Source organism: Mauremys mutica, unplaced genomic scaffold (genome assembly GCF_020497125.1).
Source record: "Mauremys mutica isolate MM-2020 ecotype Southern unplaced genomic scaffold, ASM2049712v1 Super-Scaffold_100183, whole genome shotgun sequence".
Classification (NCBI taxonomy): domain Eukaryota; kingdom Metazoa; phylum Chordata; order Testudines; family Geoemydidae; genus Mauremys; species Mauremys mutica.
In genome coordinates this window covers 125,732-197,177 of record NW_025423281.1, presented here as the reverse complement: position 1 = coordinate 197,177, position 71,446 = coordinate 125,732, and the positions used below count along the sequence as shown (strand labels likewise).

General features: G+C 52.0%; 1 non-coding gene across 1 annotated transcript; it reads left to right on the top strand.

Moving 5' to 3' along the window:
- Positions 1-34,462: 34,462 nt before the first annotated feature.
- Positions 34,463-34,544, top strand: TRNAF-AAA. The gene has a single exon. It is a non-coding gene; the product is annotated as a tRNA-Phe (tRNA).
- The last annotated feature ends 36,902 nt before the right edge of the window (positions 34,545-71,446 follow it).

Genomic DNA, 71,446 nt, shown 5'->3' with positions numbered 1-71,446 from the left:
AGCCTTCATTGTTCCTGGCCTGACTCACAGATGGTGCAGGACAGAGCCATCTCCAGTCAATTGTCCTGGTTAATGGGAGCCATCAAGAGTCCAAACCACTATTAATGGCCCACACTTTGCATCATTACAACAGGACCTCAGAGTTATAGTTCATATTTCTAGCTTCAGATACAGGAATGATCGGTTCATACAAATAGGCTGAACACACACAGTAGATAATAAGCTTTATAATGATACTGCACAAGAGACCTTTTGCATGAAGCATGTTCCAGTTACATTATATTCACACCCATTAGCATATTTTCATAAAATCATCATCACAGCAGGGAAGGGTTTTACTGCGGCACCTGGGAGCAGTTGAGTTTCATGTTCAGGCTCTGCTATGAGTTCCTCCAGGTTTCCCATAAGCACACAGGGCCCTTAGCGGGTACTCTCGATACAGGAATGGCCCAGATACAATGAAGTGATGGGAATTGTATTTTCCTTTTTAATTTTTGAATTTCCAATGACATTTCTGTTTGTGATTTCGTTTTGCTTTGTATAACTGTGTTTTCTCAGGGACTTGATATTTACCAGGCTAACTAACAGCTAATAACGGGAGACTTCCAAGCAGGGCGTGGGCAAGCGGAAAAGGACTGTAAGAGATGCTGGTTTTCAACCTTGTGTTAGATAAGAATAGAATGCAGATTGTAGCAGAAATTGCTGAGAGAAGTAAGCTATCAGAAAGGAATATGTACAAACAAAATGCAGTTGTTGCTCCTCAGTGTATGTCACAAAAGGTATAAACGCTTGCCTTAATTGCTTATCTAACCGAGACCTACCTCGGGAGGGGAAACTCTGCCTGTCTGTACTCTCCCGAATAACTGCAGTTGCTCGAAATAAACGGCATAATATAATAACATTTAACATCCCTGTGGTGGGAAGAACATCTCAACAGCCCAACACTGTGGCATTTAATTTAAAAAAGGGGAACTATACAAAAATGAGGGGGTTAGTTAAACAGAAATTAAAAGGTACAGTGACTGAAGTGAAATTCCTGTAAGCTGCATGGACACTTTAATGACACCATAATAGAGGCCCAACTTAAATGTATACCCCAATTTAAGAAGCACAGTAAAAGAACTAAAAAAGAGCCACCGGGGCTTAACAACCATGTAAAAGAAGCAGTGAGAGACAAAAAGTCTTCCTTTAAAAAGTGGAAATCAAATCCTAGAAAGGAGCATAAACATTGCCAAATTTGTAGGTGACAAATCTGAGGAATTGTCACAGACTGAAGTGTCACTAGAGTGGGTTTTGGAATTAATTGATAAACTCAACATTAACAAGTCACCGGGACCAGATGGCATTCACCCAAGAGTTCTGAAAGAACTCAAATGTGAAGTTGCGGAACTATTAACTATGGTTTGTAACCTGTCCTTTGAATCGGCTTCGGAACCCAATGACTGGAAGTTAGCTAATGTAACGCCAATATTTTAAAAGGGCTCTAGAGGTGATCCCGGCAATTACAGACCAGTAAGTCTAACATCGGTACCGGGCAAATTAGTTGAAACAATAGTAAAGAATAAAATTGTCAGACACATAGAAGAACATAAATTGTTGGGCAAAAGTCAACACGGTTTCCGTAAAGGGAAATCGTGTCTTACTAATCTATTACAGTTCTTTGAGGGGGTCAACAAACATGTGGACAAGGGGGATCCAGTGGACATAGTGTACTTAGATTTCCAGAAAGCCTCACCAAAGGCTCTTACATAAATTAAGTTGTCATGGGATAAAAGGGAAGGTCCTTTCATGGATTGAGAACTGGTTAAAAGACAGGGAACAAAGGGTAGGAATTAATGGTAAATTCTCAGAATGGAGAGGGGTAACTAGTGGTGTTCCCCAAGGGTCAGTCCTAGGACCAATCCTATTCACCTTATTTATAAACGATCTGGAGAAAGGGGTAAAAAGTGAGGTGGCAAAGTTTGCAGATGATACTAAACTGCTCAAGATAGTTAAGACCAAAGCAGACTGTGAAGAACTTAAAAAAGAGCTCACAAAACCAAGTGACTGGGCAACAAAATGGCAAATGAAATTTAATGTGGATAAATGTAAAGTAATGCATATTGGAAGAAATAACTCCAATTATACATAAAATATGATGGGGACTAATTTAGTTACAACAACTCAGGAAAAAGATCTTGGAGTCATTGTGGATAGTTCTCTGAAGATGCTCACGCAGTGTGCAGAGGCGGTCAAAAAAGCAAACAGGATATTAGGAATCATTAAAAAGAGGATAGAGAATAAGACTATTATTACCCTTATATAACTCCATGGTATGCCCACACCTTGAATACTATGTACAGATGTGGTCATCTCATCTCAAAAAAGATATACTGGCATTAGAAAAGGTTCAGAGAAGGGCAATTAAAATGATTAGGGGTTTGGAACGGGTCCCATATGAGGAGAGATTAAAGAGGCTAGGGCTTTTCAGCTTGGAAAAGAGGAGACTAAGAGGGAAAATGATAGAGGTATATAAAATCATGAGTGATGTGGAGAAAGTAGATAAGGAAAAAGTTATTTATTTATTCCCATAATACAAGAACTAGGGGCCACCAAATGAAATTAATAGGCAGCAGGTTTAAAACAAATAAAAGGAAGTTCTTCTTCACACAGCGCACCGTTAACCTGTGGAACTCCTTACCTGAGGAGGGTGTGAAGCCTAGGACTATAACAGGGTTTAAAAGAAAACTGGATAAATTCATGCAGGTTAAGTCCATTACTGGCTATTAGCCAGGATGGGTAAGGAATGGTGTCCCTAGCCTCTGTTTGTCAGAGGACGGAGATGGATGGCAGGAGAGAGATCACTTGATCATTGTCTGTTCGGTTCACTGCCTGGGCTGCTTCTGCTCTACAACTATAATTGTCTTTTTACACCAAAATCACTAACTTGAGCAGCCAATTCCATGTACAGTCCTAGTGGATGTAAGGCACAGGTAACCCTCTCTCCCCCACCTGGAGGTGATGAAATTCCTGGCTGGAAGGACACATGCTCCTACAAGTCAAAAGGAAAGGAGCTGATAGAAAAGATCACAGGACTGACCCCAAAGAAGGGTGAACTGCAAAAGTCAGAAGCAGCCAACTCATCCGGCAGAGCTGAGAGACCACAGTGAAGATGGTGCAAAGATCACTAAATTGGAATTAGCAAATGTGATTTTTTTTTAAACAAATCTTTGGGAAGCCCTAATAAAGGCATTTCTTACAGTTCTCTCCCATTTGGATTTTCTGATATCTAATAGGGAATGACATCTGATTGAAGCTTTTCCCAAATGCAGAGCATGTGTAGGGTCTCTCTCCACTGTGGATTCTACAATGTCTGACAAAGTCTGAGTGCTCAATGAAACTTTTCCCGCACTCAGAGCATGTGGAGGGGCTCTCTCATGTGTGGATTCTCTGATGTGTGATAAGGTGTGAGCGCTGACTGAAGCTTTTCCCACACTCAGAGCAAGTGTAGGGCTTCTCCCCTGCGTGGATTCTCTGATGTGTGATAAGGTTTGAGCGCCGACTGAAGCTTTTCCCGCACTCAGCGCATGTGTAGCGCGTCTCCCCTGTGTGGATTCTCTGATGTGTGATAAGGTGTGCGCGCCAACTGAAGGTTTTCCCGCACTCAGAGCATGTGTAGGGCGTCTCCTCTGTGTGGATTCTCTGATGTGTGATAAGGACTGAGCGCTGACTGAAGCTTTCCCCGCACTCGTGGCATGTGTAGTGTGTCTCTTCCAAGTTGATTCTCTCATGTGTAATAAGGTCTGAGTGGCTACTGAAGTTCTCCTCTGGCCTCTGCTGAGTCTCAGAGGCTTTTACTGTTTCTCGGAGTGCACAACTCCTGGAAACATTCCCTTTGGGTCTTCCTGATAACGTCCCACGTGGTGCTCCTTGCTCAGCATCTTCCTGCTGGGGTTTCTGCTCCTCATTCTCACGCACCATCCTATCACCTGATGGGGGACAGAGAGAATCCAGGCATAGGTCACTCCCTGTGCCTGAGAGAAAGGAAATCTCAGAGACAGGAATTTTAAAAGGGATGAACAAACCAAAATACGTGCAGGAGAGATCAAACCTATCAGGAGCTGATTTACCCCAGAGGCGAGAGGAAGGGATCAGTTTTGGTCTGCATTTCACCAGAACATGCAGGGAAAGTGGGATCAGGTAAGGATCTGCTGACAGTTGTTAGTCAAGATAGGTGGGAAGCCATGAGTGACATCTGCCTAATTATTCCACATCTGCAGGGAACAATCCTGAACTTGGAGAGCTCACAGGGTCTTTGTAGGGCATCCCAAATGTTTCCTGTATTCATGGACAGTTTTTGACTTGCTTTAACCAAGTCCTCACCTCTGCAGGCAGCTATCGGGAGCACTTCTTTCTCAGAACCCTGGAGGTCCGGAACCCACGGCTCTACCCCTCGTTCCAGCTGTGAGACCACATCAGGTTTGGAATTTAGAAACCCTACGCCAGGCAAAGAAAACCAGGAAAGTCAGTGAAATTTGTGGGATACTTGTCATGGTTTTAAGCTCAGATCATTTTTAAGCAGTAACATCCCAAGACCAGCTTCCTTGGCTCCAAGTGGCAGGAGAGTTATTATTATTATTAATCATATGCATTACCTTAGTGCCTAAGGACCAACTAACAGTGTGTCTCCGTTGTGCTAGGCACAGTACAAATGCAGAATAGTAGATGGCCCATGCTCTGAAGAATTTACAGTCTAAATAGACAAGACAGACACAGCACGGGGGAAGGGGTAGAACCCTCTGTTAGAATGGCGATATTCAGGCCTGCCTGCAAAGCCTATATTTTAAGAACTTAGGTGTATTTTTATCACTTAGCTAGTTACAGGAGTATGAAAACAAAGAATCAAAATCACAGTCTGCCTGTGTCTGGGCCTTCTCTCACTAGGATAGTCTGAGGCCTTGTTCTTAGGCTAAGGCCTTTGGCTAAACAGCAGGGGCAGCCATAAGCTGGGAAGTGAAGGGTCACATCCTCACATCCCAAACTAGTCACACTGAAATAAGGTGCTACTGGGCTGTTAGGAAGTCGATCCTGTCCGGATCTTAAGATGGTTAAAGAAACCTTAATTTGATAGCATTCTGTCTGGCAAGAAATCACTTATCAATGGTTGTGGTTGTGAAACCCTCATTTCTGTATTGCTTTATCTTTATGGCCACCACTTTTACATTGTTAATCAGTCTGGTTCTCTAATTGTTTCTCTCTCCTGTATAATTAATGTTGCCAGGTGTAAGTTAATTAGGGTAGTAGTTTATAATTGGTTAGAGCAGGAGTAGGCAACCTATGGCGGCACACGAGTTGATTTTCAGTGGCACTCACACTGCCCAGGTCCTGGCCACCGGTCCAGAAGGCTCTGTATATTAATTTAATTTTAAATGAAGCTTCTTAAACATTTTAAAAACCTTACTGACTTTACATACAATAGTTCAATTATGTATTATAGACTTATAGAAAGAGACTTTCTAAAAACGTTAAAATGTATTATTGGCACATGAAATCTTAAATTAGAGTGAATAAATGAAGACTCAGCACACCACTTCTGAAAGGTGGCCGACGCGTGGGTTAGAGAATTATGTCGCAATATGTTAGAATTGGTTAGTTAAATTTCAGCACAATGATTGGTTAAGGTATAGCTGAGACTATTACTCTATAAATGGGGTCAAACTGGAGGGGGGAAGGAAATTGGAATTATAGAATCTCAGGGTTGGAAGGGACCTCAGGAGGTATCTAGTCCCACCCCTGCTCAAAGCAGGGCCAATCCCCAACTAAATCATCCCAGCCAAGGCTTTGTCAAGCCTGACCTTAAAAACCTCTAAGGAAGGAGACTCCACCACCTCCGTGGGGAACCCATCCCAGGGCTTCACCACCCTCCTAGTGAAATAGTGTTTCCTAATATCCAACCTAAACCTCCCCCATTGCAACTTGAAATCATTACTCTTTGTTGTGTCATCTGCTACCACTGAGAACAGTCTAGATCCATCCTCTTTGGAACCCCGCTTCAGGCAGTTGAAAGCAGCTTTCAAATCCCCCCTCGTTCTTCTCTTCTGCAGACTAAACAATCCCAGTCCCCTCAGCCTCTCCTCAGAAGTCATGTGTTCCAGTCCCCTAACCATTTTTGTTGCCCCCCGCTGGACGCTTTCCAATTTTTCCACATCCTTCTTAAGAGTGTTGGGCCCAAAACTGGACCCAGTGCTCCAGATGAGGCCCCATGAATGTCGAATGTTGGTGGGGGGGAAGGGGAACAGGGACACAGGCCAGGCTCTGCGGCGTCAGAGCTGGGAAGGGAACAGAGGGTATCGGCGCACAGAGATCAGCCCGACGGGTATGAAGGGCTTTGGAATGTGTCATCTTATCGGTGTAAACACTGCACAGACTGTACCAGCCTGTGACATCAACCAAGTGCCCATCTATGCCTGGGCAGGGGCCCTGTTCTGGGCGGGAGGATGCAGCAAGGACTCAGGGTCGGTGGCCGGGGTCTCTGTGCACAGAGATGTGGGGAGGGGGGTAATGAGCGGGAGAGGGAGGTCAAGTGTTAAAATAATAATATTTGGGGAAAAAAATGTATAATAAAGTGAAACCGAACAGAAATAAAACTGGAGTGGAGGCTCTACAGCAACAAGGCTTGGGTAGGGATTTGGGGTTAAAGGTCTGGGATCCCCCACAGCTCCAGATCCCCAAACCTCTCCTCCCTCCCACTGACCCACCCACCCCACTTCCTGGGTGCCCTTCCCCCACACTCTCCTCTGCTTCTTCCCATTACTCTCAGCCGGCACCACCTCCCGGCACCTTGAGAACTTCTTGTATTTTCTCCTCATCTCTCACAGCCTCCTCCCTCCCTGCTGCTTCTTAGCTCTAACCCTGCACACACCCGCCCCATGTCCTGGCATATCTACTACCCCCGTTCTCCGCCCCTCCCACGGCTCGCTTATCCCTTCACCCATGGGATCCTGAACGGCAACATTACACGCTCTCCTAAAAGAGCTCATCTGACTGTCACACAAGCCATGCATGAGTCACACACCTATTTACTCAATTTAGAATTCTACAGGCAGCATATTTTCCTCTTAAAATGAGGAAAAGGCATGAAAGCTACAGTGATTAATGTAGTTACTAATGTAGCCAATAAGGATACATTCAATGCAATTTTAAAATGTGTGACAGCACCAAAAAGGCACATGACCAAAAATGATACTAGTGGGTGGGAGATAAGGCAAAAAAAAGGGGGGGCAAGGAAACTTGTCAAAACTTGTATGACGAATAAAGGTATAAAGTTATTACTACTCAGGTTCTTCAGAGACCCCACAGCTTCTAATAACCCAGGGGACAGGACTCCTTACCCAGCGAGGTCACTGTCTCATAGTTCTCCTGCATGACATCCCTGTAGAGGGCTCTCTGAGTGGGGTCCAGCAGAGCCCCCTCTCCCCTGGTGAAATACACAGCCACCTCCTCGAAGGTCACCGGCCCCTGAAACAGCAAGAGTCCAACACTCAGTACCTGCTGCCCCACTCACAATCCCACTATTCACAGAACAGCAGCACCAGGTAAATGGAAGCTCCAGGAGGCACATGTTAACAGAGTCCCACCTCACCTAGCTTAGAGCAGCCAGGCGGCATCAGAGGGTAGAAAGAGAGAACCTTTGTGTCTCCCAGCTGACAGACGCAGGCAGAGTCGTCACATTTATCACATACCTACTAGCCAGAGTTTGATATAGGAGATGGGGCTGGCTCTGGACCCTACTAATGGTTCCCTGGTAGGAAACACTCTCCAAATAAAATATAAGGAAGAAAAAGGAAGTCAGTAGTAAAGAATATTAGTTAGAACAGGGGTAGGCAACCTATGGCAGGGGGGCTGAAGGCAGCACGCAAGCTGATTTTCAGTGGCACTCACAATGCCCGGGTCCTGGACACCAGTCCGGGGGGCTCTGCATTTTAATTTAATTTTAAATGAAGTTTCTTAAACATTTTAAAAGCCTTATTTACTTTACGTACAACAATAGTTTAGTTATATATTATAGATCTTCTAAAAATGTTAAAATGTATTACTGGCCCACTCAAAACCTTAAATTAGAGTGAATAAATGAAGACTTCTGAAAGGTTGCTCACCCCTGAGTTAGAAGGTCAGAATTGTAGAAAATTGGTAAGGGAAGCTATCAGAAATCAATGACCAATCAATGAAAATAACAAGGAAGTTTTGAAAAGTATATTAATCCTAACAATGGTAGCGATAAATTACTAGACGGAAATGGCAGAATTATCAAAAATAATGCAGAAGAGGTAAAAGTGTTCAATAAGTGTTCTCTCCTGGATTTGGAGAAAAACAGATGCTGTACTCGTATCATAAGATGTTGACGACGACACTCCTTCCATTCCAACAAGAACTCACAAGGACATTAAACAGCAGCTATTACAGTTAGACATGTTTAAATAAGCAGGTCCAGATAACTTGTATCCAAGAGTTTTTAAAGACCCGGTGGAGGAGCGTGGTGGACTATTAATGTTGATTGTAATTAGGACTTGGAACACTGGGGAAATTCCAGAAGACTGGAATTAAGCTAATGCTGTGCCAATACTAAAAAGTGTAAAAGAGATGACCCAGCTAATTACAAGAGTGTCAGTCTGATATCAATACTGAGCAAAATAATGGAGCAGTCGATACTGGATTTCGTTAATAAAGAATTAAAGGAAGGTAATATAATTAGTACCTATTAACAAAGGTTTAGAGAAAATAGATCCTATCAAACTAACTGGATATCCTTATTAGAGGAGATCAAAAGTTTGGTTGCAGCTAATATTATTGATGTAATATATCTAGACTTCTGTAAGGCATATGACTTGATTCAGCACAATATTTTGACTAAAAAACTAGAATGATACAAAATAAACACGGCATACATTAAATAGATTAAAAACTGGGATTGTAAATGAGGAACCATGGTCGAGTGGATTTCTTTCTAGCGGGTTCCCACAAGGATTGCTTTTTGCCAGTGTGCTATTTAACATTCTTATCAATGACCTAGAACAGAATATAAAATCATCATGGATAAAGTTTGCAGTTACCACAAAGATTGGGGGTAGTGGTAACTAATGAAGTGCCAGTAGATTCAGGCTCCAGCACTGGGAGTCTGGGAAGTTGTCCCAGCCCTGGGTGGAGGGTTATTTCCTGTTCCACAAAGAGGGGAAGTTCCATTCCCAAATCCCGTGCCTTGAAATTAGGCCCTATCTGACACTACACCCCATATTCAGCATAGTGGTATGGTTATAAAATGATTAGGACATAATTATGATGCATTTTGTGCAAGATGCGTCATGTGCTGAATATGATTATCCTATTTGTGTGCATGGATCATGTTTGTATTTGAAGTTATGGATATTGACTCTGTATCTGTATTTCAAATGTGCTTACCCTGGGTAACAACCACATCGAGCCTTTCAGGTACAACAATGAAGAAGCCAGACAGAGCTGATGGCTTATCAACAAAGACAATGGACCGCGGAAGAGCTTAGCCTTCCTGTGATTGTTTCAGTCAGCCTATGAGTCATGGCTACTATGTAAATTAAGTTGTCATGGGATAAAGGGGAAGGTCCTTTCATGGACTGAGAACTGGTTAAAAGACAGGGAACAAAGGGTAGGAATTAATGGTAAATTCTCAGAATGGAGAGGGGTAACTAGTGGTGTTCCCCAAGGGTCAGTCCTAGGACCAATCCTATTCAATTTATTCATAAATGATCTGGAGAAAGGGGTAAACAGTGAGGTGGCAAAGTTTGCAGATGATACTAAACTGCTCAAGATAGTTAAGACCAAAGCAGATTGTGAAGAACTTCAAAAAGATCTCACAAAACTAAGTGATTGGGCAACAAAATGGCAAATGAAATTTAATGTGGATAAATGTAAAGTAATGCACATTGGAAAAAATAACCCCAACTATACATACAATATGATGGGGGCTAATTTAGCTACAATAAGTCAGGAAAAAGATCTTGGAGTCATTGTGGATAGTTCTCTGAAGATGTCCACGCAGTGTGCAGAGGCGATCAAGAAAGCAAACAGGATGTTAGGAATCATTAAAAAGGGGATAGAGAACAAGACGGAGAATATAGTATTGCCCTTATATAAATCCATGGTACGCCCACATCTCGAATACTGTGTACAGATGTGGTCTCCTCACCTCAAAAAAGATATTCTAGCACTAGAAAAGGTTCAGAAAAGGGCAACTAAAATGATAAGGGGTTTGGAGAGGGTCCCATATGAGGAGAGATTAAAGAGGCTAGGACTCTTCAGCTTGGAAAAGAGGAGACTAAGGGGGGATATGATAGAGGTATATAAAATCATGAGTGATGTGGAGAAAGTGGATAAGGAGAAGTTATTTACTTATTCCCATAATACGAGAACTAGGGGTCACCAAATGAAATTAATAGGCAGCAGGTTTAAAACAAATAAAAGGAAGTTCTTCTTCACGCAGCGCACAGTCAATTTGTGGAACTCCTTACCTGAGGAGGTTGTGAAGGTGAGGACTATAACAATGTTTAAAAGGGAACTGGACAAATTCATGGTGGCTAAGTCAGCTATTAGCCAGGATGGGTAAGAATGGTGTCCCTAGCCTCTGTTCGTCAGAGGATGGAGATGGATGGCAGGAGGAAGATCACTTAATCATTGCCTGTTAGGTTCACTCCCTCTGGGGCACCTGGCATTGGCCACTGTCGGTAGACAGATACTGGGCTAGATGGACCTTTGGTCTGACCCGGTACGGCTGTTCTTATGTTCTTATGACTCAGCAGGACATGCTAGGACATGTGACCAGACCACATGACAACAAACTCCATTTTGGTACTTGTATTTTTCCACAAACTGGACTGGGAACTTAGTTTGGAACAAATGGTTCCCGCCATATGGAAAAGCTACATAAGGTGGGGTGTGACATCATCTCTTGGCCTCATTCCCCGCACGAGAACTCCTGGAAACACCTGAGGAACAAAGACTGAACTGGGGGAACTGCTGGTCCCAGGGTAAAGGGATTTCTAGCTTGTGTATGGAAACTTGGGGGACTGCTTGTATCATCAGTCAGGGTGAGAAACTGCTAATTCAAATTCTATCCATCTAGTATGTTAGGCTTAGTTTGAGTTTTTGCTCATCTGCTAAGTAATCGAGTTTGATCTGTTTGCTACCACTTAGAATTGTTGGGATACGTTTGGATTCAGTAAAACAGCTGGGAAGCTGCTAATGTGCTGACATGCATTCGGGACAAAGGCATAAGCAGGCAGGAATTCTTTGCTTAACAAATAAGTTGCCATATTTTTCCGCTCTCTGTTGCTTGTAAGAATTGACATTGATGCAGCTGCATGAGAAATGTAGTTGCTGGAATGAACGTCCTTTGTGTGAAAGAAAGTAAAAGAAATGTTACCTCCCCCTCCCCCTTCCTTTCCCAGCTCCATAAACAAGCCCTGGCTTATGGCCCCTCCCTCCCTCCCCGAGAACTGCTCATTGACCCTTCCTCCATACCCTGAGAACTGCTGTAAGGGGAAATTTGTGGCAACACGTTATTGCAAAGAATGGTATTTTCAAGGTAAAAACGCCTCTATGATATGTGTAATACTGTGACAGTGGATAGGGGTGGGTATGCTAATTGTATGAATGTTTCTACTACTTAATGAGGGGTTTTGGGGTGTTGTAACGGATGTAGGTGTTTACATACAAACTTAGATAAAAGGCGGGTGATGTAACTAATCCAGTGCTTACTCGATAGTTGGGTCAAGGGGAACAAGTAACGCAATAAAGAAGCCTGTATTCATATCCGCCTCTGGATCAACTGGCTCCTTTTTTGTTCTAACAATAATTACTTCAAATCTACCTTTCTGCCATTAATAAACTTGTTTTATGCTTTATCTTAATCAGTGCATTTTGAGTGAAGTGTTTGGGGAAAAGCTGAGCTTGGTTAGCACAGGCTTGTTGTGCACATCTTTCCCATATCGAGGGGAAGGGGAACTATATTAATGAGCTTACATTATACAGATCCCTGTGCACTATAAGATGGGATAATTCTGAATTTATACTACAGCAGGTGTGCAAGGTTCGGGAGCTGGGAAATTGGCTGTTGTCGTCTATTTGTCCTTGAGTGGCTTAGGTAAAGCACTCAGGTAGCTTAGTGCAGGGGTCCCCAACCCCCGGACCGGTACCGGGCCGAGGCCTCTTAGGAACCGGGCCGCAGCATATCAAGCGGCGTGTCTCCGGCGGGGCCCCTGAGCCCCGCCCCGCTCAGAGCCGCGTGGTGAGGGGGCGGGGCTGCGAGCTCTGGACTGAGCTCAGCTGCCTCCGCTCGGCCTGGAGCTCCCAGCCCCGCCCCCTCAGCACGCGGCTGAGCGGGGCGGGGCTCTGGCCCTGCTGGAGCTCCCAGCCCCGCTCCCTCACCACGCGGCTCTGAGCGGGACGGAGCTCAGGCCCTGCTGAAGCTCCCAGTCCCGCCCCCTCACCACGCGGCTCTGAGCGGGACGGAGCTCAGGTCCCGCCGGCCACACGCTGCAACTGTTCTGCGAGGCGCTGAGGCTCCAGGTGAGGAGGGAGCCGGGGGTAAGAGGCTGGGGCCGGGGGGGGTTGGCTAAGGGGCAGGGAGTCCTGGGGACAGTCAGGGCACAGGGAGGGGGCAGAGGTTGGGGGGGTGGACAGGGAATGAGGGGGTGGATTGTGGGCGTTCTGGGGGGGTGGATAGGGGTTGGGGCAGACAGGGAGCAGGGGTGGGGTCCCAGGGTGGTGGTGGTGGGGGTCTCTGGGGGATGGTGAGGGGACAAGGAGCAGGATGGGTCGGGGATTCTGAGGGGGGCGGGCAGTTGGGGGGGGCAGGAAGTGGGTGGGGGTCAGATAGGGGGCAGGGCCAGGCTGTTTGGGAGGCACAGCATGCCCTACCCTAAAGCTCATTCAGCAGTTTGAGGCTTGCAGGAGAGCCAAGCTGTTCGCTTTTCCATTAGGGCTACCATCCCTTTCACTTCTCAAATGCCAAATTATAGTGTATATGTAATTTCAGTGCCATAGGGAGATTCATGTCATGTAGCTTCATTTAAAATTAGCCACTGGGGGGAGGGATCACATGAGAAGAGCAATATCCTTCCCAACCCTACCAAGGGAGACCCCGCTCCACTGCATTCCCTGAGGCTTCAGAGGGGTTAATTCAGTGGTTCTCAAACTTTTGTCCTGGTGACCCTTTCACATAGCAAACCTCTGATGCGACCCCCCCTTTTATAAATTGAAAACTCTTTTTTATATATTTAACACTATTATAAATGCTGGAGGCAAAGCGGGGTTTGAGGTGGAGGCTGACAGCTCACGACCCCCAGTAATAACCTCGTGACCCCCTGAAGGGTCCTGACCTCCAGTTTGAGAACCCCTGGATTAATTTAATTTAATTTTAGCACCCTGTGTCCATTCACATGCATGTGCTATTTTGAGCATTTCAGTTTTGACAACATAGGGTTTTCTGCAGTGACAGCAACCAAAACGAGATTACAGAGTAGACTGGACAAAAGCAACACACTTCGGGTGTCACTGTCTCCCATCACCCCCAGATGGGACCGAATAGTTGCAGGAAAACAAGCTCAGGGCTCCCACTAATTCTGCATTATGGTCAGTTGTATAATAATTATTTCATTATATATTACAACAATAATAGAAATAAAAGTACAAAAATAAATATAATGCGCTTGAATCGTCCCAAAACCATCCCACAGGTCCGCGGAAATTTTTTTTTCTACGGAACCGGTCCCTGGTGCCAAAAAGGTTGGGGACTGCTGGCTTAGTTGGGTGCATGGCGCCACCTGCTGTCATGTTGGGTGATAACAGGCCCTGGAGAGGCTGGCTGAATCTCCAGCAAAGCGCTGTGAGAAGGGCCAGCCCAGCTTGAGGGTTAGAGGGCACAGCGGTTCCCAGAAGCCCCCAGACTGCACCCCGGGGTGACAACCCATCACACCCTAGAGTACACAAGTCTCAGCAGGTTTGTCACATCCTGTCCCCTCCCTTTCTCCACCCGAGATATTTCCTGCCTCCCACCACCTCCAGCAGCTCCCACCCTCCTATGCACGTACTGATTCTCTCCCTCCAAGCAGAACCCACCACCAGCTCCCTGAGAATCCCTTACCTGAGCCAGCTCCATTGCAGCCATTCCCTTCCCGCTGGGAGGATGAAATGATCTGGAGCAAAACGTGGACGTTAATCTGTAGCCTGCCAGGATGAGAAGGGCAATGTGAGAGAATGCAGAGGGGGCTTTTGTCCATTCCACATGCTGATTCCCCCCTGATTTTTCCCTGTTAATGGACACTCTAGGTTCTGCCACACTGTGAAGCACAGAGTGACCTTATCCCAGTACAGGCCTAGCGCCCTCCCACCAGAGTGTAACCCTCTAAGACACGGTGAAACCCTCCCAGTAACATCCTCTGTTACACTTACCAAGTTTGCAGACAATACCAAGCTGGGAGGGGTTGCAAGTGCTTTAGAGGCTAGGCCAGGGAGGGAGAGCTCAGTGGTTTGAGCATCAGCCTGCTAAACCCAAGGCTGAGAGTTCAATCCTTGAGGGGGCCATTTAGGGATTTGGGGAAAAAATCTGTCTGGGGATTTGTCCTGCTTTGAGCAGGGGATTGGACTAGATACCTCCTGTGGTCCCTTCCAACCCTGATCTTCTATGATTAAAATTCAAAATGATCTGGAGAAAAGGCCTGAAGTAAATAGGATGAAATTCAATTAGGACAAATGCAAAGTGCTTCATTTAGGGAGGAACAATCAGGTGCACATGTACAAAATGGGAAATTCCTGCCCAGGAAGGAGCACTGCGGAAAGGGAGCTGGGGGCCAGAGTGGATCACAAGTATAAGTCAACAGTGCAAACGGGCAAACATCATTCTGGGATGTATTTGAGGGAGTACTGTAAGCAAGACACAAGTAGTAATTCTTCCACTCCACTCTGTGCGGATTAGGCCACAACTGGAGTACTGTGTCCATCTGTGGGTGCCACATATGAGGAAAGATGTGGACAAATTGGAGAAAGTCCAGAGAAAGAGCAACAAAAACGATTAAAGGTCTAGAAAACATGACCTATGAGGGAAGATTGAAAAACCTGGGTTTGTTTAGTCTGGAGTAGAGGGGACATGATAATAGTTTTCAAGTACATAAAAGGTTGTTACAGGGATGTGGAAGAAAAAATTGTTCTTAACCTCTGAGGATAGGACAAGAAGTAATGGCCTTAAATTGCAGCAAGGGCAATTTAGGATGGAGATTAGGAAAAAACTTCCTAACTGTCAGAGTGGTTAAACTCCAGAACAAATAGCGTAGGGAGGTTGTGGAATCTCCATCACTGGGGATATTTAAGAGCAGGCTGGACAAACACCTGTCAGGGATTGTCTAGATAATACTTAGTCCTGCCTTGAGTGCAGGGGACTGGCCTAGATGACCTCTTGAGGTCTCTTCCAGTTCTATAATTCTAAGAACCAAAGGCCAGAGACGAGCAGAATCAAAGGAGTCACTCTGGGGATTCTCCCTGTCACTGTCCCCAAGGCAGCTCTCTCAGGTTTACAAAGCTGTTTGATGCTTTAGCCTTTGTAGAGTCTCTCCTGGCAGTGCCCCCTTCATGGGCTGGGCCTAGTTTTAGCTTTTGGGAAGCGTGACCCCGGGGCCGCTGAGACTGGGCCTTCTTGCCTCAGCACATCTCGTTCCTTTCTGTGGCTCCCCAGTGAGTCCAAATGAGTAGATACTCCTCATACAGACTGTGAACATAAGAAGGGCCCACTGCATCAGAGCAATGGTCCATCTAGCTCAGTGGCCAGTGCCAGGTGCTTCAGAGGGAAAGAACAGAACAGGGAATCATCAAGTGATCCATCCTGTCACCCATTCCTAGCTTCTGGCAAACAGAGGCTAGAGACACCATCCCTGCCCAGCCTGCCTGTGACACTGGCAGATGAGGTGTTAGCTCTTGCACAAGCCCTCATGTCTTAATTGAACATGGACAAACACACAGTGGAATCGGTCTGACTCACCTGTGTTAGTACTGTTAAAACAGGTATTAGGATTATAAGAACATGTTTAGACTTCATTAAATGCTTGTGAGTTGCTGCCTGGGTTAACATCTGACTAGTTGCATTGGGAGCCTCTGTGGCTCTGTAAATCACCAGACAGGAGAGAGACTTTACCTAGCTGAAGTGCTGATTGGCAACCGAATGCATTACACCCTTCCTGGCAGGAAAGGTCCATCCACACCAGAGACATTATTATGGGACGTTAAAGACAACACAAGACTGTTGTGCTCTTGATTTCCCATTAGCTGAGCTGGCAGCTCAGAGCACATGGCAGGAAGGGGATGAAAAACCCCACACAGAAGGAACTGATTATCTGTATGCTGCTTGGACTCGGGGGGGCAAAGTTTAACTGCTTTAACTTCGCAAACAACTCTCCTTTCCTTTTAAATAAGTCTTAATACAGGTTATTACAGGACTGGCTACAAGTGTTGTCTTTGTTGGAAGATCTAAGATTCAATGGACCTACGGAAGTGACTGGTCCTTTGGGACTGGCAGTAACCTGAACATTGCTGTGATTCGTGGGGTAAGGCAGTGGTTCTCAACCAGGGGTCTGGGGCACCTGGGGGGCCACAAGAAGGTTTCAGGGGGGGCACCAAGCAAGGCCGGCGTTGGACTCGCTGAGGCCCAGGGCAGAAAGCTGAACTCCCAGCACATGGGGCTGAAGTCAGAGCCCTGAGCCCCACCACCCGGGGCTGAAGCCAAAGCCTAAGCCAGGGGTCTCAAACTCAACGAGGGCCACATGAGGACTAGTGCATTAAACCGAGGGCCGCATCACTGACACCCCCCTTTGCTGCCTCCGGCCCCGCCCCCACTCCACCCCTTCCCTGCCCCAATCCAACCCCTGCCCTAAAGTCCCCACCTCAACGCTGCCCCCAGGGGGTGCAGAAACAGTGGAGGGTGCGGCGGGGGCTCAGGGCAAGGAGTTGAGGTGCAGGTGCTGTGCAGGGAGCTCAGGGCAGGGCATTGGTGGGTGGGAGGGGTGTGGGATGTGGCAGGGGGCTCAGGGAAGGGAGCTGGGGTGCAGGAGGGGTGTGGGATGCGGCAGGGGGCTCAGGGAAGGGAGCTGGGGTGCAGGAGGGGTGTGGGATGCGGCAGGGGGCTCAGGGAAGGGAGATCGGGTGCAGGAGGGGTGTGGGATGCAGCAGGGGGCTCAGGGAAGGGGTTGGGGTGCAGGAGGGGTGTGGGATGAGGCAGGGGGCTCAGGGCAGGGAGCTGGGGTGCAGGGGGTGTGTGGGATGAGGCAGGGGGTTCAGGGAAGGGAGCTGGGGTGCAGGAGGGGTGTGGGATGTGGCAGGGATCTCAGGGAAGGGAGCTGGGGTGCAGGAGGGGTGTGGGATGCGGCAGGGGGCTCAGGGCAGGGAGCTGGGGTGCAGGGGTGTGTGGGATGTGGCAGGGGGCTCTGGGAAGGGGTTGGGGTGCAGGAGGGGTGTGGGATGCGGCAGGGAGCTCAGAGCAGGGAGCTGGGGTGCAGGAGGGGTGTGGGATGTGGCAGGGGGCTCAGGGCAGGGAAGAGGCGTGCAGGAGGGGTGTGGGATGTGGCCGGGGGCTCAGGGCAGGGGGCTGGGGTGCAGGAGGGGTGTGGAATGTGGTGGGGGCTCAGGGAAGGGAGCAGGGATGCAGGATGGGTGTGGGATGCAGCAGGGGGCTCAGGGCAGGGGTTTGGGGTGCAGGAGGGGTGTGGGATGCGGCAGGGGGCTCAGGGCAGGGAGCTGGGGTGCAGGAGGGGTGTGGGATGTGGTGGGGGCTCAGGGAAGGGAGCTGGGTGCAGGAGGGGTGTGGGATGTGGCAGAGGGCTCAGGGCAGGGAGCTGGGGTGCAGGAGGGGTGTGGGATGTGGTGGGGGCTCAGGGAAGGGAGCTGGGGCGCAGGAGGGGTGTGGGATGTGGCAGGGGGCTCAGGGCAGGGAGCTGGGGTGCAGGAGGGGTGTGGGATGTGGCAGGGGGCTCAGGGCAGGGAGCTGGGGTGCAGGAGGGGTGTGGGATGTGGCAGGGGGCTCAGGGCAGGGAGCTGGGGTGCAGGAGGGGTGTGGGATGTGGCAGGGGGCTCAGGGCAGGGAGCTGGGGTGCAGGAGGGGTGTGGGATGTGGCAGGGGGCTCAGGGCAGGGAGCTGGGGTGCAGGAGGGGTGTGGGATGTGGCAGGGGGCTCAGGGCAGGGGGCTGGGATGCAGGAGAATGTGTTTAGTGTTTAGACTTCATTGAATGCTTGTGAGTTGCTGCCTGGGTTAATATCTGACTAGTTGCATTGTGAGCCTCTGTGGCTCTGTAAAACACCAGACAGGAGAGAGACTTTACCTAGGTGAAGTGCTGATTGAGAGCCGAATGCATTACACCCTGCCTGGCAGGAAAGGTCCATCAACATCAGAGAGACTATTATGGGACATTAACGGGGACACAAAACTGTTGTTGTGCTCTTGATTTCCCATTAGCTGAGTTTCTAGCTCAGAGCACATGGCAGGAAGGGGATGAAAAGCCCCATACAGAAGGAACTGATTATCTGTATGTTGCTTGGACTCTGGGGGGCAAAGTTTCTAGGCATAAGCAAGAGATCCCCAGCTGCTTAGCCGGGGTTAGTCCTAAAGAATATGCAGAGCTTGCTTATTAGAGAAGCTTCTATTACCTTTGAAATTTAGGACTGCAACGCGTCTGCATCTATAGGATTACCTGCTTTAACTTCGTAAACAACTCTCCTTTCCTTATAAATAAGTCTTAATACAGGTTATGACAGGACTGGCTACAAGTGTTGTCTTTGTTGAAAGATCTAAGATTCAGTTGACCTAAGGAAGTGACTGGTCCTTTGGGCCTGGCAGTAACCTGAACATTGCTGTGACTCGTGGGGTAAGGCAGGGGTTCTCAGCCAGGGGTCTGGGGCCCCCTGGGGGGCCGTGAGCAGCTTTCAGGGGGCTGCCAAGCAAGGCCGGCATTAGACTCGCTGAGGCCCAGGGCAGAAAGCTGAAGTCCCAGCGCATGGGGCTGAAGTCCAGGGCCCTGAGCCCCACCACCAGGGCTGAAGCCAAAGCCTGAGCAATGTAGCTTTGTGGGGGCCCCTGTGGCCTGGGGCCGCAGGCAGTTGCCCTGCTTGCTGCCCCTAACGCCAGCCCTGGCTTTTATATGCAGAAAACCAGTTATTGTGGCCCACGTGGGCCGTGGAGTTTTTATAGCATATGTGTGTGTGGGGGGAGGAGGGGCCCTCAGAAAGATATATGGGATCACCCAAGGGGACTGTCTGTGATTCCATGTTAATGCTGTTACAGAGCCTGAAGCGTTTACACTGGATTCTTGGTTGGTGAAATCTCCATACAGACCTCACACCCAGTTTGGGGTTTGTTCCCTGCTTCTTACCAATCTGCCTGAGGCTGGTGCTCGTGCTCTCGAGTCACTGGAGACAGCGTTACAGAGAGAGGGGCTGTGAGTTCCCCATGGTCACTGAACAGGTCTGTGACAGAGCCAGGAACAGACCCTGTTAGCTCCAGAGCCCCGTCACCCGCAGCTTGGGAAGGCCCCCGATCACACTGCATTAGGCTGCAGGAAGAGGTGTGCAGGGACTACAGCTGAGCTGCCCTGCCAAGACAGCCTGTGCATCCCTGGACAAACCACCTCGCTGGGGTGTGTCCCCTGGGTCAGGAGAAGTCAGTGTCCAGCCCTGTGGGGCTGTGCTCCTGGCTCATACCTCCAGCACTCACTGCTGCCCCTCCCTTACCAGCTGCACTGTTCAGCCAGCCTCAGGCCTCTGTGAGGTCACTGCTCCCCCTCCCCTATCCCCTGCAAGCCTTCAAACAGGGACATGGTGCAGCAGTAGCAATCAGAATGCACTAGTGTAATTTCTGTCTGTACTAAGGGTTTGCACCAGTGCCTAAAACACCAGGGTGGCAGAGACCTTCAGAAACAGCAGTACGGCGGCACTAGAACCTATTTCTAGCTCCGTCACAGACAGCCTGGGTCACCTTGGACACATCAGTGTTTCTCCTCCCAACTTCAGTCTCTTTACCCAGCTGCCCACTCACTGGGGTCTCCTCTCTCTCCAGAGCTGCTCACCACTACAGTCTGTGTGGGTGTCCCCAGAGCTAAGGCAGGTCAGCTCTGGAATAGTCTTACAAGGGGGCTGGGGAGTCTCTGTTCCTGGAAGTTTTTAAGAACAGGTAGGACAAAGCTCTGTCAGAGATAATCTACAGATACTTGTTCTGCCTCGGCAGAGAGAGCTGGACTTGATGACATCTTGAGGTCCTATCTAGCCCTACATTTCTAGGATGCGATGCAATATATACATATAAAACACAACATACAGAATAAAACCAACCACAACATAATGTCAGGCAATTCAGGGGGGAAAAAAACACAACCTACACTCCACAGCATAAAATGACAATACAAAGGAGAAGAAAGTAACATGATGCAAACGACGACATCCTAGGGCAAAAGCACACAATGGAAAATAGCTCAACTCAAACCAAGACAGCACAAGCACCAAACAAGCTGAAGCAAAACAATGCACCACAAAACTGCTACACAACATGGTGCGATCACAGTTCCAAATGGCACCATGCAAAACAGCTCAGCGTAGAACAGGACACAGCACAAAAGAGAATTATTTCAGTGTAGGCCTGGAAGGGATCTTGAGAGGGCGTCTACTCCAGCCCCCTGTGCTGAGGCAGGACCAAGTATCCCTAGACATTCCCAGACTGGTGCATCTCTAACCTGGTCTTAAAAACCTCCAGCGAAGGTGTCATAAGCAGATAGTTAAGGGTTAAGGGTTCTGTTCTGCCGGTAAAGGGTTAACCACAGTACCTGGTGAACACCTGACCAGAGGACCAATCAGGGAAGAGAATTTAAAATTCCTTGGAGGGAACTTTTTTTTCTGTGTTCTTTGTTTGGTGTGCTTAGCTGTTTGGATTTACAGGGGTCCAGACGTTTAATCAAGTCTTCTTCAAGTTTCCAATCTTTCTGAACTAATTTCTTCTATTCGAGCTAGTGAGTATTAGAAAAGTATTTGTATCCTCATATGACAATCCTATGTTTGCAACTCGGTGTGTTTTGCTATTGAAATTCTTTAATTCTGTACGGTATTGTTTTTACTGAGAAAGAAAGAGGAAGGATTCTCTCCAGAAATTGATAAGGTTAGACCCTGTGAATGTCCAGCTTGGAATCACAGAGATGGTGTATTTTCTTGTTATTCTTTTAATAAATTCTTTCTATAAAGATTTGGTTAAATTCCTTCTGTTGTGGATTCAGGGGGAGGAGGCTAAGGACGTCTCTCTGTGGTGAGACAAGATTTGTCTCCGAGCAGGGAAGGGAGGGAAAAGAGGGAGGGGGAAGAGAACGGGATGTTTCTCCCTCTGTGATTTGAATTTGTGTTCCCCAAGGAGAGTCTTGGAGGGAGGGGGGAACAGGGGTGTCCCAGTCCACGTATATAGACCTTAAGACCTTAAGATTTTAGGGTGGAGGAGAATATGCTGGTCCTCAACTTGGAACCCCCCAGCTCCAAGTGAGGGTGAGAGCCATGACAGAAGGAAATTCCACAGCCTCCCTTGGAAACCAATGCAAGGCAAACACAGACCAAAACAACGCTGCACACACACACGCTGGGCCTGGGGTTAAGGGGAGAGGCAAGAATTCAAACAATCTGGGTTCAGTTCCCAGTTTTGCCCCAAATTCTCCATGCAAACTTGTTAGACACCGGCGGCTGGCCCGTGCCCGCTGACTTGGGCTCACACGGCTCAGGCTGTGGGGCAGTTTAATTGTGGTGTCCATGTTCCGGCTGGGGCTGCAGCCCAAGGTCTGGCAACCTCCCACCTCGCAGGGTCCTACAGCCTGGCTCCAGCCCGAGCCCAGACACCTAAACTGCAATTAAACAGCCCCTTCGCCTGAGCCACCTGGCATGGGCCAGCTGGGGGGTTTTAATGGCAGGGTAGAGATACCCTTGGTGTCTGTTCAGCACCTGTCACAATGGGGACCCTGATCTCGGTGTCTGTGCAGAGCCCTGCACAACAGGGGCCTGACCTCAGTCGGGGGTTCTGCAACTCCCGGCATTACAGGATCCCTGAGTTTGTTTAGGGCCCCTGCAGCAACTGGCAAAATGTGGGGGCAGGATCTGTCAGGGTCTGTGCAGTGCCCAGTACAGTGGTGGGGTGTGATCTTCATTAGGGTCAGTGTAATGTCAGACCCAACGGGGACACAGATCTCAGTCGAGGTCTCTGTAGTGCCCAGCACAATGGAGGCAGTGGTTTGGGTCGCAGTCGTGCGCTGCTTGGCACAAGAGGGGCCGTGATCTCGATCCAGGTCTCAGTTTTACCTGGCACAACAGTGGGGTCTGATCTCACCTGGGGTCTCTTCAGTGCCTGGCAGAACAGGGCCCAGATCTCAGTTGGGGTCTCTGCAGCAGCTGTCAGAACAGGGCCACGCTCAGTACGATAAGAGCCCTGATCTCAGTCACACACCTGGAGAGAAAAGTGGAAAGATTTTTGAGAATTTGATATCAGTATTTCAGAACTGAGGAGAAAATGGGGCACAAACTAAATATTTGCCAATATAAGAGAGAAGCACCAACATCTGGGAGATTTTGTGTCACCGTTTAAAGGCTCAAGAGAAAAAGATGGGAAATTTGAGGGGATTATACAAGGATACTGAATCAATAAGAGAATGGGATGGATTCTTCTTGCCCCACACTCACATGGCCGGCAGGGAGCCCTGGGTGATGTCTTTTCACAGGGGAAAGGAGTGGGGCTGGAGTGAGAAAGTCACTATCAGTAGGGAGGGCCTGGCAGTAGGGTCTGGGAATGTGACTAGCAAGTGGTGGGGGATGCAGTGTATATTGGAAAAGGGGTAAAAGAAATGCAAACAAAACATGGCACTTAATTAAAATCCTGTTAGGGCTCCAAAAGGAACCATAGTAGATTGTGCTGCTTTTTCAGATCTTCTGAGCAGTGTTTTGTAGCAGAAGAGGAAAGTGAAGAGTAATAAGAATCCCGGTGGAAGTGAAATGTGTCCCTTTTGAAACAGTCTCTGAGCTGCTGATAGCTTTGAATCCAGAGGCAAGCCAAGAAAGACTCTGTGTGGATGCAAATTACCCAGTTGATGGGGGAAGGAGGAAACTGCCATTTGCAGCACAAAGAACCTGAGAATAATGAATGCATCTGGTCAGCAAACAAGCTACTAGAAGACTCAGAATATGGCCCTCCAGAAAAGGGAGGTGAAAAAACAAGTCAAGCCTGAAAATAAGGGGGACAGGTTAACCCTAAGGGGAGAGAGAGAGAGAGAGAGAGAGAGAGAGAGAGAGAGAGTGTGTGTGTGTGTACAGAGCAGAAATCTGAAGCTGTGGGAAACCGAGGCACGCCACCTCATAAATTTCATAAATGACCAGTGAGTGGGGTAATTCACTAGCCTGACTCTAGAACAAAATAAGGACAGCCTGGAGGTAATTCTCCTGTTTTTCCTGCAATTAGCAAGGAAATTTGTAAAAGGAATTGGTATTATTATTAAGAAATAATCTATCCCCACCAGGGGGGTGGAAATTGTTTCTTTGTTTTTCAGACACTCTACAACCATGCTGGCGCCAGCGGAAGAATAACCCAGAATACAATGGATCTATGTTTTGTGTTGTTTGTCTGTGGTGTTGGTCTTGTTGCTAGCATGATGTGGGTGGGGGGTGGCTTCAAAAGGCTGACCTGGGGGGAGAGGAAGAGGTGTATGGGAATGCAAAATGCTCAACTGGGAGGCCAGCACCTGGGTAATGGCTACTATGGTGCCTGGAAATAGAACGGCAACTAAGGTGGGCCCTACAAGCCCTATGGGAATAATGAGAAGGGGAGGAACTCACTGGGAATCAATGGAGGGGTGTGAAAAATGGTGCACATCAAAGAAAATGTTTGGCTGTGCCCCTCTCCTATGACTATGCAGGAGCAGGATCCATGGCCTATGGCAAGGGGTGGACAATTGGGTGTACTGTGTATGAGGGGTTTTGCTGGAAATGTACATATTTCTGGGGGCACAATTAAACCACCCCCCACCAAACTACACACATCTACATGCTGCTATCTGGACTTTGGTGCACAAATGGATCTGTAAATCTTATTGCTGTGAATAATCGATCCAGGGTATACTGCCTGATTCCATACCAAGTGGTTACATTGGTTTGGACAATAACCCATTTCTCTGTGGACAGTCAATGGACTTATAATATGGACAAAAGCACGTAAAACCTGCAGGGGCAGCTTGCTGCAGCTGCCAGCAACTGGCCACATTAAGATCTTGACCCTGTCGAAGGAGGAGAGGCAGTGTTTCGGTCATGGCTCGGACGTGGGACCATACTGCAGTGGTCAGGACTCGGTGTTGCTGTGCATTGTATATTGTTAACAATACTTGTGTTACGCTGCATATGCAGATAACCTATAAGTAATGTAGTGAGCCCTTCCCACCCCGCAGTGTGCAAGACAACCCGGGCCCAATATAATGGGAAGTCTGGGACACTAATTGGACTAGGTGTGGTATGCCCGTATGAGAGAAGGTGCAGGGCACGGTACTACTCAAGGGGCAGTGGGACAAATGGAATAGCAACATCTTCCACCTTGATGCCTGGCCCTATCAGAAAATGTGTCGCCATCTGTCCTGTGCTTTTCCAGGGATACCTGGGCAGGAGGATCCCAAAAGAAAAAGGAAAAAAAAAAGGGGTGGAGTATTAGGATAGAGCTATTCAGGCCTGCCTGCAAAGGCCTATACTTTAAGAATTTAGGTGTATTCTTATCTCTTAGCTAGTTACAGAGGTATACAAGAAGGGATCAAAGATCACTGTCTGTGGAATGGCTTCTCTTCCTGGGACAGGCGAAGGCCTTCAGCCAAGACACAGTTAGGCAACCATAAGCTGGGAAGTGTGTGGTCACATCCTCACATTCCAAACTAGTCACATTGAAATAAGGTGCTATTGGGCTATTAGGAATACGATCCTGCCCTGATATTTCTATCACCTCCAGAGAAAGAGAAGAGCCTAGAAGATGTAAAAGGAAACCTGGTTTGATAGCGTCCTATCTGGCAAGAACTCACTTATCAATAGACACAGCTGTAAAACCCTTATGTCTGTATAAATGTAGTTGTGAAATCCTCACTTCTGTATTGTTTTGTATGTTTATTTGCATGGTCTCTGTCTGGTTCTGTGATTGTTTCTGTCTGCTGTTATAATTAATTTTGTTGGGTGTAAACCAATGAAGGTGGTGGAATATAATTGGTTAAATAACCATGTTAGGATTGGATAGTTAAATTTCAGTAAAATGACTGGTTAAGATATAGCTAAGCAAAACTCAGGTTTTACTATATAGTCTGCAGTCAATCAGGAAGTAAAGGGGGTGGGGAAATGGGAACAGGGACTGGGGGAACTGGGATCATGTTTTGCTAAAGGGGGAAATGGGAACAAGGGATGGGAATAGGAACAGGGACACAGGCAAGGCTCTGTGGTGTCAGAGCTGGGAAGGGGGACACTGAGGAAGGAAACTGGAATCATGATTCCTGGAAGTTCACCCCAATAAACATCAAATTGTTTGCGCCTTTGGACTATGGGTATTGTTGCTCTCTATTCATGCCAGAAGGACCAGGGAAGTGAGATGGTGAAGGAATAAGCCCCCTAACACCAAGTATCCCTAGACATTCCCAGACTGGTGTATCTCTAACCTGGTCTTAAAAACCTCCAGTGAAGGAAATTCCACAGCCTCCCTTGGAAGCCAATGCAAGGCAAACACTGACCAAAACAACGCTGCACACACACACACTGGGCCTGGGGTTAAAGGGAGAGGCAAGAATTCAAACAATCTGGGTTCAGTTCCCAGTTTTGCCCCAAATTCTCCATGCAAACTTGACCAAATTACTTCAGCTCTCTGAGCTTCAGTTTCCCCATCTGTAAAATGGACAGTCGCCTCCCACCATTGGCCTATTTAGCCTTTCAGCTTTTTGTGGCAAGGCCTCTCTGTCCCTGTGGGCATGTCCACACTGCAGTCAGACACCGGTGGCTGGCCCATGCCCGCTGACTTACGCTCACACGGCTCAGGCTGTGGGGCTGTTTAATTGTGGTGTCCACGTTCCGGCTGGGGCTGCAGCCCAAGGTCTGGCACCCTCCCACCTCGCAGGGTCTGACAGCCTGGCTCCAGCCCGAGCCCAGACATCTACACTGCAATTAAACAGACCCTTCACCTGAGCTCTGTAAGTCTGAGTCACCTGGCATGGGCCAGCTGGGGGGTTTTAACGGCAGGGTAGAGATACCCTTGGTGTCTGTTCAGCACCTGTCACAATGGGGACCCTGATCTTGGTCAGTGTCTGTGCAGAGCCATGCACAACAGGAAGCCTGATCTCAGTCGGGGACTCTGCAACTCCCAGCATTACAGGATCCCTGAGTTTGTTTAGGGGCCCTGCAGCATCTGGCAAAATGTGGGGCCAGGATCTCTATCAGAGTCTGTGCAGTGCCCAGTATAGTGAGTGGTGCGACGTGATCTGGGTTGGGGTCAGTGCAGTGACAGACCCAACGGGGACACAGATCGCAGTTGAGGTCTCTGTAGTGCCCAGCACAATGGAGGCAGCGGTTTGGGTCGCAGTGGTTCGCTACCTGCGACAAGGGGGGCCGTGATCTCGGTCCAGGTCTCAGTTTTACCTGGCACAACAGTGGGGTCTGATCTCACCTGGGGTCTCTTCAGCGCCTGGCAGAACAGGGCCCAGATCTCAGTTGGGGTCTCTGCAGCACTTGGCAGAACAGGGCCACGCTCAGTACGATAAGAGCCCTGATCTCAGTCACACACCTGGGGAGAAAAGCGGGAAGATTTTTGAGAATTCGATATCAGTATTTCAGAACTGAGGAGAAAATGGGGCACAAACTAAATATTTGCTAATGTGAGACAGAAGCACCAACATCTGGGAGATTTTACGTCAGCATTTAACAGTTCAAGAGAAAGGAGGGGAAATCGGAGGGGATTATACAGGGATATTCAATCAACAACAGAATGAGATGGATTCTTCTTGCCTCACACTCACAGGGCCAGCAGGTGCTGGGGAGTAGCTGGGACTGGGAAACCTGGGGCTGGGCCGTCTCCATGGGGGACACTTGCTCCTCCCTCCCCTTCCTGGCCCTTCCCAGGCCCCATTGCCAGCAGAGAGTGGCCCCCCCCAGCCCAGCCCAGAGGTGTCCCTGTCTCAGGGCCCCCCCAGCCTCTGCCCATTCACCCTCTGCCCAGCTCAGGAATCACTGGGGGGAACCATTTCCCACCCGCACAAGGACAAATCCCGGCAGGTGGAAATGGGGGGAAACCCCCCAAACCTGAGACCTGAACTGGCCACTGGCGAAGGGGAGAGAAAATGGGGCACAATCGGGGGGGGGGGCAGGGAACTTCTCAGGGGTGGGGGGAGGGGGGGTCACCCTGGGCGCTGCTCGTGGCTCTCTAGGGAGAAAGGGGGCAGGACGGGAGAGGAGGGGGGGTCCCCACGGGAGGGGGCAGCGGTAAATCCGAGGGGATCTCAGCCCCCCCCTTTCTCTCCCCGCTCCTCGGGGGTCACCTGCCCCCCCCCCCCCGCGCCATGTCCGGGCTGCACCGACATTTCCCGCCCGCCCCCAGCCCGGGAGCAGATCCCGGTGCTGCGAGATGCCGGGCCCCCCCCGGGCACTGGGGCAGAGTCACCGCCCGGCCCCGCCCCCAGGGCTCGCTCCGGGACCTGGAGGCTGCAGCTCCGCAGCGGGGCGGGCGGAGCCTGGGGCGGCCCCAGGGCGGCTCCAGCGGGGCAGGGCCCGGGCCGGGCACGGGGGGGTTAATGAAGGGCTCTCCCGCCGCGATCTGCGCATGCCCAGAGCTCCAACGGCACCAACCCTCCAACGGCCCCGGGAGAGGCTCCAACGGCCCCGCGCGAGCCAGGCAGAGCCGCAGGGGCCCGCGCGCGTTTGCAGCTCGGCTTGGTCTCTTCCCCAACGTCACTTCCGGTCCAGGGAGAGTCAGGAACTACATCTCCCAGCCTGCCCCGGGGCGCTTCCGCCCTCTCCAGCCCAGGGAAGGGAGGTCCCCGGGGCCAGCCAGACCCTCCCCCCACCGCTCATCCTTTCCCCCAGCCCCGCCCCCTCTCCCAGCCGGTGCCTCTCAGACCCCCCCGCCCGCCTTTTCCCGGGGAGCGGCAGAGCTGGGGGGGGCGGCTTGTGACCCCCAGGTAATAACCGCACCCCGCCCAACCCCCAGCCCTGACCCCGCCCCCGGCAGGAGCGTGTCCGCCCCACGCGTGTCCCCGGCCCCACCGCGCTGCCCCGCGGGCTGCAGGAGCCCCCGTGCTGCGCTTCCGGCCCCAGCCGGCCCCGCTGCCACACAAGGGGCGGGGGGGCGGCTCCTCCCCAGGCCTGGCCCCGCCCCCGGGCCCCACGCAGGGGGTGGGACACGTGGGGACCCGCCTCAGCCCGGAGGGGGCAGGAGAGGGGCCGGGGCTCCCCGGAGAAAAGCGGGGGCAGGGGCTAGTGTAGCAGCTTCCCCCCCACCCCCAGCCCCTGCATTGGGTGTCAGCTGGATCCCAGCCGCTGCAGGCCGGGCGGAGGGGGTTTGCAGGGCACGGGAAGGGGCTGCAGCAGCTGGGAGCGGGCTGGGGTTGCGGGGCACAGGAAGGGGCTGGGAGCGGGGGTGGGGGAGGATTGCAGGGCACAGGAAGGCGTTAACCCCTCTGTGCCTGGCCGGGGGGGGCTTCTCCGGCTGCAGTGGAGCCAGCTCAGGTAGGGGTTATTGGGGGGTTGCTGGTGGGTTCCTGCTGGAGGGGGAGGGGCAGGAAATACTGAAGAGGTGGCAACTTCTGGGGAGTTAGGTCTGGATGGGGGCAGGGAATACCCTGGGTGAGGAAGGGGAGTGGGACAGTGTGTGACAAACCTGCTGGGACTTGTTTAAAGTGGGCCTAGATCCTCAGAACAAACATTTGGGTGTTGGGGGAGAAAATTCCCTAATTTGTGAAACAGGAAATAGAGACACCAACCCCCTGGGCAGGGCTGGGAAAACTGACCAGACTTCCAGTGCTGAATCCTCAGCCTCCTAGTCAGAGGCTGGTATGACATGGAAAGGGGGCACCCCCAGGGACGTGTAGGGAAGATGTCCCAGCCCCTCACATCCAACTGCTGGCAGTGGGGAGGGTGTTGGGTTCCCCACCATGGGGTTGTATCAGCCTCTGGCTAGTAGGGGTGTGATGGATCTGCTGGGAGAGACAAGGGGTCCCTCTTTGTTCTCTCACCGTGATGCCCCCTAGCTGCTCTCAGGACTGGGGGCACAAATTTTCTAAACTGAACCAAAAGTTCCTGCAGTTTTCAAAAGAGGAGAAAAGCAAAATCTGTGATTTCACACTCACAGTGTCTGATAAGTGGACAGAAAGTTATCACAGTGACAGGGCCGGTGACTGGGGAATGCCGGGCAGTGCTTGGAGCCAGGACTCTGGCACGAATTGATCAGAGAGAAGGATCATGGTTAGTAGAAGTTCCCCCAGCCAGGGGCCCAACAGCTATTCCCTGGGACGCAGCCCCCAGAGTCCCCAGCCAGGGACCCCAGATACCCCTCAAAGCCCCACCGGCCAGGGAAGCCGCACCAGACCATGACTGTCAGGTTGGGAATCCCAAAGGGTTCCCCCCACCAAGAGCCCCCAGCAGCCAGAGACCCGCCTACTGGGAACTCAGTTCCTCACTGCCTGCCTAGGACCCGCCCCGCACACCCCCACCAGCAGGATCTGCCCTGCCGTTTGTCTGGGACCCCCTCCTCCACCCAGCGGGACCCCCTGATGCTTTACAGTGGGACCCCTCACTCTGCTTCCCTGGCATCCCCTGACCTAGTGCCAGGGATCCCCTCCCCCAGCTCTACGGACTGGGCAGGGCAGCGATGCCAGGAGCCAGCCGGGGAAGCCCAGACAGAGCCCCTGGCACAGCACCAGGCTCCCTCTGACCCCCTGTCCCGCCTCCCCAAGAGACGCCCACCCCGGCTGTTCTGCAGCCACCAGGCCCCCAGCGATACCCACCTCCAGGACCCACAGCCGCAGGGCTGGGCACATCACAACCACCCCCTGAAACCCCAAATCTCCAGAACCCACCAACCTGACTAGGGTACCCCCTGCAATCTCCCCCCACAGACACCTCCCCCCACCCCGCACAACACTGTTACCTCAGAGTGTCTGCTGAGTGGATAGAGAGTTATCACCGCCCCCTGCTGGCCAGTCACACAGGCAGAGGGAGCCCTGGGGGATCTCTCTTGAACAGGAGAATGGAAGATCTGGAGAGCAAGAAAGGTAAGAAAAGTCCATGGCCTGTCACTAGCAAATAATGGCCACCCTGGATCCACCCCAGAGGTGGCTGCATCTTAGCACAGGGGGAATCAACCCCTCACAGAGGCCATTTGCTGTGGGGTTTGGGATACTTCTGGACCCACACTGCACTCAGAGTGACCTCCTCATCCCGTGCCAGCTGGAGAAAAAAAAAAGGGTCCAGCGAACTCTCCCGTTACCAGCTGGGAACCACTGACCCCCAAACAGGGGGAGGCCTCTGGCTTTGATGTGTATTAAAGATGTGGCTGGTCTCTTTCATCGGCAAACATTTTAACACAGATAAAGGGGGGAAGAAATGGTTCTCAAAGGAGAGGGGAAAGATCAGCACTGGGAAATTTAACCCCCTGCAACCTCCAGGATGGACAGTGATTCACGGCAACAGGTTTCCTCCAAGGAAGGAGAAGTTGCTGGGATTGAGAGACAGGGGGAACAGCCCCAAACATGAAAGGAATTTTAATTGATATTTGATAATAACGTAGAAGTGAAAGAGAAAGGGGGGAAATCTGAGAGATTTTGGCTCTATTTTTGCAAATAATAGAGAGGAAAGTGGAAAATCAAAGGGATTTTATATCAGTTTATATCTGATGTGCAGTAAAATGTCAGTGTTTCACATCAGTATTTGTTAAATGAATAGAGAGGAAATGGGCAACATTTGCAAACATTTTATATCTATGTTCAAGAAGCTGAGAAAAGGGGTAAATCTGAGATTTTCTTGTTATTTTATAATTAGAGAGGGGGGGAAATCTCAGAGCATATTCAATTAGAAACAAACAACTAGAGAGAAGTGGAGCAAATGTTTAGGGTATTTTATATCAACCTTTGAGATTTGCAGAAAAAAGGTGTCACAAACTATGCAACTGAAGGTGGAAAATCAGACTCCTGGAGAGACCAGGGGGAAATGGGGGAGACGGGAGAGCGGCTCATTGGAGGGGAAAGGGGCGAATCTCCCCGGATTTTACAGCCCGGGTGAGACACTGAGCGAGAAAAGGGGCAGAACTAGAGAGAATTTGTATCAGGGGCGAGAGGCAAGTGGCACAAACAAGGACAGGATCCAGTTAACGCCCCCCCGCCTCCCGTGTCCCACTGACCCTTCCCCCCCCTCCCAACCTCTTGCTAGATGCAACTCCAAGTGTGATTTCGCCTTCCTGATTTCACTCCTTCATGCCGGAGCAATATTTTTATACTCCTCCCTGGTCATTTGTCCAATCTTCCACTTCTTGTAAGCTTCTTTTTTGTGTTTAAGATCAGCAAGGATTTCACTGTTAAGCCAAGCTGGTCGCCTGCCATATTTACTATTCTTTCCACACATCGGGATGTTTTTTTCCTGCAACCTCAATAAGGATTCTTTAATGCTTTAGAGGATTGGAACTGATTTCAGTGGAGGAACATGTTTGCTAGGTTTTTATGGATTTGTACAGGAAAACATTGAGTGTTTCTATTCATTACAGGGATCCCTATTCAGCGGAACTCCTGAACATAACAGAAATACCATTATTTTTGTTGAAGGAAGAGGTTTGTAAAGGAGCACTTGGATTTGAACCAAGGACCACTTGAACTGCAGTCAAACACTCTCCCACTGAGCTATAACCCCATGACTGTTGTGTAGATAAGTCAGAGATCTTAAAGATTTTGAAGGACAGGCCCTGCCTCAGCAATTTCCTGTTCTGTTCCCAGACCACAGTGCTTTTAAAAATGGGGTTTGATTAAACTTATAGATTCATGTAAACACCCCAGCTTGCACACCCACCCACATAGCTTCCACCAGCAACATAGCTACCACCTCTCGGGGAGATGGATTAACTACACGGACGGGATAGCTCTCTCCCCTCCGCTTAGAGCATCTTCATTATTTATGAATAGGTGGGAAATAACCTCCTGAATGGACAGTAACCAATTTATCAAATATTGCTGGGTCTGCATTCAATATGGGTACCTGGTCGTATTGGCTGGATTAGTAGGAGCATTGCCGGCAGATCGAGGGAAGTGATTATTCCCTTCTATTCGGCACTGGAGAGGCCACAACTGGAGCATTGCGTCCAGTTTTCGCCCCCCCACTACAGAAACAAATTGGAGAGAGTCTAGGGGAGGGCAACAAAAATGATTAGGGGGCAGGGGACTTACGAGGGGAGGCTGAGGGCAGGGCCACCCAGAGGGGGGGCAGGTGGGGCAATTTGCCCCAGGCCCTGCAGGGCCCCCATGAGAATACAGGATTCTAGAGTATTGCAACTTTTTTTTATGGAAGGGGCCCCCGAAATTGTTTTGCCCCAGGCCCCCTGAATCCTCTGGGCGGCCCTGCCCCCTCCACCCCCTTCCCTCGTTCTCCTCCCTCCGAGGCCCCACCTGTGCTCCGCCCTCACTCCCATTGGCCACTTCCCACCCCCGCTCTTCCACTGTGGCTGAGGCCTGCTGGTCCACCTTCCGCTCGCTCCTCTCCTCCCTGAAGGCCTCCTTGTGTCTCTCCACCCCCTACCCCAAGGCCTGCCTGCTGCCCCCACCTCTCTGCCCCCTCCCCTGAGACCCGCCCTGCCCACCGCCCCCACCTCTCTGCCCCTCCCCTGAGACCCGCCCTGCCCACCGCCCCCACCTCTCTGCCCCTCCCCTGAGACCCGCCCCGCCCACCACCCCCACCTCTCTGCCCCTCCCCTGAGACCCACCCTGCCCACCGCCCCCACCTCTCTGCCACTCCCCTGAGACCCACCCTGCCCACCGCCCCACCTCTCTGCCCCTCCCCTGAGACCCGCCCTGCCCACCGCCCCCACCTCTCTGCCCCTCCCCTGAGACCCGCCCTGCCCACCGCCCCCACCTCTCTGCCCCTCCCTCCCCTGAGACCCCCCCTCCCCACCGCCCCCAGCACTCTGCTCATCCCCTGTGACGCGCCCTCCCCACCGCCCCCACCTCTCTGCCCCTCCCCTGAGACCAGCCTTGCCCACCGCCCCCACCTCTCTGCCCCTCCCCTGAGACCCGCCCTGCCCACCCCCCCACCTCTCTGCCCCTCCCCTGAGACTCGCCCTGCCCACCCCCCCACCTCTCTACCCCCTCCCCTGACCTTCCCTGTCCACCGCCCCCCCCACCCTGCCCCCTCCCCTGAGACCCACCCTGCCCACCGCCCCCACCTCTCTGCCCCCTCCCCTGAGACCCACCCTGCCCACCGCCCCCACCTCTCTGCCCCTCCCCTGAGACCCGCCCTGCCCACCGCCCCCACCTCTCTGCCCCTCCCCTGAGACCCGCCCTGCCCACCGCCCCCACCTCTCTGCCCCTCCCCTGAGACCCGCCCTGCCCCCCGCCCCCACCTCCCTGCCCCTCCCCTGAGACCCGCCCTGCCCACCGCCCCCACCTCCCTGCCCCTCCCCTGAGACCAGCCCTGCCCACCGCCCCCACCTCTCTGCCCCTCCCCTGAGACTCGCCCTGCCCACCGCCCCACCTCTCTGCCCCTCCCCTGAGACTCGCCCTGCCCACCGCCCCCACCTCTCTGCCCCTCCCCTGAGACCCGACCTGCCCACACCCCCACCTCTCCGCCCCCTCCCCTGAGACCCTCCCTGCCCACTTCCCCCACCTCTCTGCCCCTCCCCTGAGACCCGCCCTGCCCACCGCCCCCACCTCCCTGCCCCTCCCCTGAGACCAGCCCTGCCCACCGCCCCCACCTCTCTGCCCCTCCCCTGAGACCCGCCCTGTCCACCTCTTTCCTCGGTCGTCTGTTGTTATTCCTTGAAACATCAAGGATGGAATTAAAAGCTGAGTTTACTCCAGGGTGAGGAAAGAAAGGAGCCACCAACCCCCTGACAAATCTCAGTGCCCCAGAGAAAACCTGTCCCCTGCTATTGCAATCACTGATGTGCTGGGGATATGGCAGGAAAGGGACTGTCTGAATGATCAAGGCAGGAAATGGACAACAATCTACAGCAACATCATTGACCACAAACACACTCTAACCATGCTCCAGCCAGAAGGGAAATGAGCAGGAATTCTTGCAGTTCAGCCATGGACACACTTACACAATGGCACAGCAGTGTGTGTGTTGTGGAAGCTGGTCTGAGGAAACAACTGGAATTGATCACTCAGGGAGAACAGAACTAGAGTGCAGTGAGAGACCTTTCTCAGCCAAGTAGTTGTGGCTGAGTGGTTAAGGTGATGGACTAAAAATCCATTGGGGTCTCCCTGCGCAGGTTTGAATCCTGCCAACTATGGAGAAAGTTGTGGTTCTTTAGTTTCAAGGGAGCTGGGTCTTGTCTCACTCTCAAGCTGTGTCTACACCATTGGGTAATGTGGCTTTAAAGTGTTTTAATTAAACAGCTGCTGCATGTCCACACTATGCCCCTTGTGTCACCAGAGCACATCCACGCTAGAATCTTGGATGGCCACAGAGAGCAGTGCATTGTGGGTAGCTGTGCAACTGGCTGCAGGGTGCTTTGGGAAGGGTTTGCAATGCCTCACGGGCTGGTACAGCATCACATGATGCAGGTTTCTCTATCCCACTGTTCCACGGGCATCTTACTAGATTGCCAGCTGCTTCTCAACTGCAGTGTGCGTGGCAGGGTAGAGACTGTGTGTGTGTGGGGAGAGGGAGTGTGTCGGCACACTGTCTCTATGTTCAGACAGCTGCTGCAAGCAACCAGTCCTGAGGCAGGGGGTGGGGGCAGCCCCAACATCAGCCCCCGCTTCCCTCACTGGCTCAGCTCAGCACAGCAGCCTCTGTCACACACACACACACTGCTGCTGCTTAGCTCTGTGCTGGAACAGGGGGTTTAGAGGGCCGTGGCCCCACCACTCTTAACTGGCTGTTAGGACAAATGATGGAGGGGGGAAAGGGGGAGTCTGGGGGGGGGAGAGGCATTCTGTGGGTGTGGCCTCGGGGGGAGGGGTGGTGTGAGTGTGGGTCCTTGGGGAAGGGTTTTCATGGGAGTGCCACAGTTCAGACAATAGTGACCCCCCCACTGTAAGGAAGCTCCCGCCGCCCCTGCTCTGTGTTGGTAGCGCGGGAGAGAGCAGCGTTCCAGGGCAGTGATTTGCTCCCCTGGGCTCCGCCAGGTGGGCTTGGGAGGCTGCAGGGAGCCCAGGGCCCTTTAAATCACCAGACTGGGGAAGCCGGGCCGGGCTGGCACAGCGTACCCACTCTTGCCAGTACCCCATACCGGAATGTACCAGCTTACGTTCACTGGAAGGTCCTCACGTGGATCAATAACTGGTTAAAAGCCAGGAAACAAAGGGTAGGAATAAATGGACAGTTTTCAGGATGCAAACAGGTAACTAGTGGTGTCTGTACTGGGACTAGTCAACATCTTCATAAACGATCTGCTGAACAGCGAGGTGACAAAATGTGCGGATGATCCAAAACTACAGAGGATAGTTAAGTCCAAAGCAGACTGGGAGGAGCTAAAAAGAGATTTCACAAAACTAGGTGAAAGGGCAACAAAACGGCGGATGAAATTCAATGTTGATAAATGCAAAGTGATGCACATTGGCAAACATAATCCCAACTCTACATATAAAACGATGGGATGTAAAATAGCTGTTCCAATTCAAGTGAGAGATCTCGGAGTCACTGTGGATAGTTCTCTGCAAACATCCACTCAATGGGCAGTGGCAGGCAAAAAGCGAACAGAATGTTGGGAATCATTAAGAAAGGGATAGAGAATAAGAGAGAAAATCTTATTGCCACTGTATAAATCCATGGTACGCCCATATCTTGAATACTGCGTGCAGATATGGTCGCTCCATCTTAAAAAAGATGTATTGGAATTGGAAAAGGTTCAGAAACGGGTATGGAGTGTCTGCCATATGAGGAGAGAATAATAAGACTGGGACTTTTCAGCTTGGAGAAAAGATGACTAAGGGGAAATATGCTAGAGGTCTATAAAATAATGACTGGTGTGGGGAAAGTAAATAAGGAGTGTTACTTATTCCTTCTCATAACACAAGAACTAGGGGTCACCAAATGAAATTAATAGGCAGCCCGTTTAAAACAAACAAAAGGAAGTATTTTTTCACACAACGCACAGTCAACCTGCGGAACTCCTTGCCAGAGGAGGTTGTGAAGGCCAAGACTATAACAGGGTTCCAAAAAAGAGCTAAATCGATTCATGGAGGACATGCTCTGAGCCAGGATGGGCAGGGATGGTGTCCCTAGTCTCTGTTTGCCAGGAGCTGGGAATAGGTGACAGGGGATGGGTCACTTGGTGATTCCCTGTTCTGTTCATTCCCTCTGGGGCACCTGGCTTTGGCCGCTATGGGAAGACAGGATACTGGGCTAGATGGACCCAGTCTGGCTGTTCGTACGTCCTTATGTCCTTATGCTCCTTTCATACAGATGCCTGGGATTCTGCCTCACAATGTGTCCCTGAGGTCTCAGCCAAAATGCCCAGACAGGCAAACACTCTGGGCTCCTGAACCCTCTGCCCCCCACCTAGTGCCCTATGGCTCATCCCTGACCCTTGATGCAGCTCCTTGCTATAGACTGTGAAAGGAGCAGAGGCAGCGCAGGAGCCTTCTGGGGACGCAGATCTGAAGCTTTGGGGAGACACATTGTCTGAGACATCAGAGTGCTGCAAACCCTGCAGCCACTCCAATCTGGGGCCTGTTCCATCCCTGAGTCTGGGCTACTGCGATCCCTCCCCCAGAGCAGGGCGCCCACAGATTACAGCCTGGAAATAGGCGTGTGACACTAACTCCTGTTCTCCCTGACAAGGCCTCCCCTACACCAAGTGCCTCTCCCAGGCAAGACGTGTCTTTGGTGCCCCTCCGCCCCATATGTTAAAAATTTGAATATCTTATTTTTCATTGCATTTGTAGCTCAGCTCATGATTTTGACGCACAATTTCGATGCATGATTTTCTCTGTCATATAAGATGATAAATTTGCAGGCTAGGTTCTGTAAACCTGTATTTATTCATGCCATATATAAGCAAATAAAACAAATGCATTTTCTTTAAGCATATAGAAACTTTTAAATTTTGACAGTAACTGAAATGTACTAACATCTAGAAATGGAGCACTCACCAGCACAGGGTGGGCCAGTATTAAATAGTGTTACAGAGGAGACAGCGTTAGGATGTTAACCCCAGGCCTTTAGTTGAAAGGTCGCTTCTCTCGCCTTTCCCCCATGAACTGAAGCACAGCATTACAGAGATCCAAAGATTGGCCAATGGCATTTCCAAGTGCTAAAATAGCAAGCGATGTCAGTCTCTCATTGGCCATCAGCGACTGAAGATGTGGTTTAATGAGCCGGAGCTTCAAGGCGAGGGTGGCTCTGTCCACTGCCTTCATTTGCACTGCTGGGCACCAAGTCCCTGGTGGCCAATATGTGACGCTGGGAGAAGAGAGTGGGGTGGCAAGTGGCGGCAGGACTTTTGCCACCAGGGTCTAGCTGCCCAACTTGCTCCTGGTACTGCTGGCCCCCCGTCGCCTGCAGGTAACACAGGAACTAAGGCAGGAATAGGGTGAGGAAGCGAGTAAAGCCGAGCAAGGAAAGCAAAAGTGAATCTTGTCTTCATGGGCCGCTCGCAATGGGCCGCTCGCAATGACGTCCTTTTTTTGTGCCACAGCTGACAACAACATCCTAGACAGAAAAGTAATAGGCCAAAAAGAAACCGAGCAGCTGCTGAAGTAGTTCAGTTGGGAGCGTGCTAGACTGCAGCAGAAAAAGACAGCATGGGATTCTGAAACGAGTTGGCCCACCTGACCTTTCATTCTTCTCTTGCTCTTTGTCAGCAAGGGGAAGAAAAAGAAGCTCTCCCTCAAGCTGGAGTCACAAGGACGACATAAGGACGACTTCCTGAGCCCTGGCTCCAGTCCTCTGCTCTGCCAGCTGACCCATCGAAGGGCTGCCACCACTTTCTCCAGGTTTGTCCATCGGTCTGTGCCAGGGTGAGCAAGAGCCAAGCAGCTGGAGGTTCTGTAGTATAGTGGTTATCACATTTGCCTACCACACAAAAGGTCCTTGGTTCAAAACCAGGCAGAAATATGCTGGCTTCCTTTTGCCAGATTCCCCTTGCTGTTCAGGAAGGCCTCCTCCTTCTCCTATTGGCCTGTCCCTGGGATAACTCCAACCCCTGCATGACAGAGGGTGCTGACAGCAGTGGAGAAAGCACCTTGGCGTCAGGCTGGAGAACCTAGAGGAGTGCGGCGTGTTACCTTTTGGAGGCTTGTGGCTTGGCCTCCTCTGCTGTTGGAGGTTGGCCGGTGGAGGCCGGCTCTTCCTGCTGGCCTCCTCTGCGTGACTTGCCAAAGGAGGAAGTGAGGCAGGAATGGGGAAAAGAGGAAAGTCGAGCTGAGGAAGGCAGGGCAGAAGCTAAGCGCCTCAGTGCGGCTAAGTGGGGTTAGCAGAGCGTCACCATTCGTTCTGCAAAGCCGGGGGAGGTGCAGTTGGCTGCTGGGAGGCAGAATCCTGTGCCTGCATCTTGGCTTCCCAGGGATGGCTCCTTGCAGCCCAGGAGAAGCGGGGTTCTGGGGGGACAGAAAAGCAGCAATGGCGAGGCTGAGTGGGCTCCTTTCTGGCCGAGATGGTGGGTCTGGGAGTTGCCTGTAAGCCATAAGTGGACTTGGTGGAGTGAAAACCGCTGCTCCATTCTGGCTGACCTGCGGGAGGCATTGATGACATGGGAGTGGGGACTGTGAGCAAATGGGATCCAGGAAGCCCCAGCCTGCCCCTCCAGGGGCCGAGTTTTCTTCTTCTCTCCTGCCATGGGGAGCCTGGCCTTAAGCCTGCCCAGCATGCACTGCAGCTCGAGCATTAAGCCTTCCTGTGGTATAACCGAACTACGGCCTAGTGTAATAAGGTGTAAAGTTTAGATTGTGAATTTATCTTTAATTTCCATGGTAACTTACTTTGATCTTTTATACCTACCACTTATAATCCTTAAAACTCCATCTTTCTGTAGTTAATAAATCTGTTTTATGAAACTGGTGTATTTTGCTTGAAGTTCTTGGGAAATCTCAGCTCCATTACAAGGCTGGTTCATGTACTATTCACAGTGAGGGAGGGGTGGACCCTGCATAATAAACTCACTATTGTGTCATACAGGAGGCCTGTGATACGAAGGGGGTCAGATTAGATGCTCTAATGGTCTCTTCTGGCCATAAAGTTGACTAATTTCTGGCAAACCGAGTGTAGCATTGGGAGCAGCGTCTGATGTTTCCCTGTCTAGCCGGCTGGCTGCCTAGAACGAACGCTCCTTGAGTGGGGTGATCCACAGGGAGTAGCTCAAACCTCCAAAGTGCCTGGCCAGGGGCAGGACATTGGCACAGCAAGGGAGGGGTGTGGCAGTGACATCACAAAGGCCTTTTGCAGGACCTCAGCCTATTGGTCAGAGGTGGTGACCTCACAGAGAGATGCTGACATCAGCCAGGCAGGACAGGGGCGAGGGGCCAGGGAAACCTCAGAGACCCCTGTGGCTTTGCTTCAGCAAGTCTCCTTCTCCAGGTCTCTCTTTGAGGACTGAGGGAGTATTGGGGTTCACGGACGTGAGTGCCAGGAAGAACCTCTTTTGAGTCTTCTCCTTCCCTTTTAGTGATTTTACTAGAAAACAGCCGTCCCTGTTTAGAAGGTAAGAGCCTCCTGGAGGTGTGAAAGCTGTTCAGTCTGATCCATGGGGGTGACAGTTGAATTCTGGGCATGGAAAACATGAGCTTAAGGAGGCAGAACTTTATTCTGCACCTGGGATTTTGTCCCTTAGAATCACTGGGGACATTAGGGTTTGTTCTTTTTGCTTCCTCTCTTCCTCCCTCCTCTTTTTCTCTTGCTTCCTTTGTCCTTTTATCTGTTCTCCTCCCAACACCAGAAAGGTGTGTGTGTGTGTGTGTGTTTGTGTTGCGGGGGTGTGCTCTGCAGCTCCCACTGGGGGAGGTCCACCCAAAAATATGGGGCTGAAATAGTGCTTGGGCAGTGATCCCCACCAGTGACCTGGGCCATCCTTTGGGCTCTCTGGTGAGAACCCTCAGCCTCCCATCCTCAGTCTCTATCCCTGATTGGCTGAGCAGGGGGTTATTGACAGGGAGGAGACTCAGGTCCTTGTTGTTCTCTTTCAAGACCAAGGAAATAAGTCAGAACCAGTTCTGTGTTTGATGGATTTTGCTGCTTCTCTGCATTAATGGTCTCTGAGCAGTTCACGATTTTCTCTAACCTTGCAGTTCTCCTCAAATACTTGCTGAATAATTACTGTCACTGTTGTTGGTCTGGAGCTCATCAGAGCACTTTATTCTGGTCATTCAATGTCTGAAATTCAAGATCTGATGGTTAGTTTGAAAATCAGGGCTCTTGGGTTCTATTCCCAACTCTGCCACTGACTGGGTGTGTGACCCAAGACAAGTCAATTCTCCTTTCTCAGCCTTAGCTTCTCCCTCTTTCATGTAGGGATAATAATGATCCGCTCCTACCTACCTCACAGTGCGTGGAGGCAGGGTCGGCTCTAGGTTTTTTGCCGCCCCAAGCAAAAAAAAATTTTGGCTGCCCCCACCTCAGCCCTGGGGTCCCCCGCCATATGCTCCTGCTGCCTGAGCCCTGGGCTTCCCCCTACCCGCAGCCCCTTGCCACCCCAGCCCTGGGCTCTCCCCCCCCCACCCCATGCCAACAACATAGGTTTGTTCTCCCCAGTCCACCCAGGCTGAGCTGCTCCCGTTTATACTCCGTCTCCAGTCGGAGCATGCCCAGAGAGGGTGAGGGGGTGTGGCCTCTTCAGCCCACATGGCGCAGTTAACCCTAGCAGTGCCAGTGCAGGGTGGATGCACCTCATCACAGACAGCATTTCCCAAGTGTTGGGATTAGCTAGGAGATCTCTTCAGGAGTAACCTCCTGTAGGGACTGGGTCACAAATACCTTGGGAACCAAATACCTGGGCGTTTTCCTAATTCTGAATCACTTGCGGTGGAATTCTATCCCTGGATCATCTGAGACAATATTGACTTAAACAACTGAACTACCCTGTGACCATGTGCACTTACTTCCGTCAGTTGCACCCATTTGGGGTCTGCTGCTGTTCACCTTTTCAGAGTGGAGATTTAAACATACGACTGTTTCTTTGATAATATGTTCAACAGCTTAGAGTATTCTCTCCTGTTGACTGAACTTTTTGAATTTTCTCCATGTCATCATGCAGAGATAGGGGGAAAAACAAACCTGAAGTTAAAAAATGGTAATTTGTCTGAAATTTCCCAAAAAATCTGAGCTACATTCTGTCAAACAAAACTAACATGCAGTTATATGACCAAGGAGCCTGCATGAAAGATAGAAAACCCATATCACAGAGAGGTAGAAGACACTTTCATTTTAATTTAAAGTGAAATTCCAGACTAGGCTACATCTGATGTCTCAGAATCAGGATAAGAAATTCTCCCATGATCCACTGAAACCTGCTTCTCCCAGCGCTTTCTCATGCATCTGACGAAGTGGGTATTCACCCACGAAAGCTCATGCTCCAAAAGTCTGATAGTCTATCAGGTGCCACAGGATTTTTTGCTGCTTTTACAGATCCAGACTAACATGGCTACCCCTCTGATACCTCTCTCATTAGTGTTATTTACAGGAGTTTTAGCACCTTCATAGCGGGAGAAAAAACAGCCGACCTTCCCAGAAGCAGCTTTGCCATTGAGGGAAAAGGGGATTTGAACGGTGCTTGGGATCCATTTGAAATCCCCTTCCAAGTCTGACACTTTCATCGCCTGCCAGACTGACTCTGATTTAGGATCAAAGACGTCTAAACACCATTCCCAAGCATGGACAGCCAAGAACATGACCCCACCAGACACGTTGGGAAGCGAAGGAATACGAAGGGGTGAACTGTGCATGGCTCAGGCACAAGGTAACAGTTCTGGGGTGATGGGGAAGGATGGAATGTCTGAGTCGCCCCATCTCCTTCCAGTGTCACAGAGCCTAAAATGACCCTTATTTCCCTGACACTGCTCCAGCTCTTCATCATATTTAAATATATTTTAAATGAGAAAAAAGTCAACAAAATAACTGCTGTTCTGCACAATCCAGGGTAATGTGAGAACAACTGGGAATGAGACAATCTGTCCTCAAAGAGGAACTTGACATCTCTAACAATAACTTTGCACTGGGAGGAGAAGTATAAATGTGAATCTCCAGGTTTGTTTAGACAAGGAAATGTGACGGTGATTAGGTCAGATCAGGAGGAAATGGGCTATGGATAGTCAGTGGGGTTATCTAGCACATGTCTTTACTGCAAGAATAGCTGTCTTATTACATCAGGAAAGTGAACTCAAGCTAGCTAACTCCACGGCAACCACAGTGATGAGACCCAGGTAGATTTTATCTCAACGTAGCTGGTTGAAGACACCCCCCATCTCCCCCACCTGGGATGATGGACATTCCTGGTAGAAAGGACACCCACTCCCATGACTCGCAGGAGAATGGGGTTGACACAAAGGACCACAGGATCCACCCCAAAGACCGGCGAGCTTCAAAATTGGGCAACTCGTGTGTGGGAGCTGAGGAACTACAGTGTGCAAAAGATGCAAACAGCCTTAACACTCACTACCTGGGAACGCTCAAAAGAATTAAAGAAAAAATCTCCTGACAGCTCTAGAGAAGGTTTTTATGAAGTTTATCTCCTTTACAGATTCTCTGATGTTTAGAAAGGCCTGAGCTATGAGTGAAGCTTTTCCCGCACTCACTGCATTCATAGGGTTTCTCTCCGGTGTGGACTCTGTAATGTGTGACAAGGGTTGAGCTCCGAGAGAAGCTTTTCCCGCACTCACTGCATTGATAGGGTCTCTCTCCGGTGTGGACTCTCTGGTGAGAGATAAGAGAGAAGAGGTGAGTGAAACTTTTCCCGCACTCACTGCATTCATAGGGTCTCTCTCCTGTGTGGATCGTCTGGTGCATAGTAAGGTTTGAGCTCCGAGAGAAGCTTTTTCCACACTCGCAACATTCGTAGGGTCTCTCTCCTGTGTGGACTCTCTGGTGAGAGATAAGGGAGGAGAAGTGACTGAAACTTTTCCCGCACTCACGGCATTCATAAGGTCTCTCTCCTGTGTGGATCCTCTGATGCCTAGTAAGGTTTGAGCTTCGGGTGAAGTTTTTCCCGCACTCACAGCATTCGTAGGGTCGCTCTCCCGTGTGCGTTGTCTGATGAGAGATAAGGGCTGATCTCTGAGTGAAGCTTTTCCTGCACTTGCAGCATTCATAGGGTCACTCTTCTGTGTGGATTCTCTGATGAGAGTTAAGGGTATATCGCTGAGTGAAGCTTTTCCCGCACTCACAGCATTCATAGGGTTTGTCTCCTCTGTGTTTTCGCTGATGCCTACTAAGGGCTGAGGTACGATTGAAGCTTTTCCCACACTCACAGCATTTGTAGGGTGTCTCTTTCGTGTGGATTATCTCATGTCGAATAAGGGCTGAGCGGTAATGGAAGTTTTTCCCACACTCACTACACGTAGTCTCTCGCTTTTCCGTGAGGATTTTCTCCTGGGACGTAGTTTCCTTGAGGTCCCTGTGAGTTCCCTGACAATCAATGGGTTCATCCACTCTCTCCTCTGAGTGGTTTCCCTGCTCTCTCTCTGGTCTGTGGTAACTTTCACCAGCTTTTCCCTGCTCATGGGGGCTGGACACACTCCCTTTGGCTCTTCGCAGTAATTCCCCATGCGCTTTGGCGAGCTCAGCATCTTCCTGGTGAGGATTCTGCTCCTCGCTCTCCCTCACCACCCCATCACCTGCTAGAAGAGAGGAGAAATCTCAGAATTGGGGATGGAAAGGCAGAGAACAAACCCAAGTAAGTGCTGGAGAGACAGAAAATAAAAATCAGGGACTGAATTCCCCCAAACTCTTCCCCACAGGGGACAGTGGAGGGGATCAATTCTGCTCCCCACCCAGGACCGGCCTTTGGGGGGGGGCCGTACGGGTGCCCCACCCAAGGGGGTGCCGGGCGCAGGGTTTGGATTCCCACCTGACCTGCTGCCGAGAGGCTCGCTGGGCTGATGAAAGCGGCACAGGGAGGCAGATAAGCAGCTGCGTGGGGGAGTAGGAGAGACCCGAGCTGCAGGGGGCAGCTGGACGACCAGCCGTCAGAGTCAGGTGATTGCTCCGGAGCAGAAGGGCCCCTCTTCCGCCCTGCTCCACGTGTGCAGCTGCTGCTGTTCCTGTCCCCCCAACCCCCCACCCTCCGTTCACCCCCGGAGTCGCCCCGTCCACCCCCAACTGGGAGCATCCTCCTGACTGATCTGCAGGGGGGAGGTGCTGATTGATGGGGGGGTGATCCCCCTCCCCCACACCCGGGTACCCGATTTCCACTGAGCTGGGGTGATGGGACGGGGGAATCTGCATGTGCTGCTGCCTCTCTGGGGCCGGAGCTGCCGGCAGCTGCTTGTGTCTGAACAAGCCTAGTTCAGGCTCCTGACCCTGAGAACTTTCTTAAAGAGACAGCGCGCTCACTCACTCAGGCACACTCACACTCCTCACACACACACACACACACACACACACACCAGGGCTCCCTGCATCCAAGTCACTTCCCCACCTGGGCGGTGCTGAGACATCAGGAGCAGCTGCTCTCCTGCCCTCCCCTTACGCAGCCTGCAGGGAAAGTGACCTGGGTGCAGGAAGCCCTGACGTGGCTCCTTGCTCCCCTCTCCCAGCCCCCCAGGGCTGTGTGGGGCGGGGGAGCAGCAGTCCAGTGGGGGAGCGAGCAGCAATGCCAGCTGCTTTGTGCATCCAGGTCAGGTTCCCCACGTGGGTGCAGGAGGGGGATGCCGGGGTTAGAGGCAAAGGGGGCACAGTGCAGGGGTTGCGGGCACAGGAGAGTGGTGCAGGGGGTAGCAGTGAAGGGCTGCATAGAACCATAGAATCTCAGGGTTGGAAGGGACCTCAGGATGTATCTAGTCCACCCTCCTGCTCAAAGTAGGACCAATTCCCAACTAAATCAACCCAGCCAGGGCTTTGTCAAGCCGGGCCTTAAAAACCTCTAAGGAAGGAGACTCCACCTCCCTAGGTGACCCATTCCAGTGCTTCACCATCCTCCTAGTGAAATAGTTTTTCCTAGTATCCAACCTAGTCCTCCCCCACTGCAACTTGAGGTCATTACTCCTTGTTCTGTCATCTGCTACCACTGAGAACAGTCTAGAGCCATCCTCTTTGGAACCCTCCTTCAGCAGTTGAAAGCAGCGATCAAATCCCACCCTCAGTCTTCTCTTCTGCAGACTAAACAATCCCAGTTCCCTCAGCCTCTCCTCATAAGTCATATGCTCCAGCCCACTAATCATTTTTCGTTGCCCTCTGCTGGACTCTTTCCAATTTTTCCACATCCTTCTTGTAGTGTGGGGCCCAAAACTGGACACAGTACTCCAGATGAGGCCTCACCAATGTCGAATAGAGGGGAACGATCATGTCCCTCGATCTGCTGGCAATGCCCCTATTTATACAGCCCAAAATGCCATTAGCCTTCTTGGCAACAAGGGCACACTGTTGACTCATAGCCAGCTTCTCATCCACTGTAACCCCTAGGTCCTTTTCTGCAGAACTGCTTCCTAGCCACTTGGTCCCTAGTCTGTAACAGTGAATGGGATTCTTCTGCCCTAAGTGCTGGACTCTGCACTTGTCCTTGTTGAACCTCATCAGGTTTCTTTTGGCACAATCCTCTAATTTGTCTAGGTCCCTCTGTATCCTATCCCTACCCTCCAGTGTATCAACCACTCCTCCCAGTTTAGTGTCATCTGCAAACTTGCTGAGTGCACAATCCACACCATCCTCCAGATCATTAATGATTGCGGCACAGGAGTGGAGTGCAAGGGCTGGGGTGAAGGGGGCACAGTGCAGGGGTTAGGGGCTCAGGAGGGGGCAGGTGTTGGGGTGAATGAGGGGGGCAGAGGTTAGGAATGAAGGGGTGTAGGGATTAGGGGTGCAGGAGGGGGAGCAGGCATTTGGGGCAAAGGGACACAGTGCAGAGGTTGGGGGGAAGGGAACGTGGGTTGCCTAGGGAGCCCATGGGAGCCAGGGGCACCAAAATGCAAGTTTGCCCCGGGTGCCATTTCCCCACGCCCGGCCCTGCCCACATCCCATCCAAACACTCAGTAGCAAGGGAGGGAGCTCCAGCCAAGGTGTCTGTCATCATCTGTAGGAAGCCAGGAGTGAGATCTGCTGGGGACTGTCCTGAGCTCACAGAGTCTGTGTGGAGAATTCCAGCGGGTTCTCTCAGGCACTTACAGTTTCTGGGTTGGTTTAATGTTTCCTTACCTGTGCAGGGACTTCCCAGGATCTCGCTTTTCACTGAACCAGGGAGATCCAGGACCCAGGGCTCTTCCCCTCCTTCCAGCTGGAAGATCACAGGGGGTTGGGAAACTGGAAACCCTGCTCAAGGGAAAGAAAACAAAGGAGATCAGGGGAATTCATAGGCCATTTATCATCATAAAAACATTCTATTAGTTTAACCCCAGTCCATTTTAAACAATAAAATCGCAGGGCCAGCTCCCCAGGTGCTCAAAGGTGCAGAACACTCTGCTTAGGAGGGATTTAACTATCCCCATCTTTGCTGGGAACACACACAGCCAGACACTCATTATCAAAGAGGCTCCTAAAAAACAGAGACTGGAACTGCATTTCCCAGAAAGTGACGACTCCAGACAGAGGGCAAGTGTCCCTGGCACTGCTTCTTGCTGACAGTCAGGCCCAGAGCCAAAGAGAGAGTCCAGGGGAAGCTGGGAACAGTAAGCATGGGCTGGGGGGGTTCAGTGGAGTAAGGACCAGGAAGGGCAGGGATATCACTGAAGGCAGGATCTCAGCAGCATTAGATGTCAGGAAAGCACATCCTGCGGCATTAGGGAACCTAGCGAGTCAGGTATAAAGGGAGGGAGCATAAAAAACACTGTGTGTGGAGGAAGCTGGCAAATTAGATGGTGTAGTTCAAGAGCCACAGACCAATTCTTCTGCCAAAGAAGAATGTAAAAAATAAGAATCAGGCCACGTGACTTCAGAAGGGACAAATTCGAAGATCCAAAGAACATGCAGAAAAGAGAGACGGCGGCTCTTGCAGGTGGGGATGGAAAAGGAAGAATCTCCGTGGTTCATGGAGCCAATTAGTTAGTTTTATCATTCATTGATCATTGTTATGGTGATCTCATATGATATTTCAGATGTAGTCACTGTGTACGAAATAGATTTAAGTTGTAGGTATAGACAGAAGTAAGACAGGTAGAGCACTGCATGGATACAAAATTTATATCCGCATCCGATCTGCGATCCGCAAAAATGGCCCATGGATATCTGCAGATTTTCAGGGCTCTAGGAACAAAATTTGTCCCCCCAGCCGATCCACATAAATGGTCTGAATTCTCCACCAGGAGACGTGATCAACACGAAGGGCTAAGGCAATGAATCCTACAATCTTCTAATATAGGCTGGAAGGGACCTCAAGAAGTCATCTACTCCATTCCCATCGCCCTGCGGCAGGAGCAGGTGTAAATATGCCAGAAGTTTGTCTGACCTGTTCTTAAAACCCTCCTGGGACAAGAATTCCACAACCTCTCTTTGTAATCCATTCCAGCACTTCCCTATCCTTATCGCTGGAAAGGTTTTGGTATTACCCACCCTCAACCTCCCTTGCAGCAGATCAAGCCAATTACTTCTCCTCCTACCTTCAGTGGACGTGACGAACAATTAATCACTGCTCTCTTATAACAACCCTTGACATATTTGAAGACTGTTCTCAGTTCCCCACTCACTCTTTTCTCAAAACTAAACATGCCCAGTTATTTCAACCTTCCCTCATAAGTCATGTTCGAGGACCAGGAGGGCGCTTTTTCCTTCTGAATGGAGATGCGCAAGGTGAGGTCAGAGAAAAGGATGTTGGAGTAACTGAGACAGGAGAGGATGACTAAGAGCTCTAGCTGCGCGGATGGATAGGAAAGGCCAATTGTTAAGGATGTTACGCAAAAAGAAAATGCAAGGTGTAGGCACAGCCTGGATAGGAGGCCCCAGAGGCAGCTCCGTGACAAAGCTATTGCACGGTTATGGGCCTGAGTGACAGGCAGCACAATGGTGCTGTCTGCGGCGGTAGAGAAACAAGGTGGGGAGAGGGCTTGGGGGGAATATTAAGAGCTTTGCTTCAGCTGTTGATCTTTAGCTGATGGCTGGACATCAGTGAGGAGATGAGAGAGAGAGAGGGGCTGAGATTTCAGTTGCGACAGAAGGAGACAGGCCAGGAGCAGAGAGGCAGAACTGGGAGTTAGACAGAGATGGTAGCTGAATGTGTGCGCGCGGATGAGATTCCCAGAAATAAGGTGCAGAGGAAGAAAAGAAGAGGCCCAAGGACAGAGCCCCGTGGAACCCAAACAGAAGGCTGGAACAGGGCTCAACCGGCTCATTCTAAAGACACTCTAATGCAGCGACTGGAGGAGGAGAAGGATGTGACTCATCATGGACCTCTTGATGCCACCTGGCAGAGGGCACAGGGTGCCTAATGTTTTACTGGGATCCCACAGACCAGGTACACGCATATTCGTTCACCCAAAGGGGGCGTGTCAGGTGTCTGTCGAGGAACTAGTTAGGCCTTAAAATCTATGAACCTATAATCGACCCGAGGAAAGACTAAGACAAAGACATTGTCTGTGCTGTGCTCACAGGTGGGAATCCCAGCACCTATCCGCATGCCTCCAGCTGTGTGCACTGGGCCAGCTGTAGCTGTGACTGGCTGATGGAGGGATGGGTTGCAGCAGCTGGGCAGAGCTGTGCTATGCAGAGAGGTGCATGTGAAACTTGGGGGGCAATTCTGCCTCATTTCCATGCTGAGTGTTGCAGGCTTGGTCAGCAAAGGTGCCCAAGGACGTGTTCTTGCCATGGGGGTTGTCAGCACTCTGGGGGCGTATGTTCGAGTGACCTGTGGGGCTTAGTAAGGGGTAAGTGAAGGCAGTGACTCACAAGGGAAACTCAGGTTGAGGGCGAGGGGGTGGTAACACTGTGCAAGTCTCATCTGGCCTGTGTGCAGGAGGTTCAGTACTGGAGAGCAGGCCAGGGGGAGGAAGATTCTGTTTGCTATGATGGAGTTGAACCCGAATATTATCTTAGCAAAGAGAAGAACATGTTAGACATTCTGCTGCACTGCTCTGTTCCCAGAGCGCTCTGTAACAGGGGAGGGGAGAGGGCTAGTGTGGGTGTCTCTGGCATGTCGGGGTGATGCTGAAACAGGGCAGAGCAGAGGTGGCATTGTGGGGGTGGCATGAACCTTATCTCTTCATTTCCCCTTCCAAGAACCGAGGGAACAGGAACCCTTACCCAGCGAGGTCACAATCTCACAGTTCTCCTGCATGACGTCTCTGTAGAGGGCTCGCTGAGTAGGGTCCAGCAGAGCCCACTCTTCCCTGGTGAAATGCACAGCCACCTCCTCGAAGGTGACCGGCCCCTGAAAGAGCAAGAGCCCAACACTCAGTACCTGCTGCCCCACTCACAGCCCCACTATTCGTGGGGGAAAGCAGCCAATCAAATGGAAGCTCCGACAGAGAAACAGTCTGCAGGGTCCTATCCCCCCACTTCTGAGAGCAGCCAGGGGGCATCAAGGTGAGAGAACAAAGAGAGACCCCTTGTCTCTGCCAGCAGACCCATCACACCCCTACTAGCCAGAGGCTGATACAGCCCCACGGTGGGGAACCCAACACCCTCCCCACTGCCAGCAGCTGGATGTGAGGGGCTGGGACATCTTCCCTACACCTCCCTGTGGGTGCCCCCTTTCCATGTCACACCAGCCCCTGGCTAGCAGGCTGAGGGGTCAGCACTGGAAATCTGGTCAGTTTTCCCAGCCCCGCCCAGGGGGTTGGTGTCTCTATTTCCTGTTTCACAAATTAGGGAATTTTCTCTCCCAACACCCAAGTGTTTGTTCCAAGGATCTAGGCCCATGTTAAACAAGTCCCAGCAGGTTTGTCACACTTTGTCCCCTTCCCCTTCCTTACCCAGGGTATTCCCTGCCCCCTCCAGCCCTAACTCCCCAGAAGTTGCCACCTCTTCAGTATTTCCTGCCCCTCCCCCTCCAGCAGGAACCCACCAGCAACCCCCCAATAACCCCCACCTGAGCTGGCTCCACTGCAGCCAGAGAAGCCCCCCCCGGCCGGGCCCGGAGGGGTTAATGCCGGGCTCCCCCCCGCACAGACCCCGCTGGGGAAGCAGCAGCTGCCCAGCTCCCGATGGAGGCAGCAGCGTCTGGTCTCTCCGGAGCTGCCGGGGGCTGATGGTCCCGGTTCTTTGTTCTCCCTCCCGGCTCCTGCCTCCTCCCTCCCGGCGCCTCCCCCGCTCCCAGCTGCCCCAGCCCCCCCCCGTGCCCCACAATCCCCCCCCGCTCCCAGCTGCCCCAGCCCCTCCCCGTGCCCCGCAACCCCCCCCGCTCCCAGCTGCCCCAGCCCCTCCCCGTGCCCCGCAACCCCCCCCGCTCCCAGCTGCCCCAGACCCTCCCCGTGCCCCGCAACCCCCCCCCCGCTCCCAGCTGCCCCAGACCCTCCCTGTGCCCCGCAACCCCCCCCCCGCTCCCAGCTGCCCCAGACCCGCCCTGTGCCCCGCAACCCCCCGCTCCCAGACCCTCCCTGTGCCCCGCAACCCCCCCCCCCCCCCGGGCTGCAGCGGCTGGGACCCAGCTGACACCCTCTGCTGAGCCCGGCACTGCACGGGCTGGGGGAGCTGCTGCTCCACCGGCTTCCACGCGTGTCCCAACCCCCTGCGTGGGGCCCGGGGAGGAGCCGCCGGCCCGGCCCCCGCCCCTCTGTGCGGCAGCGGGGCCATGGCCGGGGCCGGGAGCGCAGCGCGGGGGCAGCGCGCGGGGGCGAGGACACGCGTGGGGCGGACACGCTCCTGCCGGGGGCGGGGTCAGGGCTGGGGGTTGGGCGGGGTGCGGTTATTACCTGGGGGTCACAAGCCCCCCCCCCCAGCTCTGCCGCTCGCCGGGAAAAGGCGGGGGGGGTCTGAGAGGCACCGGCTGGGAGAGGGGGCGGGGCCGGGGGAAAGGATGAGCGGTGGGGGGAGGGTCTGGCTGGCCCCGGGGACCTCCCTTACCTGGGCTGCGGAGAGAGCGGAAGCGCCCCGGGGCAGTCTGGGAGATGTAGTTCCTGACTCTCCCTGGACCGGAAGTGACGTTGGGGGGAGAGACCAATCCGAGCTGCAAACGCGCGCGGGCCCCTGCGGCTCTGCCTGGCTCGCGCGGGGCCGTTGGAGCCTCTCCCGGGCCGGAGAAGGGTTGGTGCCGTTGGAGCTCTGGGCATGCGCAGATCGCGGCGGGAGAGCCCTTCATTAACCCCCCCGTGCCCGGCCTGGGGTCCCTGCCGGGCGGGGGCTGGAGGGGGGAGGGGCGGGCGGGAAATGTCGGTGCAGCCCGGACGTGGTGGGGGGGGCAGGTGACCCCCGAGGAGCGGGGAGAGAAAGGGGGGGGGCTGAGATCCCCTCGGATTTACCGCTGCCCCCTCCCGTGGGGACCCCCCTCCTCCCCCGTCCTGCCCCCTTTCTCCCTAGAGAGCCACGAGCAGCGCCCAGGGTGACCCCCCCTCCCCCAACCCCTGAGAAGTTCCCTGTCCCCCCCCCCCCGATTGTGCCCCATTTTCTCTCCCCTTCGCCAGTGGCCAGTTCAGGTCTCAGGTTTGGGGGGTTTCCCCCATTTCCATCTGCAGGGATTTGTCCTTGTGCGGGTGGGAAATGGTTCCCCCGAGTGATTTCTGAGCTGGGCAGAGGGTGAATGGGCAGAGGCTGGGGGGGCCCTGAGACAGGGACACCTCTGGGCTGGGCTGGGGGGGCCCTGAGACAGGGACACCTCTGGGCTGGGCTGGGGGGGGGCCACTCTCTGCTGGCAACGGGGCCTGGGAAGGGGAGGGAGGAGCCAGTGTCCCCCATGGAGACGGCCCAGCCCCAGGTTTCCCCTCCCAGCTACTCCCCAGACCCCATTGCCAGCCCCTCCCCACAGCCAGCGACTTTCTGATTCCAGCCCCTCTCCTTTTCCCTGTGAGTGTGAGGCAAGAAGAATCCGTCCCATTCTCTTGTTGATTCAATATCCCTGTATGATCCCTTCAAATTTCCCATCTTTTCTGTTGAATGGTGACATAAAATCTCCCCACATGATGCTTGTCCCTTATATTGACAAATATTTAGTTTGTGCCCTATTTTCTCCTCAGTTCTGAAATACTGATATCAAATTCTCAAAAATCTTCCCACTTTTCTCTCCAAGTGTGTGACTGAGATCAGGGCTCTTATCGTACTGAGCGTGGCCCTGTTCTGCCAGGTGCTGCAGAGACCCCAACTGAGATCTGGGCCCTGTTCTGCCAGGCGCTGAAGAGACCCCAAGTGAGATCAGACCCCACTGTTGTGCCAGGTAAAAGTGAGACCTGGACCAAGATCACGGCCCCCCTTGTGCCAGGCAGCGCATGACTGTGACCCAAACTGCTGCCTCCATTGTGCTGGGCACTACAGAGACCTCAGCTGAGATCTGTGTCCCTGTTGGGTCTGGCATTGCATTGACTCTAAAAAAGATCACACCCCACCACTGTACTGGGCACTGCACTGACCCTTACAGAGATCCTGCCCCCACATTTTACCAGTTGCTGCAGGAGCCCTAAACAAAATCCGGGATCCTGTAATGCCGGGAGTTGCAGAGTCCCGACTGAGGTCAGGCCCCTGTTGTGCAGGGCTCTGCACAGACACTGACCAAGATCAGGGTCCCCATTGTGACAGGTGCTGCACAGACACCAAGGGTATCTCTACCCTGCCATTAAAAACCCCCAGCTGGCCCATGCCAGGTGACTCAGGCTCACAGGGCTCAGGCGAAGGGGCTGTTTAATTGCAGTGTAGGTGTCTGGGCTCGGGCTGGGGCCAGGCTGTAGGACCCTGCGAGGTGGGAGGGTGCCAGACCTTGGGCTGCAGCTCCAGCCGGAACATGGACACCACAATTAAACAGCCCCACAGCCTGAGCCGTGTGAGCCCAAGTCAGCGGGCATGGGCCAGCCGCCGGTGTCGAACAAGTTTGCCTGGAGAATTTGGGGCAAAACTGGGAACTGAACCCAGATTGTTTGAATTCTTGCCTCTCCCCTTAACCCCAAGCCCAGCGTGTGTGTGTGCAGCGTTGTTTTGGCCTGTGTTCACATAGCATTGGCTTCCAAGGGAGGTTGTGGAATTTCCTTCATTGGAGATTTTTAAAACCAGGTTAGAGATACACCAGTCTGGGAATGTCTATGGATACTTGGTCCTGCCTCATCACAGGGGGCTGGAGTAGATGCCCTCTCAAGATCCCTTCCTGGCCTACACTGAAATAATTCTCTTGTGCTGTGTCCTGTTCTACGCTGAGCTGTTTTGCGTGGGGCCATTTGGAACTGTGATCGCACCATGCTGTGTAGCAGTTTTATGGTGCATTGTTTTGCTTCAGCTTGTTTGGTGCCTGTGCTGTGTTGGTTTGAGTTGAGCTATTTTCCATTGTGTACTTTTGTCCTAGGATGTAGTCATTTGCATGGTGTTCCTTTCTTTTCCTTTGTATTGTCATTTTATGCTGTGGAGTGTAGGTTGTGTTTTTTTTCCCCCTGAATTGCCTGACATTATGTTGTGGTGGGTTTTAATCTGTATATTGTGTTTTTATATGTATTGCGACAAAGCTCCTCCTCTACCTTGGTGGGTCCTGCGCTTATTGGTAGATTTCCTCACCTCAGTGATCTTCCCCTCTGGTGGAACCCACAGTCTGGGTCAACTCTTCTTGTGTCTGATTAGGAGTTGGGAGGTTTGGGGGAACCCGGGCCTGCCCTCTACTCCGGGTTCCAGCCCAGGGCCCTGTGGATCACAGCTGTCTATAGTGCCTCTTGTAACAGCTGCATGACAGCTACAACTCCCTGGGCTACTTCCCCAAGACTTCCTCCAAACACCTTCTTTATCCTCACTACAGGACCTTCCTTCTGGTGTCTGATAACACTTGTACTCCTCAGTGCTCCAGTAGTACACCCTCTCAGTTTCAGCTCCTTGTGCCTCTTGCTCCCAGCTCCTCACACACACTTCTCTTCTCTGGCTCCTCCTCCCCTGACTGGAGTGAGCTCCTTTTTAAACCAGGTGCCCTGATTAGCCTGCCCTGATTGGCTGCAGGTGCTCCAATCAATGTAGCTATCTCCAGTGCCTTCTAGAAAGATCTTAATTGGCCCCAGGTGCCTTGATTAACCTGGAGCAACTGCCATTTTGGTTACCATAGTCCTAGGGATTTGCTTAGCCTGGGGCTAACATACCTGTTCCTCAGTACTTTACTGTAGCCATCCAGCCTTGCCCCATCACAGTATATATCGCATGGCATCCTAGACATGTAGGGCTAGATAGGACCTCAAGATGTCACCAAGATCTCTCTGCCGAGGCAGGACCAAGTATATGTAGATTATCTCTGACAGAGCTTTGTCCTGCCTGTCCTTAAAAACTTCCAGGGAAAGAGACTCCCCAGCCCCCCTTGTAAGACTATTCCCGAGCTGACCTGCCTTAGCTCTGGGGACACCCACACAGACTGTAGTGGTGAGCAGCTCTGGAGACAGAGGAGACCCCAGTGAGTGGGCAGCTGGGTAAAGAGACTGAAGTTGGGAGGAGAAACATTGACGTGGCCAAGGTCACCCGGGCTGTCTGTGACAGAGCTAGAAATAGGTTCTAGTGCCACCGTACTGCTGTTTCTGAAGGTCTCTGCCACCCTGGTGTGTTAGGCACTGGTGCAAACCCTTAGTACAGACAGAGTTTACACTAGTGCACTCTGATTGGTACTGGTGCACCATGTCCCAGTTTGAAGGTTTGAGGTGGTGGGGGCGGGAGGAAGTGACCTCACAGAGGCCTGAGGCTGGCTGAACAGTGCAGCTGGTAAGGGAGGGGCAGCAGTGAGTGCTGGAGGTATGAGCCAGGAGCACAGCCCCACAGGGCTGGACACTGACTTCTCCTGACCCAGGGGACACCCCCCAGCGAGGTGGTTTGTCCATGGATGCACAGGCTGTCTTGGCAGGGCAGCTCAGCTGCAGTCCCTGCACACCTCTTCCTGCAGCCTAATACAGTGTGCTCGGGGGACCTTCCCAAGCTGCGGGTGACGGGGCTCTGGAGCTAACAGGGTCTGTTCCTGGCTCTGTCACAGACCTGTTCAGTGACCGTGGGGAAGTCACAGCCCCTCTCTCTGTAACGCTGTCTTCAGTGTCTCGAGAGCACGAGCACCAGCCTCAGGCAGACTGGTAAGAAGCAGGGCACAAACCCCAAATTGGGTGTGAGGTCTGTATGGAGATTTCACCAACCAAGTATCCAGTGTAAATGCTTCAGGCTCTGTAACAGCATTAACATGGAATCACAGACAGTCCCCTTGGGTGATCCCATATATCTCACCACGCAGGTGAGCTCACCTTTGTGACAGATGGTCTCTTACTCCAGGGGTTCTCAGCCTTTTTCTTTCTGAGCCCCCCCCCGCTATAAAAACTCCACTGCCCACGTGGGCCACAATAACTGGTTTTCTGCATATAAAAGCCAGGGCTGGCGTTAAGGGGCAGCAAGCAGGGCAACTGCCTGCGGCCCCACGCCACAGGGGCCCACACAAAGCTACATTTATACAAGGTAAAAGTGGTGGCCATAAAGATAAAGCAATACAGAAATGAGGGTTTCACAACCACAACCATTGATAAGGGATTTATTGCCAGACCAGCTGCTGTCAAAGTAAGTTTTCTTTAACCATCTTAAGATCTGTTTCTTTATCTGGTGGTGATGGGCACGATCAGGACAGGATCGACTTCCTAACAGACCAATAGCACCTTATTTCAGTGTGACTGGTTTGGGATGTGAGGATCTGACCCTTCGCTTCCCAGCTTATGGCTGCCCCTGCTGCTTAGCCAAAGGCCTTAGCGTAAGAACAAGGCCTCAGCCTAGCCTAGTGAGAGAAGGCCCAGACACAGGCAGACTGAGATTTTGATTCTTTGCTAGTTACAGGGGTATAAAGACAAAGTGATAAAAATACCCCTAAGTTCTTAAAGTCTAGGCTTTACAGGCAGGCCTGAATATCTCTATTTTAACAGTGAGTTCTACCCCTTCCCCCATTCTGTGTCTGTCCTGTCTATTTAGATCAGGGCAGTGCTGTGCCGAGTCTTCATTTATTGACTCTAATTTAAGGTTCCGTGTGCCAGTAACACATTTTAATGTTTTTAGAAGGTCTCTTTCTATAAGTCTATAATATAGAACTAAACTATTGTTGTGTGTAAAGTAAATAAGGTTTTTAAAATGTCTAAGAAGCTTAATTTAAAATTAAATTAAAATGCAGAGCCCCCCCTCGGACCAGGGGCCAGGACCCAGGCAGTGTGAGTGCCACTGAAAATCAGCTCGCTGCCGCAGGTTGCCTACCCCTGATTTAGATTGTAAATTCTTCAGGGCATGGGCCATCTACTGTTCTCTGTTTGCACTTTGCCTAGCACAATGGGGTCCCACTGTTAGTTGGTCCTTAGGCACTAAGGTAATGAATATGATTTGTTATAATAGTAACTCTCCTGCCACTTTGAGCCAAGGAAGGTGGCCTTGGGATGCGTAGCCTTATTTGGGGTGTGTTAGTAATGTTGATTTGATTTATCAACTGAATTTAATTTGTTTTGTAGTTATTTTAATTAATTAATAATAATACTTAATCATTTATATTAATTAATATGGGTTTAGGCTCGCCAATTTGTTTGATCAGAAGATAAAAGTTCGTGTTTCGAATCAGGTTCCACAGAATTGATAAAGGGACCTTTGGGGGTATGACAGGAAGCTCACACGGAGACAGATATAGTCATAACGACTTTTTATTAAAATCAGTGAAATAGTAAGTAAATTGTAAAACAGGTAGAATTACAGAGTTACAATTGTATTACTGTTATTCAGGAGATACGTATGATGATACAATATTATGTGCTGCAAACTTTGGTTAATATTCACACCCTGTTTTGATAAACTGATGTTGGCCTCGCCTATGGCGGTTCTGGTTTCACAGCTCTTGCAAGGGAAACTAATGCAAAGAGCTGTCAAAGCTACTTTGGAATTTACTTTTTAGCTCAACTAAATAATCTAATACACAAATTAAAATAAAGTTTAGAGATACCAAGCTTAGCCGAGTCCCTTTTCAACTTAAAGTTTGAAAAGAAAATAAGTGCGGCCTATTACTGGTTAATAGCTGTTGTAGATGGATAGCATGAATACGTAGCTGAAGATGGTGAAGTGTAGAGAAGAAGGAGGAGGTCAAGGTGGGGGTGAGGATACCATAGTGAGGACCTCTTTTTATAGAAATAAATACCGGAAATCCTTCCTCTTATGCCCAAATTTCAGTCTTCCCCCATAGAAATGTTAGGGTAGGCTTACTCCATAGGCTAGTATGTATGTGCATATGGATGACAGGTATCTGCGCACTTGTGGGGTACTTGTTAAGTCTGTGAGTGCAACTTTGAAAAATCTCCTTTGTTATTCTTCATTGTCTGTTGGTCTAGGTAAAGGGTCTTAGACCTAAGCATAGGCACTTTATTTGGCTATAGGAAAAACAGTTGCTTTTCTGGGTAAAAGGGCACAGGATGTAGCTATGCTAACTTTGCTTTAGCTTAAAATGCAGGTTTTTCGCCTGTAGGTTTCTTGCATTACAGCCAAATGTATTTTTAATATGAATTAATAAACCTATCACAATACCGTACTTATAAGAAAAGAGAGATTTATGCAGGCAAGCCGATGAATCCTGAGAGCTACAGATGTTACTGCCTAAAAATGAGATGGGGTTAAAACTATGGAATATTCTTTGTGACACGTATCCGACAAATTCCACTGACCTCCCTTGTTTTCTTTGCCTGCAGTAGGGTTTCCAGTTTCCAAACCTGATGTGATCTCACAGCTGGAACAAGGGGAAGAGCCGTGGGTCCCGGACCTCCAGGGCTCTGAGAAAGAAGTGGTCCCGAGAGCTGCCTTTGCAGGTGAGGAATTGGTTCAACAACTGCTTAAGAATGCAGGAAACATTTGGGATGCCCTACAAAGACCCTGTGAGCTCTTCAAGTTCAGGATTGTTCCCTGCAGATGTGGAATCATTATGGCAGATGTCACTCATGCCTTCCCTCCTATTCTGACTGACAACTGGCAGCAGGTCCCTCCCTGATCTCACTTTCCCCTGAGAGTTATGGTGCAATGAGGACCCAGAACTGATCCCTTCCTCTCTTCTCTGTGGAAGGGTTTGGAGAAAATCAGCACCTGATAGGTTTGATCTCTCCCACATATATTTTGGTTTGTTCATCCATTTTTCCATTCCTCTCTCTGACATTTCCTTTTTCTCAGGCACAAGGAGTGACCTATGTCTGGATTCTCTCTGTCTCCCATCCGGTGATGGGCTGGTGAGTGAGAACGAGGAGGAGAAACCCCAGCAGGAAGACACTGTGCAAGTAGATCCACATTGGCTGTTATCAGGAAGATCCAAAGGGAATGTTTCCAGGAGTTGTGCACTCCCAGAAAACACAAAAGCCTGTGAGACTCAGCAGAGGCCAGAGGAAAACTACAGTAGCCACTCAGACCTTATTCCACGCAACAGAATCAACTTGGAAGAGACACACTACATGTGCCCTGAGTGCGGGAAAAGCTTCAATCGACGCTCAAACCTTATTACACATCAGAGAATCCACACTGGGGAGACGCCCTACACGTGCGCTGAGTGCGGGAAAAGCTTCAATCAGAGCTCAAACCTTATCACACATCGGAGAATCCACACAGGGGAGATGCCCTACACATGCCCTGAGTGCGGGAAAAGCTTCGGGTGGCGCTCTCACCTTATCAGACATGAGAGAATCCACACAGGGGAGACGCCCTACACGTGCTCTGAGTGCGGGAAAAGCTTCAATCAGAGCTCAAACCTTATCACACATCGGAGAATCCACACAGGGGAGATGCCCTACACATGCCCTGAGTGCGGGAAAAGCTTCAATCAGCGCTCAAACCTTATCACACATCAGAGAATCCACATGAGAGAGAACTGTTATAAATCCCTTGACTAGGGCTGGAGAAAGATTTTTTTTTTTAATCACATTTGCTAATTCCCTTCTTTGGGGTCAATCCTGTGATCTTTTCTATCAACTCCTTTCCTTTGAGTCGAAGGAGTGTGTGTCCCTCCAGCCAGGAATGTTCGTCAGCTCCTGATAGGGGAGAGGTTTGATTCCAACAAGCTACACTGAGGCTAAAACTACCTGTGCCTGACATCCACTAGGGCTGTACATGGCGTTGGCTGCTCAAGTTAGTGAACTTGGTGTAACAAGACTATTATAGTTGTAGAGCAGATGCAGCCCAGGTGCAGGGGTTGGCATTAGCTTCCCCCTTGACCTGACCTAAACTCCATCACTGTTCCTAGTATAAACAAACCCTGAGCATCCCGATTATACTGTTCTCCCATTTCAAAGCCATTGTTAGTCATCGAGTTCACTCTTGGGGAAGAAGTTGTTTCACTCCCAGTTGCTCTGATGTTGGTTCAGGTTGTGCTGGGGAGCAGATATTTTTACTACCATTTTTCTCACTTAAAATATATTGAATTATAACAAAGAGCAGGAACAGGGCAGGGATAGGGGAAAATGTCATTTCACCCTCTGTAACAACAGAAGAAGATGTTGTAAATCAGAGGGATTCCCTTATTCCCCATCACCATCCCAATCCCCCTGTTGTGCAGTTGGTTAGGTCAGTATTTTTTCTAAAGGGCTGGGAAGAGGATTCCCTCGTAAATAACTTGTAACTAAACAAAGTACCCATGCATTGGGCTCCCAAAGCCGTTGTGGCCCAGGCCCTGCAGGAAGTGGCTCCTGAAGAGATCTCCTTCCTCATTAGCTGCATGTTGCCTATTATTTGGGAAATACAGTCCCTATCGACGTAGAGATGGGAAACATGGAAGTGACTTTTCTCTTCAGCTCACCCCTGGGAGATGCTGCAAATGTGTAGAAAATGAAATCTGTGTTGAATGTGCTGTAGCTGCAGAAAGATACCTCTTTTTAATAGAGACCTGACATTTGTTGTCTTACAGGGATTCTAAGTCGCACCTGAATTTAGTCCCTAATTTAAATCTGTGCCAGCACATTAAAGAAATAAAAGGGCATAGTTGGGGGAGTTGTATCTCACTGTCGCTACTGATCTGTTGTGCGGTTGGAGAAGAATTCTACACCAGAGAAGTGTAAAATTACTCCAAGGAAGGTCAAAGATTTGACAAGAGCTCAGGTAGAAATTGCAGGTACTAGTGGTTGATTTTCACCCCCGAGATGGAACCTATGGTGACCTGTGGCCCAGGTAAACTATTTTTAGAACCCTGCTCCCTAGTTAAGTGGCATTGATCACACTCCTGAAGGACGCCATGATTAAATTGGGCACAACTGTCTTTTACCATTTGGATCCAAAGTTTAATGAAGCGCAGAGAGAAACAGCTGATTCCTTCAGAGCCATTCCGTGCCTACGGGTCCCCATCTGGCTGCCTTGTTGGACAAGAAGCACTTCCCTGCTGGGCAAACAATGGTAGCCAATGAGGGAATGTATCAGATGTGAAGTTCAGACTGCAGGATACTTGAATGCTGAGTCCAGAGTCTGTGGTTTAGTCCAGGCCTGCACAACTCGTAAAGCGGCGAGGGCAATATTACTCCAAAGAAAACAGCGGAGGGATGAAACCCCCCCGGCCTCACCGAACACCACCCCCCAGCGCCGTCGAGCCCCCTCCCCGAAACAATCCCCCCCCAAGCGCCACCCGCCCCGTGGAAACAAACCCTCCTTCCCCAGCACCTCCCCGCCCAAACGGTGGCATTGAACCTTCGTAATATGTTTCAGCGGGCCTCTAAGGTAGTAGAATTAAGGTAGAAGTAGAATAAAATCTTCCCCCCACTTTGTAATCAGTTGCTCTGTGGAGTGAATGAGGTGGGACTGAGGAAGGCGTGGAAGGCAGCGCCTCCAGACAGCTGCAACCCTTGGAAAGGGGCTGGGAGCCAGACCAGATCAGCAGAACAGGTCAGCCACTGACTCATAGCTCATCTCCTCAGTCCCCTGCTGCCGGCTCACCAGCCCCTCCCACTCACCTCCTCAGCCCCCCTCCCTCACCTGCTAATGTGTCATACAGGAGGCACAGGCGGTCAGATTAGATGCTCTAATGGTCTCTTCTGGCCATAAAGTCGACTAATTTCTGAAAATCTGAGTGTAGCATTGGGAGCAGCATCTGATGTTTCCCTGTCTAGCCGGCTTGTTGCCTAGAACAAATGCTCCTTGAGTGGGGTGATCCACAGGGAGTAGCTCAAACCTCCAAAGTGCCTGGCCAGGGGCAGGAAATTAGCCCAGCAAGGGAGGGGTGTGGCAGTGACATCACAAAGGCCTTTGGCAGGACCTGAGACTCTTGGTCAAAGGTGGTGGGGAGGTGGTGACCTCACAGAGAGATGCTGACATCAGCCAGGCAGGACTGGGGCAAGGGGCCAGGGAAACCTCAGAGACCCCTGTGGCTTTGCTTCAGCAAGTCTCCTTCTCCAGGTCTCTCTTTGAGGACTGAGGGAGTATTCGGGTTCACGGACGTGAGCACCAGGAAGAACCTCTTTCAAGTTTTCTCCTTCCCTTTTCGTGATTTTACTAGAAAACAGCCGTCCCTGTTTAGAAGGTAAGAGCCTCCTGGAGGTTTGAAACCTGTTCAGTCTGATCCATCTGGTGACAGTTGAATTCTAGGCATGGAAAACACGAGCTTAAGGAGGCAGAAGTTTATTGCGCACTTGAGATTTTGTCCCTTAGAATCACTGGGGACATTAGGGTTTGTTGTTTTTCTTTCACCTTTTCCTCCATCTCTCCCTCTTTTCTCTTCGTCTCTTGCTTCTTTTGTCCTTTCTCCTGTGCCCCTCCCAACATTAGGAGAGGTTTGTGTGTTGCAGGGGAGTGCTCTGCAGCTCCCACTGTGGGAGGTCCACCCAAAAATGTGGGGCTGAAATAGTGCTCGGGCAGTGATTCCCCACCAGTGACCTGGGCCATCCTTTGGGTTCTCTGGTGAGAACCCTCAGCCTCCCGCCCTCAGTCTCTACCCTGATTGGCTGAGCAGGGGGTTATTGACAGGGAGGAGAGTCAGGTCCTTGTTGTTCTCTTTTAAGACCAAGGAAATAAGTCAGAACCAGTTCTGTGTTTGATGAATTTTGCTGCTTCTCTGCATTAATGGTCTCTGAGCAGTTCATGATTCTCTCTAACATTGCAATTCTCCTCAAATACTTGCTGAATAATTACTGTCACTGTTGTTGGTCTGGAGCTCATCTGAGAGCACTTTACTCAGGTCATTCCATATCTGAAATTCAAGATCTGATGGTTAGTTTGAAAATCAGGGCTCTTGGGTCCTATTCCCAACTCTGCCACTGGCTGGCTGTGTCACGTAAGACAAGTCAAGTCTCCTTTCTCAGCCTTAGCTTCTCCCTCTTTCAAGTAGGGATAATAATGATCTGCTCCTACCTAGCTCAGCACACTCACTCTTCCCCAACACACACACTCTCTCCCCACACACACAGTCTCCACAATGCAGTTGAAAAGCAGCTGGCAATCTAGTAGGATGCCCATGGAACAATGGGAGAGAGAAACCTGCATCACTGAAAGTGCAGCCATGGAGACACCACATACCAGCCTTGCCTAGCTGGCAAGAATCAAACCTCCACAGAGCCACCCTGTGGCTTCTAACCCAGCTCCCTAAGGCCTCAGCCACAACCACTTAACACAGGGGCCTTTCTACACTCTGGTTCTGTTCTCACTGAAGGGTCATTTCCAATTGTTTGCTCAGACCAGCTTCCCCAGCACACTCACTGCTGTGCAGCTCTGGACGTGTGGCCATGGCTGAGCAGCCAGAGTTCCTGCCCATTTCCCCACTGGCTGGAGCATGGCTAGAGTGTGTTTGTGGTTAATGACGTTGCTGTAGATGGTTCGTTTCCTGCCTTGGCAATTCAGACGGACCCTTTTCCTGACATATCTCCAGCACATCAGTCCCTGGCTGGGTCTCCTGGGCAGTGGAAAACATCCCTTGTTTGGCCCTGCCAAGGGGATCGTGCAGAGCTGAGACGCCCCTCGGCTTGGATCAAAGGGGGAGTTGGATGGAATTTATCACACAACCCTCCCTGCTCCCCAGAGCCCCACGGGGAGAAGCTAGAGCAGGGGGAGTCATTCCTCTCCTGCGCTCCCAGAAGAGCTGCTAGGACTCCTTCCTGCCACCCCTGGATCCATCCTCAGCTCCTGGGATCTTCCTGCTCCAGAGGCTCCAGAGGCCTGGGGTGGGGAGGGCGTCACTGCACCGTCTGACACACAAGGGAGGTTTCTGGAATTGAAGGAAGGAGCAGAAAACGGAGAGGAAAGAAACAGAGAGAAAACGCCTCGTCTCTCCCCTCCCCCTCCCAGCAAGAAATGTTACCAAGGACCCGCGTGAGGGGAAATGGTGCCCTGGGCAAACCTTGTACTTTGGCCCTTCCCCATCGCCCCTGGACGATCCCCCGCCCCCTTTACCCCCAGCTCCTGCACTCCTGACACTTGCACCTCCCCCACCCCTAACTCTGCCCCCTCCTGTGCCCTAACCCCTGCGCTGTGTCCCCTTTGCCCTTAACTCCTGCACCCCCTCCTGTGCCCCCAGCCACTGCCCCTCTCCTGTGCCCCTTCACCCCTAACCCCTGCACCCCCTCCTGTGCCACCAGCCACTGCCCCTCTCCTGCACCCCCTTCACCCCTAACCCCTGTGCCCCCTCCTGTGCCACCAGCCACTGCCCCTCTCCTGTGTCCCCTTCACCCCTAACCCCTCCACCCCCTCCTGTGCCACCAGCCACTGCCCCTCTCCTGCACCCCTTCACCCCTAACCCCTGCGCCCCTCCTGTGCCCCCAGCCACTGCCCCTCTCCTGCACCCCTAACCCCTGCGCCCCCTCCTGTGCCACCAGCCTCTGCCCCTCTCCGGCACCCCCTTCACCCCTAACTCCTGCGCCCCCTCCTGTGCCCCCAGCCACTGCTCCTCTCCTGCACCCCCTTCACCCCAACCCCTGCACCCCCTCCTGTGCCACCAGCCACTGCCCCTCTCCTGCACCCCTTCACCCCAACCCCTGCACCCCCTCCTCTGCCCCCAGCCACTGCTCCTCTCCTGCACCCCCTTCACCCCTAACCCCTACGCCCCCTCCTGTGCCACCAGCCACTACCCCTTCCTGCACCCCCTTCACCCCTAACCCCTGCGCCCCCTCCTATGCCACCAGCCACTGTCCCTCTCCTGAACCCCCTTCACCCCAACCCCTGTGCCCCCTCCTGTGCCCCCAGCCACTGCTCCTCTCCTGCACCCCCTTCACCCCAACCCCTGCACCCCCTCCTGTGCCACCAGCCACTGCCCCTCTCCTGCACCCCCTTCACCCCTAACCCCTGCGCCCCCTCCTGTGCCACCAGGAACTGTGCCTCTCCTGCACCCCCTTCACCCCTAACTCCTGTGCCCCCTCCTGTGCCCCCATCCACTGCCCCTCTCCTGCACCCCCTTCATCCCTAACCCCTGTGCCCCCTCCTGTGCCACCAGCCACTGCCCCTCTCCTGCACCCCCTTCACCCCTAACCCCTGCACCCCCTCCTGTGCCACCAACCACTGCCCCTCTCCTGCACCCCCTTCACCCCTAACCCCTACGCCCCCTCCTGTGCCACCAGCCACTACCCCTTCCTGCACCCCCTTCACCCCTAACCCCTGCGCCCCCTCCTTTGCCACCAGCAACTGTCCGTTTCCGGAACCCCTTCAACCCCAACCCCTGTGCCCCCTCCTGTGTCCCCAGCCACTGCCCCTCTCCTGCACCCCCTTCACCCCAACCCCTGCACCCCCTCCTGTGCCACCAGCCACTGCCCCTCTCCTGCACCCCCTTCACCCCTAACCCCTGCGCCCCCTCCTGTGCCACCAGGAACTGCGCCTCTCCTGCACCCCCTTCACCCCTAACTCCTGCACCCCCTCCTGTGCCACCAGCCACTGCCCCTCTCCTGAACCCCCTTCACCCCTAACCCCTGCGCCCCCTCCTGTGCCCCCAGCCACTGCCCCTCTCCTGCACCCCCTTCACCCCAACCCCTGCGCCCCCTCCTGTGCCACCAGCCTCTGCCCCTCTCCTGCCCCCCTTCACCCCTAACCCCTGCGCCCCCTCCTGTGCCACCAGCCTCTGCCCCTCTCCTGCACCCCCTTCACCACAACCCCTGCTCTCCCTCCTGTGCCCCCAGCCACTGCCCCTCTCCTGCCCCCCTTCCCCCCTAACCCCTGCACCCCCTCCTGTGCCACCAGCCTCTGCCCCTCTCCTGCCCCCCTTCATCCCAACCCCTGCACCCCCTCCTGAGCCCCCAGCCACTGCCCCTCTCCTGCACCCCCTTCACCCTAACCCCTGCGCCCCCTCCTGTGCCACCAGCCACTGCCCCTCTCCTGTACCCCCTTCACCCCAACCCCTGCTCCCCCTCCTGTGCCACCAGCCATTGCCCCTCTCCTGCACCCCCTTCACCCCAACCCCTGCACCCCCTCCTGTGCCCCCAGCCACTGCCCCTCTCCTGCACCCCCTTCAGCCCTAAACCCTGCGCCCCCTCCTGTGCACCTAGCCACTGCACCTCTCCGGCACCCCCTTCACCCCTAACCCCTGCGCCCCCTCCTGTGCCACCAGCCACTGCCCCTCTCCTGCACCCCCTTCACCCCTAACCCCTGCGCCCCCTCCTATGCCACCAGCCACTGCCCCCTCCTGCTCCCTCTTCACCCCAACCCCTGCGTCCCCTCCTGTGTCCCCAGCCACAGCCCCCTCCTGCACCCCCTTCACCCCAACCCCTGTGCCCCCTCCTGTGCCACCAGCCACTGCCCCTCTCCTGCTCCCCCTTCACCCCCTAACCCCTGCGCCCCCTCCTGTGCCACCAGGAACTGCGCCTCTCCTGCACCCCCTTCACCCCTAAACCCTGTGCCCCTCCTGTGCCCCAGCCACTGCCCCTCTCCTGCACCCCCTTCACCCCAACCCCTGCACCCCCTCCTGTGCCACCACTGCCCCTCTCCTGCACCCCCTTCACCCCTAACCCCAGTGCGCCCTCCTGGACCACGTGGGGACACTGACCTGTGTGCATGGAGCAGGTGGCATTGCTCCTCCCTGGGACGTTGCTCCTCCGGGCACCCCTAGGGGCTGTCGGGGAGTGGGAGGTGGGCGAAAATTGACATTATCCGAGCTCCCTGCATCCAGGTCACTTTCCTCAGCCGGGCTGAGTCAGGGGAGGGCAGAAAGCAGCAGCTTCTGATGCTCCCCTCACAGCCCAGCCCAGGTGGGGACAGTGACCAGGACGCAGGGAGCACATAGTGCTGCTCCTCGCTCCCCCCAGCCTCTATGGGGCCACGGAGGAGCATTGGGGCAGGGGAGAGCAGTGAGCACCTTTGCACGGCCACACGGTGCCCTTTGACCCCCTGGAGCCCTGGGCGGCTGCCGGGGGCCCCACCCCTAAAGCCGGCCGGGCTCCCCAGCACGAGCAGCAGAGACACAGAGAGACTGGCCACCCACTGAGCAGAGGTAGCCTGGGCGGCTCGTAATGGAGGCTCGGGGGGGGCTCAGCCTCCCCAAACCTTGCGTCGCCAAGGGGACAGTGGGGCCCATGACTAGGGGCCCTGGCCAAATTAGGCCCCCCTGGGGCCCGGGGGCTGCAGCAGGGGCACAGAGCTTCTCTGGTCTCGGGGCCGCAGCGGGGCCGGGGTAAAGGAGTGACCGGGTGGGGCCAGTGGGGGAAGGGGTGGAACAGAGGTGACAGTGGGTGGGGCCGTGGGTGGAAGGTGTGGAAGGGGGCGGAGCCACACACAGAAGTGGGGGGGTCATGGTTCCGGTGCTGGGGCCCCTGCACTTGTTCTCCCTTTCCCCTGGGCTTTGGCATCACTAGCCCCTGCTTAGCGAGTAGGGGTCAGTGGTCCCCAAAATGTGGGGCGTGACTCCTAGGGGGACAGAGGAAGCTTGATGGGGGCACCTCAGGGCCTGAGCCAGCCCCCATGGAGGGCAGGGAGGGAGCCCCACTGAGCCCCACTCTGTCCCAGCTCTTCCCCAACCCCACCCTCAGCCTGGGCCCCTGGCTCCCAGCCCGGCCTCGACCCCCTGACCTCTGTCCGCACCCCTCTCCCCAGCAAGCAACGGCCCCACTCCCAGCCCCGGTTCTCGACCGCGGCTTCCGAGGGGCCACAGCCATGGATACGAGGGCGCAGTGTGAAATGTTTGGGGGCCACTGGGTTAGGGTGACGTCCTCCATCACTTCTCTGCCGTCCAATGAGAGCGATTCCTCCCCCACCCACCCCTCCGTCAGGACGGCCTAGGTACGTTCCGCTGCCCTTCACTCGTACAGGAAGGAGAATAACATTTCATTGCACTCAATCCTAAAGTGATTTGTTACCCACCACCATCCACAACTGGTCATTTTGGGGAAGCGGCCCCATCATGCTGCATAGCTAGGCAGAGTAGAGGTGTCTATGCAAACACGGCCTGTTCCTGAAGCCTTCCCCCAGCTCCTCACTAGATGTGAGGGGGGAGCTCATTCAGCCCCTGCTTATGCTTAGTATTTAAAAACTCCTTAGTGGCCCTATCTCTGCCAGCCTTAGATTTTTTCCTCCTGTCCTTATCTTAGCAGCTCAGATGAGGTGGCCGAGTGGTTAAGGTGATGCTGTTAATCCATTGTGCCCTGCGTGCACGGTTCAAATCCCACCCTCATGGGCTGCATTTAGTCTTCACTCTCCTTTATAGACAACCATCTCCCCACTTGGTATAATGACAGATCAAACAATGAGGTTTCTTGCAAACAAAAACCTTCTCAGAATCTCAGCTGCCTCCCCGCCTTGCTTCAAATAAAATGTCTAAATCCCAGATTTCTAGAAAAATTCTCTAGTCCTGCATTTCTTAGTTTTTATCTCAAAGGGAACAGCCCCATAATCTCCCCCAAACACCCTGGGACCTCCCCAAATAATTAAAATACCCCCAACCTGAGCAAGGCCACAACAGTGAACCAAACCCAGTGTCTAGGCCAAGCTGTTCTGAAGGAGACAACTCAACCATTTTCTCTCTGCTTCCCTTGGCAAAGTCTGACTGGGAAAACAAAATTCCCCAAACTGAAAATTTTCTGCTGAGAAACCACTACTAGTCTGTTTGGGGACTTTGGTTTGAATGTATTATTATTATTCTCTTCTGATTTCTGAATCAGTTTTGTCATCCAGGTGTATTTCCAGCTGTTGAGTTGTGGGGGAGAGAGGCCAATTTATAATGTCTCTACCCCACCTATCATAGTTTCTTCCAACTGGCTAGGAAGTCCCTTTGCTAGGATGTGAGCAAGCAGTGTCCATTGTCGCTGTGCTATCTCGGAGAAGTCTGCATTGTACACGGTTCCTGCCTGGGATAGTCCTTGGGATCTCTTTAATGGGCCAGCAGCGAGTCTGGCTCCTCCATTGTCACACCTGAAAGGCTGGTGGTGGGCATTTCCCAACCTCATCTCAGTCACACAGACAGAGCAAAACTTCCCAGCCAATGCTACACACACAATCCAACACAATATTAATGTTCAACAGACCAAGACTTTTGAAATGATACCTCACCAGGCAGACTTTGTACAAACCGTATCATCATTATAGGGGAGTGGTGAATATGGGGCTTCCAGGGTGCTGCTTTGAGCACAGCGTGCCACACCTGAGCTGACATTGCTATGTGGAGACGTACCCTTAGAGTCCATCTCTCCTGGGATAAAGATGGCAGCATGGCTGGCCTGGACCATCTGACATGGGCTCATGAAGCTAAAGCTGAGAGGCTAAAAACTGTGGTGCAGATATTTGTGTTCACACTGAAGCCTGGGTTCGGAAACCCTCACCCCTTGTGGGGTCTCAGAGGTTGGGCTCAAGCCCATCTGTCTGCACTGTAATTTTATAGTCTTGCAGCCCAAGCCCCATAACCCTGAGTCAGCTGACCCGGGCTTTGCGACAGGTGCCCTGGGTGTGTTAATCGCAGTGTAGACATAACATTAGGCTACGTCTCCAGTGCAATGAAACACCCACGACTGGCCCATGTCACATTAATCAGGGTCATGCGGCTTGGGCTGTAAAGTTGCAGTGTCCGTGTCTCGGCTCAGGCTCAGTCCCCTGCTCCAGGAGCCCAGAAGGTTGGGAGGGGGTTTAGCAAGTGGAAATGGTAAAACTGCAGGGGAGTATTACCCTGGACTCATGGCATTTCTCCATTGGTCTGTCTGCTCTGGGGCAGGGACAGAAACACGTCCTGCTGCTTTTGTTATTTCAAGGGGCAGGTTAGGATTTTCATTTTCAGACACAGTGCACAAAACAGGACTCAAACCTCGGCATAAACTAACCGAGCTGCCCACAGATTCTGGCAGCCACAATGAGCATTTGGTGTGAGAGCTCAGACCTGCCCCTGTCCCAGAGGGAGGAGGTTGTCTGTGAGGGGACTGGACCACAGACCTATCAGCTCCTAACTCCCAAACTTTCAGTAACTCTATCATCAGTGCCTGTGAGTGTAATTTAAACCAGAAGAAAAACCACACTAGGCTAGACCGAAGGTCCATCTAGCTCTGAATCTTGTCTTCTGACAGTAGCCAGTACCAGGTGCCCCAAAAGCAACTCAGTAAGGTACCACTGGAACTTGAACCCAGGATCCCCTGTATACAAAACAGTGGTTTTAGCCAGCTAAGCCATGGTGCCTACAGTTGCTGAAGGGATCATGTCTGCACACACCTGACTCTCTGCCAACCTCCATCTGGGCCTGACAAGCTTTGCTGGTGTTTGGATTCAGTAAAGCAGAGGAGCAGGGGAAGTTTTACTCCCAAGGTTCTTTGGACAGGTCTACACTACAAAATTAGATCGGTGTAACTACATTACTCAGGGGTGTAAAAAATTTACCTCCCTAAGCAATGCAGTTATATCAGCCTAACCCCGGTGCAGATAGCGCTGTGTCAACAGGAGGGCTTCTCCAAACAACATAGCTTGCGGAGGGGCTTGGTTAGTGAAGATGAAGAGAATAGGTGTCCCATGGCTCTTGCATTTGGGGAGGCTGGGTGTGAGCGCTGGAAGCTCCCTAGAAGTGGGGGGCCCATTGGTGCCCAGACCATGGCATTGCTCCCCCCACACTTCTCCTCTCTCTGAGGCCCCACCTGTGCTCCCCCCATGCTTCTGTGTGGCCACTTCCCACCCCCCGCTCTTCCTCTTTGGCTGAGGACGGCTGATCCACCTTTCGCTCGCTCCCCTCCTCCCCCAAGGCCTTCCTGCCTCCTGCTCGTGCCTCTCCACCCCCTACCACAAGGTCTGCCCACCAGCCGCCACCGCCACCTCTCTGACCCATCCCTGCAACCCACCCTGCCCACCACCCCCATCTCTCTGCCCCTCCCCTGAGACCCACCCTGTCCATGTCTTTCTTCGGTCGTCTGTTGTTATTCCATGAAACATCAAGAATGGAATAAAAAGATGAGTTTACTCCAGGGTGAGGTAAGAAAGGAGCCACCAACCCCCTGGCATTGCTGCTTTAGTTAAAGTGTTTTAACTAAACAGCTATTGAATGTCCTCCCTATGCCCCTTGTGTCACCAGAGCACATCCATGCTAGCAGTTCTTGGATGGCAAGAGAGAGCAGTGCACTGTGGGTAACTATCCCACTGTGCAACTAGCTGCAGGGTGTTTTGGGAAGGGTTTGCAATGCCTCACGGGCTGGTACAGCATCACATGATGCAGTTTCTCTATCCCACCGTTCCATGGGCATCTTACTAGATTACCAGCTGCTTTTCAACTGCGGTGTGCGTGGCGGAGTAGAGACTGTGTGTGTGTGGGGAGAGACAGTGTGTGTGTTGGGGAAGAGTGAGTGTGTTGAGCTAGGTAGGAGCAGATCATTATTATCCCTACTTGAAAGAGAGAGAAGCTAAGGCTGAGAAAGAAGAATTGACTTGTCTGAGGTCACACGGCCAGTCAGGGGCAGAGTTGGGAATAGGACCCAAGAGCCCTGATTTTCAAACTAACCTTCGGATCTTGAATTCCATACACTGAATGACCTGAATAAAGTGCTCTCAGATGAGCTCCAGACCAACAACAGTGACAGTAATTATTCAGCAAGTATTTGAGGAGAACTGCAATGTCAGAGAGAATCATGAACTGCTCAGAGACCATTAATGCAGAGAAGCAGCAAAATTCATCAAACATAGAACTGGTTCTGACTTATTTCCTTGGTC